We start from the raw sequence: 71,823 nt of genomic DNA, 5'->3' as shown, positions 1-71,823 counted from the left end.
ATTTTTTTGAAATCCTCAAAAAGGATGAAAAACGGTGCGCTATAGTATGCCGTACGATATGGGCTATAGCCCATGGTCCAAAATGATGAGAAACGAGGCTAACTTTTTTTTCAAAATTTCAAAAAACATGGGCTATAACCCATCGTTTTTGTCATTTCGTCATTTTTTTCAAATCTTCAAAAATGATGAAAAACTGCGCGCTATAGTATGCCGTACGATATGGGCTATAGCCCACGGTCCAAAATGATGAGAAACGAGGCTAACTGTTTTTTTCAAAATTTCAAAAAACATGGGCTATAACCCATCGTTTTTGTCATTTCGTCATTTTTTTCAAATCCTCAAAAAGGATGAAAAACGGTGCGCTATAGTATGCCGTACGATATGGGCTATAGCCCATGGTCCAAAATGATGAGAAACGAGGATAACTTTTTTTTTCAAAATTTCAAAAAACATGGGCTATAACCCATCGTTTTTGTCATTTCGTCATTTTTTTCGAATCTTCAAAAATGATGAAAAACTGCGCGCTATAGTTTGCCGTACGATATGGGCTATAGCCCACGGTCCAAAATGATGAAAAAAGAGGCTAACTTTTTTTTTCAAAATTTCAAAAAACATGGGCTATAACCCATCGTTTTTGTCATTTCGTCATTTTTTTCAAATCCTCAAAAATGATGAAAAACGGCGTGCTATAGTATGCCGTACGATATGGGCTATAGCCCATGGTCCAAAATGATGAGAAACGAGGATAACTATTTTTTTCTAAATTTCAAAAAACATGGGCTATAACCCATCGTTTTTTTCATATTTTCATTATTTTCTCCTCAAAAATGATGAAAAACGGCGTGCTATAGTATGCCGTACGATATGGGCTATAGCCCATGGTCCAAAATGATGAGAAACGAGGATAACTCTAATTGTAGTAGTGGTTAAGATGTTGGCTTTCCACGTGGGAGACCAGGGTTCGATTCCCGGCTGTTACACTATCATACAAAAGAAGACCTCAACAGCGCTAAGAAAGATCTGATTAATATGATGCTGTGTTATTTAAACTTTACTAACTGAAGGCTAACGAACAAAAGATCACTTCAAAATTACCAGGAGACTTTGCCTGAGAGTGTCTGACTGATGGTGCAGTGGTCTAATCATCAGGGTTTCAGTACAGACATTCCATGTTCAAGGCCTGTTCCTCCTACAGCTCAATGCTGCAGTAATTTGAACTTTTCAAGGCTAGAATAAAAAATAGAAACTCAAAAGCACCCGGAGACATCTGCTGAATGCCCAAAGGTGCCGTGGCGTAATGGTGTGGAGCGCTTGGCCCGTTGCCTCTGCTACAGTCAGTTGGCCGGTTCAAGTCCCATGTCATGACATCAAGGTGCTGGAGGACCATCGGGAGTTCCTCCTACAGCCTAATGCTGCAGTAATTTGAACTTTTCAAGGCTAGAATAAAAAATAAAAACTCAAAAGCACCCGGAGACATCTGCTGAATGTCCAAAGGTGCCGTGGTGTAATGGTGTGGAGCGCTTGGCCCGTTGCCTCTGCTACAGTCAGTTGGCCGGTTCAAGTCCCATGTCATGACATCAAGGTGCTGGAGGACCATCGGGAGACGGTGCTCTCTCCCCCTGTTTCCTGAAAAGTAGCATTTGGGGGTTATGTTTGAAAGAACCCTGTCCACCTAAAGTTTTACAGATAAGAATTAGGTCAAACTTTTAAAAAGAAATAGCAATGCATTTTGGCCCATCATCTGACAGAATAGTCTGTGACTATATGAATTTGACAATGAAAAACTGCAAATTGCGGAAATTGAAAATTGCGGAAATTGCGGAAATTGAAAATTGCGGAAATTGAAAATTGCGGAAATTGCAAATTTGAGAAATTGCAAATTGCGGAAATTGAGGAAATTGCAAATTGCGGAAATTGGAAATTGCAAAATGCGGAAATTGCAAATTTGGGAAATTGAGGTGGCCCAAAACTTGGTTGGAAAGTCCCTCTTTTATGTCTGGCTTCCAGGCCAGTTGGAAAATGGCACACTGAGAGGTGGTAAGAGTATGTTAAATTGGACATTTTCATGGTAAAAGATTAGCTGGACAGGGTTCTTTCAGACATAAGCCCCAACCGTTACATCTCAGGAAACAGGGGGAGAGAGCACCGTCTCCCGATGGTCCTCCAGCACCTTGATGTCATGACATGGGACTTGAACCGGCCAACTGACTGTAGCAGAGGTAACGGGCCAAGCGCTCCACACCATTACACCACGGCACCTTTGGGCATTCAGCAGATGTCTCCGGGTGCTTTTGAGTTTTTATTTTTTATTCTAGCCTTGAAAAGTTCAAATTACTGCAGCATTGAGCTGTAGGAGGAACTCCCGATGGTCCTCCAGCACCTTGATGTCATGACATGGGACTTGAACCGGCCAACTGACTGTAGCCGAGGCATCGGGCCAAGCGCTCCACACCATTACGCCACGGCACCTTTGGGCATTCAGCAGATGTCTCCGGGTGCTTTTGAGTTTTTATTTTTTATTCTAGCCTTGAAAGGTTCAAATTACTGCAGCATTGAGCTGTAGGAGGAACAGGCCTTGAACATGGAATGTCTGTACTGAAACCCTGATGATTAGACCACTGCACCATCAGTCAGACACTCTCAGGCAAAGTCTCCTGGTAATTTTGAAGTGATCTTTTGTTCGTTAGCCTTCAGTTAGTAAAGTTTAAATAACACAGCATCATATTAATCAGATCTTTCTTAGCGCTGTTGAGGTCTTCTTTTGTATGATAGTGTAACAGCCGGGAATCGAACCCTGGTCTCCCACGTGGAAAGCCAACATCTTAACCACTACGACAATTTCAGTTATCCTCATTTCTCATCATTTTGGACCATGGGCTATAGCCCATATCGTACGGCATACTATAGCACGCCGCTTTTCATCGTTTTTGAGGATTTGAAAATAATGAAAATATGAAAAAAACGATGGGTTATAGCCCATGTCTCATTTAACCAGCCTTTTAGAATTTAGATGGACAGTGAAAATGTTCTTCAGGAGAACCCTGACTAGAACGATATGGGCTATAGCCCATGGTCCAAAATGATGAGAAACGAGGATACGTATTTTTTTTTCAAAATTTCAAAAAACATGGGCTATAACCCATCGTTTTTTTCATTTTTTCATTTTTTTCAAATCCTCAAAAATGATGAAAAACTGCGCGCTATAGTATGCCGTACGATATGGGCTATAGCCCACGGTCCAAAATGATGAGAAACGAGGCTAACTTTTTTTTTCAAAATTTCAAAAAACATGGGCTATAACCCATCGTTTTTGTCATTTCGTCATTTTTTTGAAATCCTCAAAAAGGATGAAAAACGGTGCGCTATAGTATGCCGTACGATATGGGCTATAGCCCATGGTCCAAAATGATGAGAAACGAGGCTAACTTTTTTTTCAAAATTTCAAAAAACATGGGCTATAACCCATCGTTTTTGTCATTTCGTCATTTTTTTCAAATCTTCAAAAATGATGAAAAACTGCGCGCTATAGTATGCCGTACGATATGGGCTATAGCCCACGGTCCAAAATGATGAGAAACGAGGCTAACTGTTTTTTTCAAAATTTCAAAAAACATGGGCTATAACCCATCGTTTTTGTCATTTCGTCATTTTTTTCAAATCCTCAAAAAGGATGAAAAACGGTGCGCTATAGTATGCCGTACGATATGGGCTATAGCCCATGGTCCAAAATGATGAGAAACGAGGATAACTTTTTTTTTCAAAATTTCAAAAAACATGGGCTATAACCCATCGTTTTTGTCATTTCGTCATTTTTTTCGAATCTTCAAAAATGATGAAAAACTGCGCGCTATAGTTTGCCGTACGATATGGGCTATAGCCCACGGTCCAAAATGATGAAAAAAGAGGCTAACTTTTTTTTTCAAAATTTCAAAAAACATGGGCTATAACCCATCGTTTTTGTCATTTCGTCATTTTTTTCAAATCCTCAAAAATGATGAAAAACGGCGTGCTATAGTATGCCGTACGATATGGGCTATAGCCCATGGTCCAAAATGATGAGAAACGAGGATAACTATTTTTTTCTAAATTTCAAAAAACATGGGCTATAACCCATCGTTTTTTTCATATTTTCATTATTTTCTCCTCAAAAATGATGAAAAACGGCGTGCTATAGTATGCCGTACGATATGGGCTATAGCCCATGGTCCAAAATGATGAGAAACGAGGATAACTCTAATTGTAGTAGTGGTTAAGATGTTGGCTTTCCACGTGGGAGACCAGGGTTCGATTCCCGGCTGTTACACTATCATACAAAAGAAGACCTCAACAGCGCTAAGAAAGATCTGATTAATATGATGCTGTGTTATTTAAACTTTACTAACTGAAGGCTAACGAACAAAAGATCACTTCAAAATTACCAGGAGACTTTGCCTGAGAGTGTCTGACTGATGGTGCAGTGGTCTAATCATCAGGGTTTCAGTACAGACATTCCATGTTCAAGGCCTGTTCCTCCTACAGCTCAATGCTGCAGTAATTTGAACTTTTCAAGGCTAGAATAAAAAATAGAAACTCAAAAGCACCCGGAGACATCTGCTGAATGCCCAAAGGTGCCGTGGCGTAATGGTGTGGAGCGCTTGGCCCGTTGCCTCTGCTACAGTCAGTTGGCCGGTTCAAGTCCCATGTCATGACATCAAGGTGCTGGAGGACCATCGGGAGTTCCTCCTACAGCCTAATGCTGCAGTAATTTGAACTTTTCAAGGCTAGAATAAAAAATAAAAACTCAAAAGCACCCGGAGACATCTGCTGAATGTCCAAAGGTGCCGTGGTGTAATGGTGTGGAGCGCTTGGCCCGTTGCCTCTGCTACAGTCAGTTGGCCGGTTCAAGTCCCATGTCATGACATCAAGGTGCTGGAGGACCATCGGGAGACGGTGCTCTCTCCCCCTGTTTCCTGAAAAGTAGCATTTGGGGGTTATGTTTGAAAGAACCCTGTCCACCTAAAGTTTTACAGATAAGAATTAGGTCAAACTTTTAAAAAGAAATAGCAATGCATTTTGGCCCATCATCTGACAGAATAGTCTGTGACTATATGAATTTGACAATGAAAAACTGCAAATTGCGGAAATTGAAAATTGCGGAAATTGCGGAAATTGAAAATTGCGGAAATTGCAAATTGCGGAAATTGCAAATTTGAGAAATTGCAAATTGCGGAAATTGAGGCAATTGCAAATTGCGGAAATTGGAAATTGCAAAATGCGGAAATTGCAAATTTGGGAAATTGAGGTGGCCCAAAACTTGGTTGGAAAGTCCCTCTTTTATGTCTGGCTTCCAGGCCAGTTGGAAAATGGCACACTGAGAGGTGGTAAGAGTATGTTAAATTGGACATTTTCATGGTAAAAGATTAGCTGGACAGGGTTCTTTCAGACATAAGCCCCAACCGTTACATCTCAGGAAACAGGGGGAGAGAGCACCGTCTCCCGATGGTCCTCCAGCACCTTGATGTCATGACATGGGACTTGAACCGGCCAACTGACTGTAGCAGAGGTAACGGGCCAAGCGCTCCACACCATTACACCACGGCACCTTTGGGCATTCAGCAGATGTCTCCGGGTGCTTTTGAGTTTTTATTTTTTATTCTAGCCTTGAAAAGTTCAAATTACTGCAGCATTGAGCTGTAGGAGGAACTCCCGATGGTCCTCCAGCACCTTGATGTCATGACATGGGACTTGAACCGGCCAACTGACTGTAGCCGAGGCATCGGGCCAAGCGCTCCACACCATTACGCCACGGCACCTTTGGGCATTCAGCAGATGTCTCCGGGTGCTTTTGAGTTTTTATTTTTTATTCTAGCCTTGAAAGGTTCAAATTACTGCAGCATTGAGCTGTAGGAGGAACAGGCCTTGAACATGGAATGTCTGTACTGAAACCCTGATGACTAGACCACTGCACCATCAGTCAGACACTCTCAGGCAAAGTCTCCTGGTAATTTTGAAGTGATCTTTTGTTCGTTAGCCTTCAGTTAGTAAAGTTTAAATAACACAGCATCATATTAATCAGATCTTTCTTAGCGCTGTTGAGGTCTTCTTTTGTATGATAGTGTAACAGCCGGGAATCGAACCCTGGTCTCCCACGTGGAAAGCCAACATCTTAACCACTACGACAATTTCAGTTATCCTCATTTCTCATCATTTTGGACCATGGGCTATAGCCCATATCGTACGGCATACTATAGCACGCCGCTTTTCATCGTTTTTGAGGATTTGAAAATAATGAAAATATGAAAAAAACGATGGGTTATAGCCCATGTCTCATTTAACCAGCCTTTTAGAATTTAGATGGACAGTGAAAATGTTCTTCAGGAGAACCCTGACTAGAACGATATGGGCTATAGCCCATGGTCCAAAATGATGAGAAACGAGGATACGTATTTTTTTTTCAAAATTTCAAAAAACATGGGCTATAACCCATCGTTTTTTTCATTTTTTCATTTTTTTCAAATCCTCAAAAATGATGAAAAACTGCGCGCTATAGTATGCCGTACGATATGGGCTATAGCCCACGGTCCAAAATGATGAGAAACGAGGCTAACTTTTTTTTTCAAAATTTCAAAAAACATGGGCTATAACCCATCGTTTTTGTCATTTCGTCATTTTTTTGAAATCCTCAAAAAGGATGAAAAACGGTGCGCTATAGTATGCCGTACGATATGGGCTATAGCCCTGGTCCAAAATGATGAGAAACGAGGCTAACTTTTTTTTCAAAATTTCAAAAAACATGGGCTATAACCCATCGTTTTTGTCATTTCGTCATTTTTTTCAAATCTTCAAAAATGATGAAAAACTGCGCGCTATAGTATGCCGTACGATATGGGCTATAGCCCACGGTCCAAAATGATGAGAAACGAGGCTAACTGTTTTTTTCAAAATTTCAAAAAACATGGGCTATAACCCATCGTTTTTGTCATTTCGTCATTTTTTTCAAATCCTCAAAAAGGATGAAAAACGGTGCGCTATAGTATGCCGTACGATATGGGCTATAGCCCATGGTCCAAAATGATGAGAAACGAGGATAACTTTTTTTTTCAAAATTTCAAAAAACATGGGCTATAACCCATCGTTTTTGTCATTTCGTCATTTTTTTCGAATCTTCAAAAATGATGAAAAACTGCGCGCTATAGTTTGCCGTACGATATGGGCTATAGCCCACGGTCCAAAATGATGAAAAAAGAGGCTAACTTTTTTTTTCAAAATTTCAAAAAACATGGGCTATAACCCATCGTTTTTGTCATTTCGTCATTTTTTTCAAATCCTCAAAAATGATGAAAAACGGCGTGCTATAGTATGCCGTACGATATGGGCTATAGCCCATGGTCCAAAATGATGAGAAACGAGGATAACTATTTTTTTCTAAATTTCAAAAAACATGGGCTATAACCCATCGTTTTTTTCATATTTTCATTATTTTCTCCTCAAAAATGATGAAAAACGGCGTGCTATAGTATGCCGTACGATATGGGCTATAGCCCATGGTCCAAAATGATGAGAAACGAGGATAACTCTAATTGTAGTAGTGGTTAAGATGTTGGCTTTCCACGTGGGAGACCAGGGTTCGATTCCCGGCTGTTACACTATCATACAAAAGAAGACCTCAACAGCGCTAAGAAAGATCTGATTAATATGATGCTGTGTTATTTAAACTTTACTAACTGAAGGCTAACGAACAAAAGATCACTTCAAAATTACCAGGAGACTTTGCCTGAGAGTGTCTGACTGATGGTGCAGTGGTCTAATCATCAGGGTTTCAGTACAGACATTCCATGTTCAAGGCCTGTTCCTCCTACAGCTCAATGCTGCAGTAATTTGAACTTTTCAAGGCTAGAATAAAAAATAGAAACTCAAAAGCACCCGGAGACATCTGCTGAATGCCCAAAGGTGCCGTGGCGTAATGGTGTGGAGCGCTTGGCCCGTTGCCTCTGCTACAGTCAGTTGGCCGGTTCAAGTCCCATGTCATGACATCAAGGTGCTGGAGGACCATCGGGAGTTCCTCCTACAGCCTAATGCTGCAGTAATTTGAACTTTTCAAGGCTAGAATAAAAAATAAAAACTCAAAAGCACCCGGAGACATCTGCTGAATGTCCAAAGGTGCCGTGGTGTAATGGTGTGGAGCGCTTGGCCCGTTGCCTCTGCTACAGTCAGTTGGCCGGTTCAAGTCCCATGTCATGACATCAAGGTGCTGGAGGACCATCGGGAGACGGTGCTCTCTCCCCCTGTTTCCTGAAAAGTAGCATTTGGGGGTTATGTTTGAAAGAACCCTGTCCACCTAAAGTTTTACAGATAAGAATTAGGTCAAACTTTTAAAAAGAAATAGCAATGCATTTTGGCCCATCATCTGACAGAATAGTCTGTGACTATATGAATTTGACAATGAAAAACTGCAAATTGCGGAAATTGAAAATTGCGGAAATTGCGGAAATTGAAAATTGCGGAAATTGCAAATTGCGGAAATTGCAAATTTGAGAAATTGCAAATTGCGGAAATTGAGGCAATTGCAAATTGCGGAAATTGGAAATTGCAAAATGCGGAAATTGCAAATTTGGGAAATTGAGGTGGCCCAAAACTTGGTTGGAAAGTCCCTCTTTTATGTCTGGCTTCCAGGCCAGTTGGAAAATGGCACACTGAGAGGTGGTAAGAGTATGTTAAATTGGACATTTTCATGGTAAAAGATTAGCTGGACAGGGTTCTTTCAGACATAAGCCCCAACCGTTACATCTCAGGAAACAGGGGGAGAGAGCACCGTCTCCCGATGGTCCTCCAGCACCTTGATGTCATGACATGGGACTTGAACCGGCCAACTGACTGTAGCAGAGGTAACGGGCCAAGCGCTCCACACCATTACACCACGGCACCTTTGGGCATTCAGCAGATGTCTCCGGGTGCTTTTGAGTTTTTATTTTTTATTCTAGCCTTGAAAAGTTCAAATTACTGCAGCATTGAGCTGTAGGAGGAACTCCCGATGGTCCTCCAGCACCTTGATGTCATGACATGGGACTTGAACCGGCCAACTGACTGTAGCCGAGGCATCGGGCCAAGCGCTCCACACCATTACGCCACGGCACCTTTGGGCATTCAGCAGATGTCTCCGGGTGCTTTTGAGTTTTTATTTTTTATTCTAGCCTTGAAAGGTTCAAATTACTGCAGCATTGAGCTGTAGGAGGAACAGGCCTTGAACATGGAATGTCTGTACTGAAACCCTGATGATTAGACCACTGCACCATCAGTCAGACACTCTCAGGCAAAGTCTCCTGGTAATTTTGAAGTGATCTTTTGTTCGTTAGCCTTCAGTTAGTAAAGTTTAAATAACACAGCATCATATTAATCAGATCTTTCTTAGCGCTGTTGAGGTCTTCTTTTGTATGATAGTGTAACAGCCGGGAATCGAACCCTGGTCTCCCACGTGGAAAGCCAACATCTTAACCACTACGACAATTTCAGTTATCCTCATTTCTCATCATTTTGGACCATGGGCTATAGCCCATATCGTACGGCATACTATAGCACGCCGCTTTTCATCGTTTTTGAGGATTTGAAAATAATGAAAATATGAAAAAAACGATGGGTTATAGCCCATGTCTCATTTAACCAGCCTTTTAGAATTTAGATGGACAGTGAAAATGTTCTTCAGGAGAACCCTGACTAGAACGATATGGGCTATAGCCCATGGTCCAAAATGATGAGAAACGAGGATACGTATTTTTTTTTCAAAATTTCAAAAAACATGGGCTATAACCCATCGTTTTTTTCATTTTTTCATTTTTTTCAAATCCTCAAAAATGATGAAAAACTGCGCGCTATAGTATGCCGTACGATATGGGCTATAGCCCACGGTCCAAAATGATGAGAAACGAGGCTAACTTTTTTTTTCAAAATTTCAAAAAACATGGGCTATAACCCATCGTTTTTGTCATTTCGTCATTTTTTTGAAATCCTCAAAAAGGATGAAAAACGGTGCGCTATAGTATGCCGTACGATATGGGCTATAGCCCATGGTCCAAAATGATGAGAAACGAGGCTAACTTTTTTTTCAAAATTTCAAAAAACATGGGCTATAACCCATCGTTTTTGTCATTTCGTCATTTTTTTCAAATCTTCAAAAATGATGAAAAACTGCGCGCTATAGTATGCCGTACGATATGGGCTATAGCCCACGGTCCAAAATGATGAGAAACGAGGCTAACTGTTTTTTTCAAAATTTCAAAAAACATGGGCTATAACCCATCGTTTTTGTCATTTCGTCATTTTTTTCAAATCCTCAAAAAGGATGAAAAACGGTGCGCTATAGTATGCCGTACGATATGGGCTATAGCCCATGGTCCAAAATGATGAGAAACGAGGATAACTTTTTTTTTCAAAATTTCAAAAAACATGGGCTATAACCCATCGTTTTTGTCATTTCGTCATTTTTTTCGAATCTTCAAAAATGATGAAAAACTGCGCGCTATAGTTTGCCGTACGATATGGGCTATAGCCCACGGTCCAAAATGATGAAAAAAGAGGCTAACTTTTTTTTTTCAAAATTTCAAAAAACATGGGCTATAACCCATCGTTTTTGTCATTTCGTCATTTTTTTCAAATCCTCAAAAATGATGAAAAACGGCGTGCTATAGTATGCCGTACGATATGGGCTATAGCCCATGGTCCAAAATGATGAGAAACGAGGATAACTATTTTTTTCTAAATTTCAAAAAACATGGGCTATAACCCATCGTTTTTTTCATATTTTCATTATTTTCTCCTCAAAAATGATGAAAAACGGCGTGCTATAGTATGCCGTACGATATGGGCTATAGCCCATGGTCCAAAATGATGAGAAACGAGGATAACTCTAATTGTAGTAGTGGTTAAGATGTTGGCTTTCCACGTGGGAGACCAGGGTTCGATTCCCGGCTGTTACACTATCATACAAAAGAAGACCTCAACAGCGCTAAGAAAGATCTGATTAATATGATGCTGTGTTATTTAAACTTTACTAACTGAAGGCTAACGAACAAAAGATCACTTCAAAATTACCAGGAGACTTTGCCTGAGAGTGTCTGACTGATGGTGCAGTGGTCTAATCATCAGGGTTTCAGTACAGACATTCCATGTTCAAGGCCTGTTCCTCCTACAGCTCAATGCTGCAGTAATTTGAACTTTTCAAGGCTAGAATAAAAAATAGAAACTCAAAAGCACCCGGAGACATCTGCTGAATGCCCAAAGGTGCCGTGGCGTAATGGTGTGGAGCGCTTGGCCCGTTGCCTCTGCTACAGTCAGTTGGCCGGTTCAAGTCCCATGTCATGACATCAAGGTGCTGGAGGACCATCGGGAGTTCCTCCTACAGCCTAATGCTGCAGTAATTTGAACTTTTCAAGGCTAGAATAAAAAATAAAAACTCAAAAGCACCCGGAGACATCTGCTGAATGTCCAAAGGTGCCGTGGTGTAATGGTGTGGAGCGCTTGGCCCGTTGCCTCTGCTACAGTCAGTTGGCCGGTTCAAGTCCCATGTCATGACATCAAGGTGCTGGAGGACCATCGGGAGACGGTGCTCTCTCCCCCTGTTTCCTGAAAAGTAGCATTTGGGGGTTATGTTTGAAAGAACCCTGTCCACCTAAAGTTTTACAGATAAGAATTAGGTCAAACTTTTAAAAAGAAATAGCAATGCATTTTGGCCCATCATCTGACAGAATAGTCTGTGACTATATGAATTTGACAATGAAAAACTGCAAATTGCGGAAATTGCAAATTGCGGAAATTGCGGAAATTGAAAATTGCGGAAATTGCAAATTGCGGAAATTGCAAATTTGAGAAATTGCAAATTGCGGAAATTGCAAATTGCGGAAATTGGAAATTGCAAAATGCGGAAATTGCAAATTTGGGAAATTGAGGTGGCCCAAAACTTGGTTGGAAAGTCCCTCTTTTATGTCTGGCTTCCAGGCCAGTTGGAAAATGGCACACTGAGAGGTGGTAAGAGTATGTTAAATTGGACATTTTCATGGTAAAAGATTAGCTGGACAGGGTTCTTTCAGACATAAGCCCCAACCGTTACATCTCAGGAAACAGGGGGAGAGAGCACCGTCTCCCGATGGTCCTCCAGCACCTTGATGTCATGACATGGGACTTGAACCGGCCAACTGACTGTAGCAGAGGTAACGGGCCAAGCGCTCCACACCATTACACCACGGCACCTTTGGGCATTCAGCAGATGTCTCCGGGTGCTTTTGAGTTTTTATTTTTTATTCTAGCCTTGAAAAGTTCAAATTACTGCAGCATTGAGCTGTAGGAGGAACTCCCGATGGTCCTCCAGCACCTTGATGTCATGACATGGGACTTGAACCGGCCAACTGACTGTAGCCGAGGCATCGGGCCAAGCGCTCCACACCATTACGCCACGGCACCTTTGGGCATTCAGCAGATGTCTCCGGGTGCTTTTGAGTTTTTATTTTTTATTCTAGCCTTGAAAGGTTCAAATTACTGCAGCATTGAGCTGTAGGAGGAACAGGCCTTGAACATGGAATGTCTGTACTGAAACCCTGATGATTAGACCACTGCACCATCAGTCAGACACTCTCAGGCAAAGTCTCCTGGTAATTTTGAAGTGATCTTTTGTTCGTTAGCCTTCAGTTAGTAAAGTTTAAATAACACAGCATCATATTAATCAGATCTTTCTTAGCGCTGTTGAGGTCTTCTTTTGTATGATAGTGTAACAGCCGGGAATCGAACCCTGGTCTCCCACGTGGAAAGCCAACATCTTAACCACTACGACAATTTCAGTTATCCTCATTTCTCATCATTTTGGACCATGGGCTATAGCCCATATCGTACGGCATACTATAGCACGCCGCTTTTCATCGTTTTTGAGGATTTGAAAATAATGAAAATATGAAAAAAACGATGGGTTATAGCCCATGTCTCATTTAACCAGCCTTTTAGAATTTAGATGGACAGTGAAAATGTTCTTCAGGAGAACCCTGACTAGAACGATATGGGCTATAGCCCATGGTCCAAAATGATGAGAAACGAGGATAAGTTTTTTTTTTTCAAAATTTCAAAAAACATGGGCTATAACCCATCGTTTTTTTCATTTTTTCATTTTTTTCAAATCCTCAAAAATGATGAAAAACTGCGCGCTATAGTATGCCGTACGATATGGGCTATAGCCCACGGTCCAAAATGATGAGAAACGAGGCTAACTTTTTTTTTCAAAATTTCAAAAAACATGGGCTATAACCCATCGTTTTTGTCATTTCGTCATTTTTTTGAAATCTTCAAAAAGGATGAAAAATGGTGCGCTATAGTATGCCGTACGATATGGGCTATAGCCCATGGTCCAAAATGATGAGAAACGAGGCTAACTTTTTTTTCAAATTTTCAAAAAACATGGGCTATAACCCATCGTTTTTGTCATTTCGTCATTTTTTTCAAATCTTCAAAAATGATGAAAAACTGCGCGCTATAGTATGCCGTACGATATGGGCTATAGCCCACTGTCCATAATGATGAGAAACGAGGCTAACTTTTTTTTTCAAAATTTCAAAAAACATGGGCTATAACCCATCGTTTTTGTCATTTCGTCATTTTTTTCAAATCCTCAAAAAGGATGAAAAACGGTGCGCTATAGTATGCCGTACGATATGGGCTATAGCCCATGGTCCAAAATAATGAGAAACGAGGATAACTTTTTTTTTCAAAATTTCAAAAAACATGGGCTATAACCCATCGTTTTTGTCATTTCGTCATTTTTTTCAAATCTTCAAAAATGATGAAAAACTGCGCGCTATAGTATGCCGTACGATATGGGCTATAGCCCACGGTCCAAAATGATGAGAAACGAGGCTAACTTTTTTTTTCAAAATTTCAAAAAACATGGGCTATAACCCATCGTTTTTGTCATTTCGTCATTTTTTTCAAATCCTCAAAAAGGATGAAAAACGGTGCGCTATAGTATGCCGTACGATATGGGCTATAGCCCATGGTCCAAAATGATGAGAAACGAGGATAACTTTTTTTTTCAAAATTTCAAAAAACATGGGCTATAACCCATCGTTTTTGTCATTTCGTCATTTTTTTCGAATCTTCAAAAATGATGAAAAACTGCGCGCTATAGTTTGCCGTACGATATGGGCTATAGCCCACGGTCCAAAATGATGAAAAAAGAGGCTAACTTTTTTTTTCAAAATTTCAAAAAACATGGGCTATAACCCATCGTTTTTTTCATATTTTCATTATTTTCTCCTCAAAAATGATGAAAAACGGCGTGCTATAGTATGCCGTACGATATGGGCTATAGCCCATGGTCCAAAATGATGAGAAACGAGGATAACTCTAATTGTAGTAGTGGTTAAGATGTTGGCTTTCCACGTGGGAGACCAGGGTTCGATTCCCGGCTGTTACACTATCATACAAAAGAAGACCTCAACAGCGCTAAGAAAGATCTGATTAATATGATGCTGTGTTATTTAAACTTTACTAACTGAAGGCTAACGAACAAAAGATCACTTCAAAATTACCAGGAGACTTTGCCTGAGAGTGTCTGACTGATGGTGCAGTGGTCTAATCATCAGGGTTTCAGTACAGACATTCCATGTTCAAGGCCTGTTCCTCCTACAGCTCAATGCTGCAGTAATTTGAACTTTTCAAGGCTAGAATAAAAAATAGAAACTCAAAAGCACCCGGAGACATCTGCTGAATGCCCAAAGGTGCTGTGGCGTAATGGTGTGGAGCGCTTGGCCCGATGCCTCTGCTACAGTCAGTTGGCCGGTTCAAGTCCCATGTCATGACATCAAGGTGCTGGAGGACCATCGGGAGTTCCTCCTACAGCTCAATGCTGCAGTAATTTGAACTTTTCAAGGCTAGAATAAAAAATAAAAACTCAAAAGCACCCGGAGACGTCTGCTAAATGCCCAAAGGTGCCGTGGCGTAATGGTGTGGAGCGCTTGGCCCGTTGCCTCTGCTACAGTCAGTTGGCCGGTTCAAGTCCCATGTCATGACATCAAGGTGCTGGAGGACCATCGGGAGTTCCTCCTACAGCCTAATGCTGCAGTAATTTGAACTTTTCAAGGCTAGAATAAAAAATAAAAACTCAAAAGCACCCGGAGACATCTGCTGAATGCCCAAAGGTGCCGTGGTGTAATGGTGTGGAGCGCTTGGCCCGTTGCCTCTGCTACAGTCAGTTGGCCGGTTCAAGTCCCATGTCATGACATCAAGGTGCTGGAGGACCATCGGGAGACGGTGCTCTCTCCCCCTGTTTCCTGAAAAGTAGCATTTGGGGGTTATGTTTGAAAGAACCCTGTCCACCTAAAGTTTTACAGATAAGAATTAGGTCAAACTTTTAAAAAGAAATAGCAATGCATTTTGGCCCATCATCTGACAGAATAGTCTGTGACTATATGAATTTGACAATGAAAAACTGCAAATTGCGGAAATTGAAAATTGCGGAAATTGCGGAAATTGCAAATTGCGGAAATTGCAAATTGCGGAAATTGCAAATTGCGGAAATTGAGGAAATTGCAAATTGCGGAAATTGGAAATTGCAAAATGCGGAAATTGCAAATTTGGGAAATTGAGGTGGCCCAAAACTTGGTTGGAAAGTCCCTCTTTTATGTCTGGCTTCCAGGCCAGTTGGAAAATGGCACACTGAGAGGTGGTAAGAGTATGTTAAATTGGACATTTTCATGGTAAAAGATTAGCTGGACAGGGTTCTTTCAGACATAAGCCCCAACCGTTACATCTCAGGAAACAGGGGGAGAGAGCACCGTCTCCCGATGGTCCTCCAGCACCTTGATGTCATGACATGGGACTTGAACCGGCCAACTGACTGTAGCAGAGGCAACGGGCCAAGCGCTCCACACCATTACACCACGGCACCTTTGGGCATTCAGCAGATGTCTCCGGGTGCTTTTGAGTTTTTATTTTTTATTCTAGCCTTGAAAAGTTCAAATTACTGCAGCATTGAGCTGTAGGAGGAACTCCCGATGGTCCTCCAGCACCTTGATGTCATGACATGGGACTTGAACCGGCCAACTGACTGTAGCCGAGGCATCGGGCCAAGCGCTCCACACCATTACGCCACGGCACCTTTGGGCATTCAGCAGATGTCTCCGGGTGCTTTTGAGTTTTTATTTTTTATTCTAGCCTTGAAAGGTTCAAATTACTGCAGCATTGAGCTGTAGGAGGAACAGGCCTTGAACATGGAATGTCTGTACTGAAACCCTGATGATTAGACCACTGCACCATCAGTCAGACACTCTCAGGCAAAGTCTCCTGGTAATTTTGAAGTGATCTTTTGTTCGTTAGCCTTCAGTTAGTAAAGTTTAAATAACACAGCATCATATTAATCAGATCTTTCTTAGCGCTGTTGAGGTCTTCTTTTGTATGATAGTGTAACAGCCGGGAATCGAACCCTGGTCTCCCACGTGGAAAGCCAACATCTTAACCACTACGACAATTTCAGTTATCCTCATTTCTCATCATTTTGGACCATGGGCTATAGCCCATATCGTACGGCATACGCCGCTTTTCATCGTTTTTGAGGATTTGAAAATAATGAAAATATGAAAAAAACGATGGGTTATAGCCCATGTCTCATTTAACCAGCCTTTTAGAATTTAGATGGACAGTGAAAATGTTCTTCAGGAGAACCCTGACTAGAACGATATGGGCTATAGCCCATGGTCCAAAATGATGAGAAACGAGGATAAGTTTTTTTTTTTCAAAATTTCAAAAAACATGGGCTATAACCCATCGTTTTTGTCATTTCGTCATTTTTTTGAAATCCTCAAAAAGGATGAAAAACGGTGCGCTATAGTATGCCGTACGATATGGGCTATAGCCCATGGTCCAAAATGATGAGAAACGAGGATAACTTTTTTTTTCAAAATTTCAAAAAACATGGGCTATAACCCATCGTTTTTGTCATTTCGTCATTTTTTTCAAATCTTCAAAAATTATGAAAAACTGCGCGCTATAGTATGCCGTACGATATGGGCTATAGCCCACGGTCCAAAATGATGAGAAACGAGGCTAACTTTTTTTTTCAAAATTTCAAAAAACATGGGCTATAACCCATCGTTTTTGTCATTTCGTCATTTTTTTGAAATCCTCAAAAAGGATGAAAAACGGTGCGCTATAGTATGCCGTACGATATGGGCTATAGCCCATGGTCCAAAATGATGAGAAACGAGGATAACTTTTTTTTTCAAAATTTCAAAAAACATGGGCTATAACCCATCGTTTTTGTCATTTCGTCATTTTTTTCAAATCTTCAAAAATGATGAAAAACTGCACGCTATAGTATGCCGTACGATATGGGCTATAGCCCACGGTCCAAAATGATGAGAAACGAGGCTAACTTTTTTTTTCAAAATTTCAAAAAACATGGGCTATAACCCATCGTTTTTGTCAAATTGCGGAATTGCTGAAATTGCGGAAATTGTGGAAATGGTAATTGTGGAAATTGTGGAAATGGAAATTGCGGATATTGCGGAAATTGCGGATATTCTTTTTCATTTTTTCATTTTTTTCAAATCCTCAAAAATGATGAAAAACGGCGCGCTATAGTATGCCGTACGATATGGGCTATAGCCCATGGTCCAAAATGATGAGAAACGAGGATAACTTTTTTTTTCAAAATTTCAAAAAACATGGGCTATAAGCCATCGTTTTTGTCATTTCGTCATTTTTTCCAAATCCTCAAAAATGATGAAAAACGGCGCGCTATAGTATGCCGTGAATAAAAAGAACGTTTTTGCTACACATCAAAACAAAGGCGAGTTGTGTAATTAGAAAGCCTACTTTGGTAATTGGTTTATTGGAGTATTGCGGAGGAATTGCGGAGTGTTGCGGAAAAAACGATAGGTTATAGCCGATGTTTTTTGATTTTTTTTTTATTGCGTAGTATTGCGGAGGAATTACGGAGTGTTGCGGAAAGATTGCAGAAATTTCGGACCGTGGGCTATAGCCCATATCGTACGGCATACTATGGCACGCCGTTTTTCATCATTTTTGTAGCACTTAGTACTTACTGGTATATGCATGTAGTTTTCATGGAATAGAGATCCATGAAAAACATGTAGTTTTTCGTGGTTTGATAATAAAATAAGGATGAAAACCAAGAAGGGCTTACTATAGTATGTAGTTTATGGTTTGACAATTAAAAATAATCACGTGGTTTTTCATGGTTTCTTTTTTTACATCATAACTATAGTATGAAGTTTTTCATGGTTTGACGATAAATCATAAAATTATGAAAACAGATTGCAATGCATTACTTGATCTCAAAGAAAATTGGAAAAATAAATCCTTATTTAAAAATTAAAATTAATATGTACATCATTCCGTTCTAATATGTGCATTTGGAAGCAAATTAACTGATCAGATGAGCTTTTACAAAACATGAGCCCATTTTATTAGGAATTATTTTTTAATGTGAACTACAAAAACAGAAAATGACAGTATGGTTATAAGACTAGAGTCATCGTCACACTGCACAGGCGTGGTCTACCATGTGGATGAATTTCATTGGGCGATGATGAGAGATAGGACACACAGGCGCAATATCTTTTATCTTTTTTTACAATATAAAACAGCAATCCATTTCATACTCAACATGGCAACCAAAACTCTCCCCTCGTCTTCACATGAAAGAAACATTCAGACAGGTCCCGTCGGCCTGCCCAGCCAGTCAATCTTTATACAACACAGCGCAGAGAAGTAGAACGGAAGGGAGGGACATAGGCTGGTCTTGGAGGACAGTTGAGGGTTAGGGTTGTGATTAGTCAGTGTTTGTTCTTCTTTGATTTTTTGTGAGACCGGTGTGGCGACCTGGATTTGGAACGGGACTTCTTAGTTGATTTCTTGGGTGTCCTGGACCGCGACCTCCTGGACCGTTTGGGTGTGCGAGGTGATGAGGGAGACCTGAGCAGGACAAACATGATAAATCAAAATTACTACTACAGCCCAACCTACGCCAGAGTCCACCGATTTCTAATGTTTTGACTTATATTGTCAAAACGTGCAAGAGTTTCTATCCGTTTGAAACGTGTTGTGAGCTTGTATAGATCTGACATTTTTAGATTATTCTGAAAGGTTCTGAAATTTCTTTAATTGGGACTCCAGGTAAAACTCGTCTGCATAATTGCCAATACAGATAACGTCAAAAAAGTAAAATAATGGCTCTGGTCTGGTTCTTAATTGCTACTTGGTGAGTTCAGCTGCTGCAAATAAAGCATAACTTGACTTCAGATTCCATGATTAACGAGCATCTTACCTCTTGGAGGACTTTTTGTTGCTGGAGCGAGGGGAGTCTTTGTGGGTGGAACGAGAAGACACCACGTCTTTAGAGTAGGAGCGTTCAGACCTCTCGTTGGAGCGCTCCGACCTCTCTGAGCGGGGTGAAGGCGAACGGCCTCGTCTGGTACCGCTCCGTGTTGGGCTGGGAGACCCACTGTGACGTCGTTTCCTAGCAACCAGAGGGCGACACGTGTGTCAAAATATACCAGAACAGAATAGAAATACCACATTGTCGGAAAAATTAAACAAATCCTACACATTCATGCTGTCATGATTGCCATAATTCCATGTAATAAAAAAATATATATGACATGGAAGAAATAAATCAAAGATTTGTCATGTTGTCAGAAACGTACATAGCTATGTTTCATACTCATACACAGTCATGGTGTCATACTATAATTACATCATCAGTCATGCTATGTCAGAAACATGCTAAATTGTTGGTAGTATATTAAAAAGATGTCATGGGATGACAGCGACTTGCAAGAATACACTGTTGAATTGATTTATTTATTGAAAGAAGAGAAGCATAATGCATTTCAACATGTCAAGTTTGTCTTCATTCAATAAAATCGTGCACAAAGTCATTTTAACCGTTGCTGCTTTGTCTAATAAGTCATACTATATATCAACAAAAGAAAAACATACGTCATGAGAACATCATTCTTTTGGCCCATTTTCTTCCCTTACAGTTAGTTGTTCATTGCCAATTCCCCATGTGCACTTTGATGGTCCCACTTATAGTACGACAGGTTCTATTAAACATTTTTGTCTAACCTTTCTTTTCTGGTCGGCGTGTCCTCCTTCTCTTTCTCTTTCTTCAGCTCTTTCAGGCGGGTCTCCGTCTTCTTCTTCTCTTTTTCATCCCTCTCTTTCTCCCGTTCAAGTTTCTCCTTCTCTTTTTCCTGGAGGGACACAGTGGAAGCCAGGGACAGTGAAATGACAGTGAGAGGAGGCCAGGGACAGTGAAATGACAGTGAGAGGAGGCCAGGGACAGTGAAATGACAGTGAGAGGTGGCCAGGCACAGTGAAATGACAGTGAGAGGAGGCCAGGGACACAGTGAAATGACAGTGAGAGGAGGCCAGGGACACAGTGAAATGACAGTGAGAGGTGGCCAGGCACAGTGAAATGACAGTGAGAGGAGGCCAGGGACAGTGAAATGACAGTGAGAGGAGGCCAGGGACACAGTGAAAGGACAGTGAGAGGAGGCCAGGGACACAGTGAAAGGACAGTGAGAGGAGGCCAGGGACACAGTGAAAGGACAGTGAGAGGAGGCCAGGGACACAGTGAAAGGACAGTGAGAGGAGGCCAGGGACACAGTGAAAGGACAGTGAGAGGAGGCCAGGGACACAGTGAAAGGACAGTGAGAGGAGGCCAGGGACACAGTGAAAGGACAGTGAGAGGAGGCCAGGGACACAGTGAAAGGACAGTGAGAGGAGGCCAGGGACACAGTGAAAGGACAGTGAGAGGAGGCCAGGGACACAGTGAAAGGACAGTGAGAGGAGGCCAGGGACACAGTGAAAGGACAGTGAGAGGAGGCCAGGGACACAGTGAAAGGACAGTGAGAGGAGGCCAGGGACACAGTGAAATGACAGTGAGAGGAGGCCAGGGACACAGTGAAAGGACAGTGAGAGGAGACCAGGGACACAGTGAAAGGACAGTGAGAGGAGGCCAGGGACACAGTGAAAGGACAGTGAGAGGAGGCCAGGGACACAGTGAAAGGACAGTGAGAGGAGGCCAGGGACACAGTGAAAGGACAGTGAGAGGAGGCCAGGGACACAGTGAAAGGACAGTGAGAGGAGGCCAGGGACACAGTGAAAGGACAGTGAGAGGAGGCCAGGGACACAGTGAAAGGACAGTGAGAGGTGGCTTGCGGATTGGTTCCCATCTACAGCAGCGGTTCTCAACCGTTTCTGGATCAGGGCCTACTCGAGAGACCATTTGCAGGCCCACCCATCTGAACACTTGAGCGGTCAGATGGGTGCATGCATTTTCAGAGCATGTTTATTTTAATGATCAATTATTGTGTTAAAGCTTGGCTAAATGGAACGAAGACTCTAAGCTCCGATTTATCTGTATCACAATGGAAACTATTTCTAGGTTTTAAAGACAAAAAACACCATGCTATCGTTTCTACATAAAACATTTTCTGTTCTGCCAATTATTTGGGGACCCACTTGCAACATTCTCAGACCCCCCCCCCCCCCCCCCCCATATACAATCATAGCATCAGGCTGAGTGGATAGTACCTTCTGTAATAGTTTGTCCCTGTAGTGTTCCACTTGTTCCTGAATGCTTTGGCCTGCCTTCTTCGGCCTCTTCCCCGACTCCAGCTCATCCTGGAACTTCATGACTTTAACCTTGGGTGAAAAAAATAAATAAACGACTTTTAAGCGTTGGAAGAAGTGTATGGAAGGTGCTTTAGGCTAGGGTTGGGATCCAGAGAAACCGGGTCCAACATCGAGAAACTGGAATTGTTTCAATCACATTTGGAGCGGTTTTATCACACATTCACAACCTCCGTTTGTGCACAGTTTGCTGTCAGAACTCGTAGCGTAAGTGGACTTAAAGTCTGCTACACAATAGTATGTCTATGTGTTCAATACTGTATGTATGATTGTGTACGGGCCTTAAATAGATCCAAGAATGGCCCACCCCATGTGTGTGCAATACGGGAGACTTGGAAGTTGGAACAGTGTGGGACATTACCTCTATCTCTCTCAGCTTGGTGCGTTTCTCTTCGTTCATTTCAGAGTACTTGGTTTTTGTGTCCGAGTCATCTCTGATGGGGTTGAAGTAACTCTGAGGATCCTCGGAGCGCGGACTCCTGTCGTCATCATCACTCTCATCCTCATCCCTGCAGAGGATGAAATCAAGTTTATGTAAAACGATAAAACAGATTAACAGACTCACCGGGGAAACCATTCCGCCAAAGAAATATGCAATTAAACTCACTTTTTTGTTTCTTCTGGTGGCTCAAATATCTCCCATTTTGAAGTGGTCACAGCTGAATCGGCAAAGATGAAAATGAGCACCACAAGAAACATGCAATAGATGGCAACAATGTATACATATTGGAATTCTAATTGTTATGGCATACAGGCCCATCTTCATATCGAAAGGATATTTGCTATGGTCTCACCTTGAGCTTCCAACTCAGCCTCATCCACTGCCTCCCACTTAGAGGGTGCTACTTTGAAGGCTGCCTCTTTGGAGTGGTCCACTGTAAGAAAGATGTACATAATTAAAGTCCATTCACTACAGTCAGCCATATATGACCACATTTCATGGGTTTAAGCAACTACTAAGGCCATGTGGACTTTGAGCCCTTTTCAGGTCCTTTCCTACAAATGTTGCTGTAATGCCAGAACAGACAGATCTCTTTCATTGATGCATGCGCACGGATTTCTGCACAGTTGGTAATCTTGGCAGTTGTCCTTGCTGAAATCTGTTGTACAAACAGCTGTGAACTACCAAAACAAGAATAATGTAGCAAAGGAGACCAAGACACGAATACTGTAGCAAAGGAGATGGTGAACATTAAAATACATTTCTCCACAATATTGGATATTTAGCTCGAGTTTGGGTAGCATCAGTATTTTTGAAAAGGCCGTTTTCCCCGTGCGAACCACAGCACGAGTGAGATCAGCGTTTTAAAATGTATCCATTTTCAAGTGTGTTTGGGAAAATATGTGTTTTCGTTGGTCAAAGACAACATCTTAGAGATAGATCAAATGTGGCGTTTCAAATGTATTTGCATGAGTCAGGAGTCAATACAGCTTGGTCTCAGCACCACTTACAAGGTACTCCATCTATGTCCTCCTCCATGGGCTTGATAGGGACTCCATCTAGATCATCCAGTGGGGCTCCATCGAAGGGGGCACCATCCATGATCACCGCATCTATGGGTATCCCATCTACATCCTCCAGTGGAGCCCCGTCTACAAACTCCCCAATGGGGGCTCCATCAATGTCCTCTGTTGGCTCAGTCTAAAAAAACAACAACATAGCACACAAATTATGATGTACTGCAAGTGACTGCAGTCTTTGAAAGTGTACAAAGGTGAGGTAGGTTAAGGTTACTGACCTCCACTAGTACAATGGGAAGGGGCAGGGGCTCTTTTTCTGCTGCCAGGTTGACCAGACCCAGGAAGATGTTCTGCAGTTTGATTAGGAAGGGATCTGGGTAAACAGCCCAGTCTTCCCACGCCCGGAAACACGCCATTACCCGTTGCTGCAATGCAGAGGAAGACAACACCACAGCAATGTTCAGAAACAAGGAATGACATGTCAATTGTGTATATATTTGTTCTTATGATCAGTATTTGAAGAATATCTGGTAGGAGTGCAACAGTCGACTTAAAAAAAGATTATAAAAAATAGCCAAAATATCTACAAGCTTGCAACGCAAGATTGCTATTTTAGCAACTGTTGTGAGACACTGTTGTACTTGTACCTTAACATAAAATAGGGTCAAGTTGTTAAACAGTTGATAATTCATAGTTGCAGCACTAGTATCTGGTACCTTGAAATTCTCAGACTGGAGGTGACCCTGTATCGATTTGTACGTTGAATTGAGGTCTGCAAAGATCTGACAGAGCTTGGCCTCGAAACTGTAGAGGGTATAGGTAAAAGTTTACATTTGAGGTAATTAGATAAAAGTACAATAAGTGTGTCTTTGTCTTGCACACAACATTTCCTACATTTTTCATAACTTACAATTTTCTGTAGTAAGATGCATTGGCTACTTTGGCTGAAGAGTTATACAACACATCTGAAACCAGATATAACCGTGCAATCTGAAAAAGAGGAAGAGGGGGGGAAATGTTATTCAGCTCGGGTTAAATGCTGTAAATATATATACAAATAATTAATATAATACATTTTTATCAAACCATGGCAGATAACACACTAAAGGTTGAATGTCTTGCCTTTTTTGGGAGGGGGGTTTTAAGAATGGAAAGGGACTCCGTAATGCACTCCACTATCTCCTCTGCGGCTTCGGCATGAGTGAGACAAAACAGCATGGCCTCTGCGATGTCCCCCTTCCTGGGGGTCAGAGCCCGCAGCATCTCCTCTAGTTTATCACGCTCGCTGCACGGATGAGAGAGGGAGGTCAAGCAACAGCAGCACCAAATGACAGTGAAGAGGAAAAAACTAAACAAGGATAGTTTAGATCAGTGGTTCCCAAACTTTTCAGGTCGAGACCCAAAAGAGAGATTAGACGTTTACCCGAGACCCAAACTAGAAACAATAGCAGATCTACAAGCGCACAAGTCTATTCGCGTTGCATTTAAGATTTGTTTGCGGATTGCACCCACTGTTTGGGAAACCGTGATCTAGACATATTGTAAGCTACACTAGCTGCTACACAAGTATTTGACAATAATAATAATAATAAAGGACTGTACTCTTCTTTTAAGGAGCCTTTCTTGGTAGAATCCTCCTCATCTTCTTCTACTCCTCCTTCCTCTCCATCGTCGTAAGGACCATGGAGGTATGGGTTCAGAGGGGGAGGGCGCCAGAAAGACCCATTCTTAAACATCCGGAAGTCCTCTGTGCGCCATTTGGTTGGAGCTTCTCCCTGTACACGTTGACACATGAGGGATAATTAGTCTACGAGACCAAATCGATGCATGCTGGGCTTCAACAATACAAGTATCCGTTTCTAACTTGGTAACTTGGTACCCTAGCCCGAATGTACACGGGAACATTTTTAACAGATATCACACCTGTAATATGGAGTACAGCTTCCACCGATAGTACACATGTGCTGGACTCTGGTTTTCAAATAGAAACCTGGAATATAAAGACTCATCAATACCTTGCAAAACAAAAAATGACAACCTGTATTAGTGCTGCGTTCACAGTTCACACTAGCAGATACAAACACTTGTTGACAGCTCGTTGTCATCAAGCGTACGTATGTGTGTTGGAGCGACGAGCAAGAAAAATAGAAAACAAGGAACTAAACGTTGTTTTTCACTCATTACAACTTGCAAGCCAGAATTTGGAGGAAGGAGACAAGGTGAATGGAAAGGGGTAAGGAAAAATATGATTGATGCTTCACTCCATCTTTCGATCACTGAAAAAAGGTGAAGCCAGCTCAACTTTATTTTGAAGCTTTTGAAGTGTCTGTCAGTTAATATGCTCATGTCGGTGGCTTCCATTGACACTGGCTTGTAGCCTGTCACTTTGTAGCTGCCAGTGAGAAAACAGCATAATAAAGAAACATGAGCTGCAGTGTTACACTCACCTGTACATGGGGTTGTTGATTTCTCTGTTCATAATCATAGCTTCAAACATTGGGCCCTCACGCACCACAAACTCGATCATTCGGTGGATGAGAGAGAGCAAATTCCTATAAGAAAAACACAGTTAAGCAAACGGATTCAGAGTAGCCGGACTCGACTCATACCCAAAACCTTTGTTAACCTTGACTATGCCTCTGGGCCTATTAAAGCTTCACACAGAGAACATAAAAAGGTACAGAGAATACAAATAAAATCTTTTCATTATGAGATATTATTTTGCAATGCTAGAACTTAAAAACTGGATTCTTAAGAATTAAAAAGATATATTAATGATAAAATGTAGTCCAACTAATTTATTGTCAATTCCTCTGCCCTGCCTGGACCCCTTTCCTAGGCATCTACCTCCTAAGATGCATTTACACAGAATGGGGACAATGAAGCTGAACAAGATGGGGGAGAATATGAGGGACATTGCTGAGAGATTGTATTTACAGACCACGTCCACAAATACAGTACCTTTTCAATGCCCACTCTCCATTCCTGACTAATGTGAAGTGAAGAACCCAAGCAGTATAGGATTGTTGGCCTAAATAGGCTAAACAGGACATCTACTGGTTCATTTGCACTGAAGACGGTGCAAATGGTATGACTACAGCTCCGCAGAGACTTTGACAGGTCTGGGAAGAACTAACGGTATGGTGCGAGTTGGACAGAACTAGCTAAAGTGGCCAACAAAACAAGGATGTCTTTCATTTGACAACACAGATCACATTTACTTATATTGGAGCCGACCGTACCAATGCAATGGCGGTGTAAAATTCTGTATACTTTCCCAATCCATCCCATGTTGCTTTTCAGGTCCCTCGCTGCTGCAGACAGTTCAACGTGTGCTGCTCACCAAGGCCAATGTCAAAGGTCATATAGACTAAATAATGGGCGGTTTTGGGATTTGCGGCCAGGGGCCAGGTTTACTGAGCCCCCGATGGAGTGACAGAGGCCAAGGGGGCGGACAGTCTGAATGAGCAATAGTCAGAGAGCAGCATCTCATATATATGGATTCAGAACAACTAGGCTATGAATGTGTGATATCACCATGTAGCTGTTCAAACTATGACAGAAGTATGAGTTTTGGACATATGGAGGGGTAATTGTGATATAGAAATCTTATCTTGATCTTGGTTTAAAAAACAAAACTACATTGACAACTACATTCAACTACGCTCATATTTAACAATGTATAATTATGAGCTGAATTAGTAGGGCTGTCAAAATTGGCCAAAAATGACATCTGGATATTTCTTTTAAGCGTTCAAAACTTCTCAAATATGTATATTTGTGCATTTTATTTAATTTAAAAAAATTATTTAATGGATCTGACAAAGCTAGATATTGGTAACTAAACAAATAAAAATACTGATGTCAAAAAACTAATTTAAAGAGAATGTGTTCTCTCGGCGATCAATTGAATTATTCACAATGTAATAACAATTTAATTCGATAATGTAATATCGAATATAATATTCATACAGGTTTAAATAAAAGCGGAAATTAATTAAAGTAGGCCTATATACACAAGAAAATGTATGTCTTTTTTTGACTGCTCAGTGTTAAAATTCCACTCGCTGAGGCCGACTTGGGTTGTGCCATCATTATCACACCGATTGCTCGTTTCAGGTTGACCTACATTTTCATTTTTAATCAATGAAAGTGATGTAATTCCCGTCTATGCATATAGTGGACCGGCCTTAACCCGTCACAGCCGTACAGCACTGTGATCTCTGCTGTGCAAGGTTACAGTAACCCAGGGCCACACAACAACGTCACAAAGCAGAGAGACAGTGGTGCTTTCTTTAGATAGCAAAGGAAATAGAGCATGCACCTCCACTCTAGCCCAGGTGCAGGACAAACGGCAGTACAAGAGGAAAAATTGTCTATTTGTCCGCTTTCTTTAGATAGACCCTGGATCAGGAGATACGAGTCATTCTTTCCGCCGCGCTAACATGGGAGTCAATGACAAGCTAATAGTTTCACAGAGCGTTAGCATACGGCAAGCGAAAAGCGAAATGCCAAAAAAAAAAAAAGGAATTATTCTGAATATTATTATCTCGCCCCGCGTCGTTTGGACGTCGCTAGGACGTCCACAGACGTCTAAGGCACCTCTCGGTTCCAATCCTTATGACGTTTCAGGACGTGTTATGTACTAAATGTGTTAACATACATTTTAGAATCTGTTTATTTAAAAAGTATATACATACGTTTGATTTTTTTCTATTTGTTGACAGCCCTAATATATAGACAAAATTAGACATAGTACAGGATGTTGTGTTAAAGCGGCACTATGTACATTTTTAACAACTATATAGCATTTCAAGTCTAATCAATAACGTCCTTCCATAAATATATACTCAGGGGCTTGACTAAAATACTATGTAATAGGGGAGAGCAGTGTTAATATTTTCACAATATTTTGATTTAGTCTTAGTCTTTTGAATAACACACCATTAGTCGTAGTCCTATTTAGTCTTCTGTCTTTAGTCTTAGTCGGACATGCAGAGACTCTTGTGTGATGAAGTCAAAGACGTCCAATTTCTGTCCAAAGTGGCCACTGATACCCCAAACTACATAGTGCTGCTTTAACTGTGGGTGTATTCCTAACCAGACATGTGTACACTTGCTCAACTATTGCTCACCCATACAGAACAGCCCCCTGTAGCATGCAGTGATCAAATTGATCAAACTTTTTGCTTTGTTATGGGTTTTTGTTTTTCTAAAATTTTACACCAATTAAAACAAAAGAAAAACATGTACCTTTCTGTTGGGATAACCACTTTGACTATGGCTTGCGACAGAGTCTGTATATGAAGTCACATCAGATAATAAACATAGAATATGTGAGTATTGTTAAAAGGCAACAGGTGAAAAATATAAAAATGCATTGAAAACTGCAAAGAGACAACAACTTTCCTTTACTGCTGTCAGTTTTATAAAATGGTCAATAAATCCTTCACTCAAAACTCTAAACATTTGTAATACCCTAACCCTAGAATGGCTAATATATAACATACATTGCATGTATTCCATACACAGCCATAGAAAACGGCATTTTCTTGAGGATTCACCCCATTCTAATTTGTCACGGTCTGTGTAACCCAATAGTTACAGTAATTGCTGCTACTCGTGGTCAGATAATTTCCAAGCTCAACACTTTTCCCCATAAGCTTCATGTGGCCCACAGTCACTTCCTTCTTATAATCACCAATTGCCAGGTGAATTGAGCTTAGTGCGGGCCAATTGCACCTGGCAATTTAATGTGCTCACTGAAATAATGTCTATATTGCAGTACAGAGAATGTGGCCTGTGTGAAACTTGTGGAAAAGTGGAGGCTTTTTTTTCGTCTTTTCTTTTACAAAATGGATTTTATACTGTATTGCAAGAGCTGACCACCAGTCACAGGAATTCATTTGAATGAATAAAGCAGTTGGAAGTATCCTATGAATAAAGCAGTTCTATGGCTGTGTATGGAATACCTGCAGTGTATGGAATATCAGCCATTCCAAGGCCACAACAGCCTATATTACACACACTTACCATCGATGAACTAAGCATACACACCTCTCTGTTGCACTAAGCAAATCCCCATACATTTACAGTAATCCACTCAGCCCACCCTTTTGAGTAAAAGTGCACATCTACTATAGTTCAGTCAACGGCATACAAAGCCAATACTCACAGAATCTAAGAGCTAGAGAAACCTTGCCTTATAAAGACCTAACAGCTTACCATCAACATGAACACTGACTCAACCCATAACAAATAACCCTAGGCTGTCGTGCCAAGTTACCTTGTCAAACTCCTCCTTGTTTTTGGGCGGCGGGAGAAGGGCCGCGTTGGGGTTCTTCAGCCTCTCGCGCGGCTGTGCGTTGAAGGGCAGGCCAGAGGGCGGCGGAGGGAGCGTGTGCTCCATCATGGCAGGAGGGATGTAGATTGGGTGCGGCGGGATGGGCACGCCTTTTCCCCATCCGAGCTTCATTTCAAAGTTCATAATCATCTTTCCTGTAGTTAGTAGTAGGGAAGGGAGGAACACGTTAATTAAATTTAATTGGGAGAGATTAAACAACAAATGGGAGTCAGTAAAAACTTGTTTTTATTAACCCATTTTGGGCAGGAGCCCCTTTTTGGTGTTAGCATTAGGTTATAATATAGCTATTGAAAAATAGCAGATCTACAAGCTCATAGCGCGCCACCGAGTGGTGCGCTAGGAGCTTGTAGGTCTGCTATTTTTGAAAAATCGTGAAAATATTTATTTCAGAAAACTGGAGGATTTAGATTTTTTTCTTTTTTTAATTTCGAGGTCAGGCCTAAATGGGTTAATAGAGAAGAGAGATAGGGAAGAGAGCAGCTTGGTACCATTTAGATTCTTGAGCGCTCGCTCAGCATCCCTCCTGTTCATGAAGGCCACGAAGCCACAGTTCCTCTCCCGGGCCCTCTCCTCGTCCGTCCTGGGCCACATGATCTTCACGCTGGCCAGGGGGCCGTAGCGGCCGAACTCCTGACACAACATCTCCTCGTTCATCTACCAGACAACACAGACACAGAGATGTGTTGCAACATGGGAGGATTTTAGGAGGGAAGCGTTGTTTGGTTGTTCATAAAAATCCATGCATTGTTTTTGATCCAGTGGTTTTATGGTTCGGTAGAATGCGCATTGAAGACATCCAATTAGGATCTTTCCTGATGAATGCATCGTTACCTGTGGACCTCTATTATTTATTATTATCATACTATCATACTATAATTCCCTCAATGTCTGAATGTCTGTCTGTCTGTAAGAAACACTGTCGTATCTCCTCACTGGCTGCACCAAACACTTTTCACACAGGCATTGACCATAATATTACGGAGGTCTTAATGAAGCCTTTTTTTCACTTTAACAAATTAATTATTAATAATTAAGTTATTAGTGCATTAAATTACCCATCCACTTACATGGGAAAATGCAAAAACTCACAACTCACAAGTATTTTTCCCTCAGAAACCGTCAGCGCTACAGTTAGAACACTTTGAGGGGAGGTTCATAATAATTATTAAAGTAAATGTAATAAATAATTACATCAGTTGGCCTCATGGTGGCGCTATAACAGCCCACTTTACATTTCACCTTATAACTCTTATAAAATGTCACTTTCCCTGGACTCCTTGGGTGATGTATCTCCCCATATAGGCCACGCCCCATTTGCATCAGGATAGACAATTCCTTCCCAATCAGTAATGTGATCTATTACATCGCATGAATTACACACACTGTACATCCTTTGGTGTTCTGGGTAAGGTAAGGTCTAGTTATTATTATTTCAAGGACAGTAAATAAACTTCCACTCTACAATTAGCCCTTCGCTAAGTCCCTCCCCAACCCGTCCTTGTCCAATAGGCACGTTAGCAGCGAGGAGACACGGCAAGCTGTCCTTCTCACCCATTGAGATGCATGACATGGACAAATGTGCATGACATAATTTAAACAAACTACAAATACGAGGAAATGACAGAGGGCCAAACAGTATCAATCAGTTTTCGTTTGGGGTGGGGTGTAGCGAAGGGTATCAAAACTAGTGCTTTCTGGTTTCCTTTATTGTGCATTATGAAACCCAAATTCACCTGTGGGTTGATGTTTCCTAGATACAGGTTAGTGGTTGACGGGTCGCCGACATCATGGGAACCTGGTGCGGAGTCATCCAGAACTGCAGAGACAGAAAAGAGAGCGTGCTTTTCTTAAAGCTGTCTGATGGAACAATACACATTGTTGGCAAGATGAAGATATTCAAAGCCACCATATTAATTCAAAATTACCACTGGACGGACGGTTTCTTCTTGAAGAACCATCCGCTAAAAGAAGCAGAAAAGCAGTATAAATTTTGTTTCCGGGGGCAATCGAAAGCGCGGTGGGAAGGGGGCAAAGCACTAAGCAGCATAGCAGGTGGAGGACAGTAATTCTGCATTCACAATATGGAATCAGGCAGACGGCAAACGGCATTGATGCCGTCTGTCGTGATTGTCGGCGGTTCTGGCTGCCGTGCCGTTTACCGTCCTGCTCCCGTCCACTAAAATGATTTCCGGTTTGCCGTCTGCCGCTTGCCAGATCCCGTGTGAATGCAGCTTCAGTCCCGACTAGAATGGTCGGGACTGATGGTAGATGGTTTGTTCATGCAGCGTGAAAACTTACACGAGCGTCGCCCATCCACAGACAGAGGTTCAAAGCGACTGACGCGGCCTTTCAGCTTGTGTCTTTCATCCCTTTCTTCCTGTATTCTGTAAGACAGCAAACATGCATATAAACGGGTAAAATATAAATAAACAATAATGCATGACAGGGAGTGCTATGTGAAAGATTGACACTGGTGTGCTGTGGTCATAGATCAGCACACCCGTGCTAACATTAGATTGTATAGCATGACCATGAGCGTATGATTTCCTTTATACCACAGTTTTATTATTAATATTCATGATTATAAGGGAGAGAGGAAGAAGAAAATACTTTTTAGGAACGGCTGGCAGTGGTAATTGCCAAATTACAGTTAAGATAAATAAGGTGAGTGGGTGCCTTTGGAGTGCTAAACTGGTTGATATTTACACTCAGCAAAATGCCAACCAATTACACAATAACTATATAATGGTATAATTTGCATTTATATACAACCTAGTGTAGAAAACACTCAAAACAGCAAACCAAAAGATGGACGTGACAATGCTTACTGTTTAAGTTCTTCTTTGAAAAGCTCCAGGTTGCTCTTCTTTTTCTCCTTTTCTGTGGCTTTTTTCGGTGTCTGAAAGATGGACATAGGAGCCAGCATGAGCAATGAGAAATTCACTAGTCTTGTTCACTGATTTAGAATTCAAGGTGCTTTATATAGATTGTGCATTACATTCACCCATTCACACACACATTCATACACTGATAGCGGCAGAAACCATGCAAGGCACCAACCAGCAAATCAGGAGCAATTGGGGGTTCAGTGTCTTGCTCAAGGACACTTCGAAACTAACTCTGGGGGAGCCCGGGTTCGAACTAGCAACCTTGCGGTTGCCATCCAGCCACTCTACCCCTGAGTCACAGCCACCGCTAAGAAATTAGTACTGACAGCAAGTTCTGATTTTACATACATGTCTTTTATCCAATTGTAAAAACTGGGGTGGGGTTTCCAGTGGCAAAAAACTTTGTTGCTGTTGTTGTTGTTGTTGCTGTTGCTGCTGCTGCTGTTTGTTTGGGGTTTCAAATCGTGACTTGGGCTTGTAAAGCTTTCCTTTCTTCTCATCAGCTGCAGCTTCCTCTGTAAGCAAACACAGATTAACTTCAAGGTCAAATCTTTGTACAAAATGGAAATTTGTTTTTTTTACCAAAATACATCCATTGTTGCAAGAGACAAAACATGCAGAAAATACATAAAATTGCTACACAAATTGTCATGCAAAAGTATCAGCTCAGCTCTATAAGCTTACAACTCATCACATGTGAGCGATATGTCTTCCATTTTCCTTGTACTTCTAAAATGATTACGGCTCTATGTGCTTTATAAAGATTTAACCAATTAACAGTTTGTGACTACATAATAACTATATTGGCTCAATTGGACCACAGGTTGTTTTTTCAATTACGTTAAAAGTCTGCCCGAAAGCGACAATGTTTACAGTATAGAAAATATATACAATTATATAATCAATACCATCATCATTTCTTAACTATAACACAAAGCTAACATTTTGCGTTGCTAAGATTGTGCTTCATGATGTATGGTACACATGATTATTCCCCACATGGAAACTATGTGTCGTCGCCTAAATATCAGAAGCCCTTTTACCTTTTGATGCATTTGCAATACCACCGCGGACAAAGGCCTTGACTTTGCCATCCGTTCCTCCCTCAAAGGCAGCAAGAAACTCTTCATAAATCTCTGCCGCTGCACGCTCATCCTCCTGCACACAGATCAAATACCAATATCAAAACCTCTGACAGGCAAGTGATGTGTTTCAACAATGGGATGCATTTTGAACCACTTAAAACCTCTGGACTTTGTGAACTGGAGTGGGTTGGGTCTGTACTTTAACTTCTAAAGCCAATATTATGCTGTGATACTATGTGAGCTTATAGATCTGCAATTTCTGGCTTATGTTCCCGCCAGAATATGGATACTGGGGTTCAAGTGGATAACCACTTGAAACCCAGCATCCGTATGGTAGATGGACAAAAGTGGTCCAAGTACTAGGTGGGATTTTACTGAAAAATTTAAGATTTAAAGGTAGGGTACATGTGATACTTTGTTAAGGTTAAAGCACTATATTCTGACAGTAATCATTACTATATAAAGTGATCAATAACAGAATAATATTAAAGAAAATACATTTGCAGGTGGGTCATCAAATTTCAGCTAATCAGGAGAGATTACTCATTCAAATTCAAATGTGGTGTTCCAGCTGTATTTGTGTCAATGTGTGTCTGCTTGAATATAGTCCTAATCTATATTTTATAGATTGTGTTTACATTTCCTTTCTGTACTCTAACATGATTTACCTTTTTCTTAATCTCGTCCTGTTCCTTTTTACTCAGGGTTCTCTTCGCAACTGCCATTTTTCCAATGCTGAAGGACTTGAGCTTGCTCTCCAGCAGCGCCTGAATTCATGTAAACACACCATGGTTTGTTTGATTGATTGAAATATTTATTAACAGTTTGCAGAATTACAGTACAATTCAAGCACAACTCAATACAAAGACTGTTAACTGTGAGTGGACGACCCAATAAAGCATTACACTTGTTTACAAGAGGGTCCACCTTGTTCAATTAATAAAAAAAAATGTAACATTGCTGACTGTTAATACAGATAGCCCGGCAGACAGATATGCATGTAAATATAAACACAGCATGACTGCAGTTAATGCAGACATTGACAGCGGCCTAGCCATTAGCCAACTGCTGCTGTGCTGCTTGGCGGTCAATGGCATTGTGGACACGGCGGCGCTGCAGTTAACATTCACAAAAACAACCAATTGTCACGTTTAAAATCCCAAACAAAAATGCTCACTAATGTCACAATACATCTACTATCTACAACGCTACACGCTCCCAGTAGGCTATGTGGGAACTGTTGACTTTTTCTACTTGGGTTAATAACCATGCAGTGGAATTGGACATGGCCTGACTGCTACAGCGAGCGTTAGCTTAGCTTAACATAGCTAGTGTGGCTAAATGTTAGCGGCTAACAGCGGTGGTTTTCTACTGTTAACTCTAGTCTGAGAGCTACAAAGGCGGAGATTGTCGCGATGAACAGAGCTCAACACCGCTAATGTTCACTCTATAACGTTAGATAAGTAGAAGGCAGTATACATGTTGAAGATTAATTCACCTTAGCGCTAGCTTTCTGAGAGCCAGCAGACGTTCGGTCCGCCATCTTTTGTTTTACTGAAATAAAAATCGATCACCGATAAGAAGAGAAGAACTGGACGCCCACTAGTCAAGCAAATCAAACGCGGAAACATCGATCTTTACATTAGGGCAAATTGGGTTTCTTTGGTTAAAATAATCTGCTATTCGGATAGTCATTACGACGTGTTTGTTCAGTAAAAGCTAGGTTTGTCACTATATACTCTATATATTACCAGTAAGACGCGCAAACGCGGGAAGCGAACGCAGCTCGTACATATTTGGTTTTTTTTAAGATTTATTTTTAAGTTATTATTTTTTTAAGTTAAGTTATTTTTAAGTTAAGTTTTTAACTTAGCCATAACCATATAAGTAGTCCCCAAAGCAGCTATACGTCCAAATATGGAGTGTGTTGCATCAATCACAAACAAATCACTCAGCTCCATATATGGGCACAAAGGGGGGACACACGGACACACACACACAGACAGACAGACAGACATGATCTGCTAGGTCTCATAGTAAGTGCTCACTGAATTCGCAATTAAACAAAATGTATTTTCAGGTCGCTTCAGGATACTCATTTTTTCCAATCTTCAGACTATTAAACTATTAAATGTAGATTAAAGAAGTAAGTGGAAATGGAATCAGGGCTATAGTTTGACATGTATTAGACTGCGGACCCCCATTTAGTGGCATTTCTATCTCTGGGACCCCCAGCCAGTAGCCTAACGGGGGTCCCCGGACCCCAGCAACTGACAGGAACTCCCCCTGGTGGTGTACCCATGATCATCACTGACTGGCAGATCATCAATAATTAAGTGTTTTTTTTACTGCATAAAATATCATACTCAAAATAAATGCTTAGGCTCAATTAAATTAAGCATGCTACTGTGACTGTACAAGTACAACCTATTATTAGGTAAATAGATAATTAATCTCTGAGATCCAGCAGGTGGTGCCACCTCTCTCTCTCTCTCTCTCTCTCTCTCTCTCTCTCTCTCTCTCTCTCTCTCTCTCTCTCTGCTTTTGTCTGTATCAACAGGCCTCTAGAATTATTTGGCATAAGCCAATTACTTGGCATGGGCTCATAAATGGGCCAGTGCCAGTGTATTTGATGACATATTTTATTTGTATTGAAAGAGTTTAATTAAACATCCTCAGTCATATTACGGATTTCTGGTCCAACATTTAAATTGGCCTACTCTTGATTTCCCCTTAGGCTATATCTGCCACGAACCTGGTCATATTCCAACCATATCAGCTAGCCCATGTTGATGTGTCAATACAACTTAAGTAGGCATAATCTATTAATAAAATCAAGTTTCTTCATGCCACCCCGGCCCTTGCAGGTTTGCACAGTGCATGCCAGGTGCAGTAGTCTACAGTAGAGAGACCCCCCACACCCCTCCAGTGCGTCTTTTATCGCAGGTTTTTGGGAAAAGGCAGCTGCCTGCCTGTGCTCCCTCCCTCCTTCCTCACAGAACAAACGCTATATTCATCTGCTCCAGTTTGCAGTCACTGAAACTCCCTCCACTCCAGGAACTTTTGGCCCGGGTACTTTTCCCCACCGTTTTGAGCTATACTGAACACAATGTCATCTATGCCACGGGACTCCGTTAGCCCTACAATGTGGAGGATATGCAGTCTTTTTTGCGCATGGATTCTACTGTTTTTGACAGAGGTCTGTGCACAGACTCAAAGGAGGTATACTTTTATTCATATTTTAATATACTTTAAAGCCTTTATGAATGAGCAATTAGGTGTCAATGATCCTTTATCATCCGTATGATCGTATTTTGTAAGGTAGGCTACGGAGCGAGGAACAGCGTCAGTTGTCAGTCCAATCTGGAGTTATTTAGAGAGTAATCTGCAGTTGGCACCACTGCTTCTACTCAAGACGCATGGCGCATGGCGAGGATAATTATTATGTTTTCTAAGGCTGCCTGTAAAATGTGTATAGCTGTTTTGTGTCTACTCTACTGGTTACATTTTAGAGATGTTGAAAAGAAAATAGAAACATTCTTTCCCCCCCTAGACAAACATTCACGTGCGGCGGAAATATCACAGGGGATGATTCGGGCGTCATCGGGAGCCAGGGGTACCCAGGGGTGTACCCCCCAAATACCAAATGTGTCTGGAGGATTACTGTGAGTCCAACTTGAAATGTTTTGATGTGATCAAATTCCTAGTCCACTCGACAAAGATGTCAAAGGCACTATATGTGGGAATAAATCAACAGCCCAACTTTATCCTTGCCACACAGTTAGCCTACCAGTACCACTAAAGGCAGTAGTTAGTTTGCATTTAAAGTGTCAAGCTGATAACATGGCTGCACTGATTAGTGGAAAAGTATAGCTCCACAGGAGCAGATCTTGTTATTAAATAGTCTATACCTATTGTTAAAAAGTCAAGCATGGTAAACATGGTCTGTCTATTCAATCAGCAATAATAGGTTACCTTCATGTTTCTAGGTAGACTAATAATTCTAGATACAACTGGCATGTTATTATGATCCTTGTAATCCACTTGAAAGGACCTTGATATTCTTTGTGAATCCATTGTCTAGGTCCCTGAGGGCAAAGTAGTGGTGCTATCATTCCGCTACATTGACCTGGAGAGTGACAACATGTGTCGCTATGATTATGTGGATGTCTACAGTGGCCATGTGAGTGGTCAGAGACTCGGGCGCTTCTGTGGGACATTCAGACCCGGCGCACTGGTTTCCACGGGCAACAAGATGCTCATTCAGATGGTATCCGATGCCAACACTGCTGGGAGTGGCTTCTACGCAGTCTACTCTGCAGCTAACCCGCACGAGAGAGGTAAGCACTATAGGTGGATCATGGATATGGTTGTAGAGAAGAGAAAATGAATGTGACATTTACTTAACTTAAATGTTACTGTTGGAATAGTGTGGGTGCAAGGTTCACATACACACTGAGCCACGTACGTATGCCCCTGCTGGCACAGGATCAATCACCAATGTGACCCCCGTTTCCCCTGCTTAAAAACAGAAGGACAGTGTCCACCCTCCTTTCAATAACTGTTAGGGATATTGAATCCAAAGCATGCATTCCACACTGAACTGCAGTTACTATATGTACAGTATATTATGCCTCTAACAAAGCATGTTGTACACTGTACAGAACCACAGATACAACGTGCCGCCAGTAAAACAATCTGATACAGTCTGACCCTCTGACCGTGTCAGAGGGTCAGCAAATTTACAAGGCTGTTAAACATGAGCTGGCCCAGAGAGGTCATAGCTGAGCATGTTAAGATTGCTAATCATGGCCATACATTTACACCTTTCTAAAAAGTTCAATTTTTTTCATAATATATCACTTAATAGCACCGTAAAGGGGAAGTATAGGTTTATTTCCCCCCCCCTGGCTTCCCTTTTACACCAGATGAGTTGATTTAAGGCTGCAGAATCTGGATGAAAAGGCAAGGAAGATCTCAACAATTCTCACAGTATGACGTGGAATTTCTCATGGGAATTCTTTTTTTGCTTTTTTTTGTAGAGCTGGAAGGGACAGGTCAGTATCAGTCAGAGTTGAACCATTTCTGTTCCATTCTCTGGTGTCGAGAAGTCTTGCCCACTGTTTTGTATGGAATTTTAATGGCATACCTGTGGAATTACCTTCCTATCTGTAACCATTACTGACCAAGGAGTTGACAGCTGTAATGGACCATGTCTCTCACACAACAGATGGTAGTTCATAGAACGTTGTCACACTGTCCCAGTGAGTTGTCAAAACTGCAGAACACAACAAGTCCTCCATTTGTTACGTATCTATTTCTGTCACTGTGGTTAGGTTGTAGCCTACTTGCCGGAGAGCCAAAAACATCGATTTAAAGTGCAAGTTTCAAAGTAAATGCTGCCACGTTTTTTTTTGCTGCCACTGACAGATCTCAGTGCTCGCCAGTAGAAAGTAGAAACAACATATGTGGTTTTGAAATGATGTCTCTCAGATGCTTGATGGGATCAGAGGCACGCAGAAGGCTTTTTTTTACGAGCTCAGTACACAGGGGACCAAAGAGAGTAAGCAACTCATTAAGCTGCTCGTTATAAAAAAGGAGAGCACTGATTGTGGTAGGCAAGTGTTAAATTACAGGATTATGTCATCTACAAACGTACACATCACTCATGCCTTCAGGGACTTTTTGGAATCAAGTGTCATATCCTTTGGAATTGTTTGTCTTCTTTATTAATTAAAATCCAATCCAATCAGACAATCAATCAATGAATTAATCAATTAGCCAGATTTTCACCATGATATGTTTCTCTCCCAGGGGACCAGTACTGTGGCGGTCGCCTGGACAAGCCCTCAGGGTCCTTTAAGACTCCCAACTGGCCAGAGAAGGATTATCCCGCTGGGGTTACATGCTCCTGGCACATAGTAGCACCAAAGAACCAGGTCAGAGATTGTTATGTGAATTTAACTCATTTCAACAATATCATAACAATATCAGGGTTTGATTCTTTATCGGAAAAGATATATCATTCAGCAGTTGCTACATAGAGAATCCAGTTAATCAAAGAAGTGGCATTTTGACAACAAAGAAGTTAGTTACGATGTTTTAAATGTATGTAATAGGCCTACAGTATTTGCTTATTATGTAGCCTTCTATTAATAATTTTCTAAGATTGCATTGACATTTCCTTTTTCAGAGAGCCATGTGTGTAATGGTTTTGGAACAACTCTCCACCCAGGAAAATTATAGGGCACTCCTTTTAATCAAATAGTCTAGACTAATATAACTGTTTGTGACACAGGATATCCTTTTTGTGGCTTGTCCTCTGTTTGCAGATTATAGAGGTGAAGTTTGAGAAGTTTGACGTGGAAAGAGATAACTACTGCCGCTATGATCACGTCTCCATTTTCAATGGTCCAGAAATCAATGACGCCAAGAGGATTGGGAAATATTGTGGAGACAGTCCCCCAGCGTAGGTGATACTATGCTGTTCACATACACATTACACACCATCGTAGAATGTTGGCTCCAGAATAGGAATGCTGAGGTTCATGTAATCTCTCAAGAACAGATTCTAAAAGAGGGCGCTGTTTTTCTTTTTCTCCTTTTTTTGCAGGTGAGTTCCCAGATTGGAGTTCATCTCACCAACTCACCATGAATGTTTTTCTTTCTCTGCAGCCCAGTGTTTTCAGAGGGGAACCACCTTCTGGTCCAGTTCCTGTCTGACCTCAGCCTGACGGCAGATGGCTTCATTGGACACTACAAGTTCAGACCCAAGAAGTTTCCCATCACAACAGTGGCCCCCACAACCACCACACAGCCAGTGACCACCAGGCCTATACGTAGGTAGCGCCGCTTATCCCCTCACCAGTGGTCGAATAAGTACTGCATTCTTTAAAAAGTAAAAGCATCAATACTGCAGTGTAGAAATACTCAGTAAGTCAAAGTCTGGTGTAAGAGTACAAAAGACATCAAAATATACTTAAAAAGTACCACATTTTCTGTTGTCGGCAGGGCAAAATGTAATGTCTTTGGCCTAGCAACCACTGTCGATGTGCGCACAATTAGGTATCCTCATGTAATATAAGCGCAGATGTTCCTGCCCACCCACACTTACACACAGTGTTGTTGGTTGTTGTGGGGGGGTTATGCACACATCAAACAGATGAATCACAGCTTCTTGTCTTTATACCAAATCCTTCGTCAAGCCTGGTTATTTATTTTAGTGCCTCCCACCCACAATGATGTCATATACTGTGATTGATCTTTTTCGTTGGCTTATCATCTTTGTCTCCTTTGCCTCCACTAAGAATAACGGTCGTTATATTTTTGGTTCTCCCCTATAGGAGTTCCAAGATCCTCTGCTCTAAAAACAGATGTTATCCGCATGCTCGCTCCACTTTAAGCATCGGCTACATGTGGTACAGTCAGTGTCTATGAAAATGGAGAGCCTAACATTGAGAGGGCCTCTCCTAAGTAATAGCTAACCAGGTTTTAAATCGGGAACACGCGTACCTTTCAGTACATCCTCGAACGTAGTACGCCAAAAGACCACAGTGGGTCCAACATTACCAGATCTGATTGCATCACTGGCAGTTACTTGATGTTCTTTTTCTGTGTCTCTACAGCCCTTAAGTATTCCGTAGCCCTGTGCCAGCAGAAATGCAAGAGACGAGGAACTCTGGAGAGCAATTACTGCTCCAGCAACTTTGGTAAGACTAAGAAAGCCACGGCACTGGCAGTTACAACTGGCAGTAGTGCCTGAACTTGCTATCAACTTTGTAGTTTACTCACTCTTCTAGACATTGTAGATAACATAACTTCTTAGACAGGCAGTATAGTGAGGAGCATGAATCCGAAATGGAGAACAGATAGTCCAAGATTCACATCAGTGTTGGCCATCATTGTATTTGCAGCTTACAGTCCAAAATATTGTTTTCTTTTGACAGTCCAACATGCATTGCTGGCTTTGATCTGCCTTTTTAGTTTTTACATCTCAAAAGCGTCCTTGATAGTCTGTCACGAGGTGTACGAGTGTGCAGGACATAGTTACCCCCAGAGTAAACACACACACAGCATGCACGCACGCAAACAGACACGAACACCCTCTGACTGTAGGTAAGCGGCTGGCAAATGAACGTGTCGATTCAGTGCTTGGTTCACTGCTCTCGTCTGTAAGGTTTTTTCCTGCAGGGGATGTTTACCACATGTTGTGAGATTGGCATTTCAAAGAGAGATCACACAGATTTGACTAGGAAATGAGGGCAGGCTGGCAATGGTGGTGGTGGCAGATGTGGACAAGCTAGCTAGTGTGATGCAGTTTGCAGACGCAATAAAGTACGGTACGGTAAAGTACGGTACCAAAATGTGTGATGCAACATAAGGTACTTTAAGTACCATATGTTGCATCACACATTTTACTGTAGGTAAAGGACTGCAATGGCAAGAGGGTAGGCATGTAACGATATATCGTAAATCGATTAAAATCGTTTCAAACTGGTAACAATTTAAATCGTGATTAAATTAGAATCGCACAGTGGCAGCGGGTGCGTAAAAAGAGATGAAAAGGATCTTTGTAAAATAATTGTATTGTATTGTATTGTATTGAAAAGAGCATAAAGAAGACAATTGAAAGAGAAAGAAAATACTGGATTTGTGTAAGAAAAGAAATGTCTGGGAAATAATTTTGTGTTTAAAAATATTGTGAAAATCGTGATTCGAATCGTATCATGAGTTGAGTGAATCGTTACATGCCTACAAGAGGGTGTCAAATATATCTATATAAGAACTATTTATGGACCTACATCCTACAAGCTCACAACACCTCACGTCGCAGTAGCTGAAATACGTTCATCAGACTACTAGTGTGCACTTTAAATAAATCATCTGAAAGGTTGTTTGTGAGAGCAGACTACCGTATATGGCAATTTAAAAATCTACTCAACAATCTGTTGAAGGCATTCAGCCGTTACACAATACATTTGTTGGTGGATACATGCCTGTGCAATAATCACAACCCTTCACATGACCAGTTTCTGATATCTTTGGCAATGTGTTTAGCTGTCTTTGAAACTACATTCAACCTGCTATGACTTTAGCAGCTATTATACACACCTGGGGGGGACTATTAATTCATCTTGACTGCTTCTCAGTTAGCTGGATGATTCTCTCTTTCATGCCAACAAGTCTGATAGTATGAAAACAATCACAAATCTCCATCCTCTCTCTGTGTGTGCGTGTATGCGTGTGTGACAGTAATAACTGGGACAGTCATCACAGCAGTGATGCGAGGAGGCAGTATGTTCGTCACTATCTCCATCATCAACGTCTACAAAGAGGGCACCTTGGCCATCCAGCAGGCTGGCAAGACCATGAGCACCAAACTTGTCATCTTGTGCAAGAAGTGTCCGTTCGTCAGACGAGGTGAGTTTTACCGGTTAACTGTTTACCATTTGAAGTAGATACCAGTAACGGAAAAGCTGCTGATACTCCTTAAAATGCTAGTATCAGCCAGTATGCCAGTCTGATACCACGTAATGTATCACATGTTGATTTACAGTAATCAATTATTTTGTATTTTGGCTGTTTTATTAATTTGTATTTATTCTGAGATCAGTGGTTCTATTTGTACATACTGGTATCGGATCGGTACACCGATATGCAAGTTATATCGGAAACGGTATCAGGAAGGAATATATGGCATTGGTTACATCTCTAATGTTAATAAGGCTGTGTGTTAATCAGACTGTTCTGAATAGCGTAAGGACTCTGAGTTTGCCTTCGTCGCAGCGATGGCGTCGAGCTCTTTCCACGGAAAGCTTACGCCAGGGGCGTGAAGGTGAGCGGCACAACTCACTGTCCAGATTGACCTGAGTCACTCGTTCCATATGTTTATGACATGCGACGTGTCGAGATACGTGCATGCTAAACATATGGAATGCAGACGTGCTGCTCGGTGGAGGAGATGCTGACGTGTGGCCTTGCCTGAATGTCTCTGCCGCTCCGCCACTGCATTCAGGCTATGTGTGTGTGACCCCACCAGGCTTGAACTACGTCTTCATGGGCCACGTGGACGAGGACGGGCGGGGGAAGATCGCCCCGCACCACTTCGTCATGGCCTTCAAGACCAAGAACCAGAAAGCCCTCAATGTGCTGAAGAACAAGCGCTGCTGAGCCTCCTGCTCGACCCCAAGCTCTCTCTCCACTGGGATGTGCCGTCGGCGGCCAGGAACGGGAAGGATTGAACAAAACAGTTGGTTGATCACTTGGTGATATACTGCCTGGTCCTAAAGGGAGATATTAGCTCGTTAAGGAAAGTTATCAGAGCACTAATACACAAAATGTCCATAGCTCTTCGGTATGAATAGATATGGGTAGCTTTATATTTATTAAAGATACTGGGGAGAATTAAGTCATCTTCTTTCACTGTTGCTGTACCTTTGGCTTACAGTACTATCAACTATTGTGTTTTGTTGATGTCTTTCCATTTTGAGACTAGACTCTAGTCTAAACTGATTGGCAGTGAATTCAATTGAAATCTCCATCTCTAGCCTGGGCCCACTCACTCTTCCCCATTTCATGCCCATTATGGCCATAGAGAAAGAAATGATAAGATGTACTTTATCCTCCATGTAGAATGAGTATGACAATACACAGGAACACGTTTGACATGCATAATATGTATCAGCTTGTCACACTGGCCTCTGCTAATGCCTTGTGACAAGGCATTACTGTAGGCTACTGTGTATGTTACTCATTCATTCATTCTTCCAGGCTCCACTAGTTCTGTTTTCCATATGGGTTTGTCTCCTTTCAGCTGCTGATTCTGTTTTATGCAAAATGTGAAGAATTAGTGTAATCTCATATAATGTTTAATGCATTTTTATGCAGCAAAAGATGAGCGATATTACTTGGAAAGCACAAATTGAAATGTTTGTTCAAGACGCTTTGAGGAATCGCATCAGGAATCATATGACGGTGATTTCTGTAGGAACATTGACAGTGTGAATAAGCTGCCTTAATATCCTGTGTTCAATTTGACAAGACATGGGACATATAATTATGTGGTGGAAATACGTGCAATAGATAATATATACTATAGGACTTTGATGGATTTATTTTGACATGGTGGTTTTATGAGAAAATATAGAGGCCCTTCGTTCAGCCTCAGCTTGTCGTTACAAGAATACTTCACCCCCAAAACGATTGATCCATTACTCACCCGGTGTGATGCCTTGAGTTCTTGCGAGTGCGCGTGTGTGTGTGGGCGTGTGCAAGCGCGCACGTGTGTGTGTGTGTGTGTGTCATTTTTCTACACGGTGAATGAAGAAATGAAGACTCCAAAAACAAGAAACAAAAGAAAATGCTAGAATAGGGGTGCAGGGATTAACAACAGAAAACTAAAACAACACAGTTCTCAAGAGTATAATCCAAGTGCCTTAATTGTTGTATCCAGTCTGTGTCCTCATTACATCCAAACACACTTTTGTGCTGATTTAAAACACTTGTCTTACGGGATAAACAGCCTTGCACTACCAAGGAATGCACTACCAAGGACTACCTGGTGTTCAACACAGCTGAGTTCACACATGTGTGAACGATGTGTGCGTGTCGTTTGTGCATGAGACTGTATACAACTATACACCTTAAGCTTGTAACTCACCTGGCGTGCAAGTGTGTGTGTGTGTGTGTGTGTGTGTGTGTGTGTGTTTTGTACATGGATTGAATACAAGAAGCATTATACTGTCAGAGCTGTGTAGGAGTTTATAAACCTGATTTTATTTTTTTGCTGTTAATCCTTGATGAATTGAAGAAATTAAAGGTCTATTTTCTTCATTCACTGTGGAGGAAGGTGACAAACACACAGGGTGAGTATAATCAAAGTATTCATTTAATGGACGCAAAAAGCACGCCCGTCAGCGCAGTCATTCTTTCAGTGTACTTGTTTTTAAAACTAGATATATTAAATGTTTAAAAAAAAGTATTTTCATATGAAAAAGTCTGTGAATGTTATTTATATTTAAATTCCTTTTATCATCTACCCAAATAAAAGCCTTCAAAATAAATGTTTTTTTGTTTGTTTGTTTGTTTGCTTGTTTGGGCTCGAGTTAAAATTGTCATTTGCCTGATGTTAGTCTGATGTTACGAACTTGGCCTAGCTCATAAAAATCCTGTGTCCTGTCATCTATTAAAGAAGGTTAGCACAGTTTTGCTCTACTATAAGCATGATGCCACTGGGATACTCACGTGGATTGGACCGCTGGGGTGGAAGTTGGAACAGATGGCTGCATTCTGTTTTGGAACACCCATCTAGCAAAAATCAATCAATCCATTTTCATTAGAGCAATCTACAAACCTGCAACGCAACATTCAGCACTTTCTCGTTTCAAGGCAACAGCCATCTCAGTTTTAGAAATCTTTATTTGAGTCTTTTTTCCCTCTTTCTTTTCTTACAAAACAAGTTGAATTGGCTGAATATTAATATTATGTCCCTTCATGAGTGCTTTGTGCGGAATATATCAATATTTTTTCCAGTTAATATCCAGGTTTTAAAAGTCGCCCTCCATCTTTGAGGACTTGAGTTTTTCAACATGCTTGGGTCAAAAAGACGTCCCAGGATGAACGAGAAGCAAGAGATTGTTTTGCCAGCACTAGGGTGGGACGGCGAGTACATGAGGGAAGATCTTTAGAAGGACCGTTTAGCTCCTGGACTAAAACACGGCGCACTTGGAGAGTATTGCGTGGAAGAAGAGTCTTTTAGCTCCTGGGATAGAACATGGCATACTTTGAGGTCCGGAAGCCCAACAAGTCCCTCATCTCATTGCGGAACTTGGAGAGGTCCTGGCGCAGGTCGTTGAGGTTCTCCACCGTGGCCTGGTCCATGCTTTGCATCTTCTGCCGTGTGGAGGTCAGGTAGCGGTGCACCAGGCAGCACATGATCTTCTGGTAGTTCTGGTCACGCTTCTGCTTCAGGTTCTTCCACTCCTGGAAGGACAAGAGCATTCGGCTGAGATAAACATTTTGAGGTACTTTACTTGTCTTCAAGTATATTTTGATGCCAATACTTTTGTACTATTTTGAACACCAGACTTTTACTTGTAACAGTAGTATTTCTACATTGTGTTATTGATACTTTCACTTAAACACGGAGCCCGCCAGAAGTGTAGACAACGTAGATAAACTTTAGTCTGGCAGCCGGCCGACAGCAGGCGCTGTGAATTGTGATACTCGCAGTCGGGTTTTTTCTGCACCGAGCGAGAGAACAACAACCGGTCAAGACACCACACACAGCATTACGTCATCGTAACATCCGCTTAGGGTTATTTGGCTCTTCAAAATAAGGGTTGAAAGGGGAAAAAATCTTGGCAATGCGCGATAAATAAATACATTAATCCTGGCGGGGATCGGTAAGGAAAATATGTCAGTACTTCTTCCACCACTGACCTTGAGGCTGTTCTGGCGCTTCATCTTGCCCGTGGAGGTGTGAGAGCAGACCCACTTGCTCATGCTGGTCAGCAGATAGCAGACGGTCTTCGGGGAGGGCAGGATGTTGAACGGCGGTGGCATGGTACACTTATCATCAAAGTAGCTCAGCCACAGCTTGGCCCGGGCAAATTTCCACTCCTGGTCTTCGTGATTCTACAGAGTTCCAGGAAACAGGGGGAAGCAAGAAAATAATGGCTCTTTTAAACGGCGCCGCATGGCAGTGTTGCAAAAAACAACAACAAAACACGGCTCTTCCATCTAAAATCGTGACATGAAAAAGTCTGTTAATTTGGGCTTAACCCATTAAGATCTGACACTGATTCTACAAATTGAACACTTTGCCGAACATTCAGCGAAAATAGCCTATCTACAAGCTCACAATACGTGCTCACAGTACGTCAGAAGATAAACTATTTTCGTCAAAGACATTGGTATAGAGGGTAAATAGTAGGCTATATACAGTAAGGACCGAGTACAGAGCCCAGGGGGGTTCCGGTCAACTAAGTATAGGTTTAAAGCTTTTCCTCTCCTATACAGTGTAAACCTTCTCTCCTCAAGTTTAAGTGGGAAACTGATCAATAAAGTATAGTCGTTTACAGCTTTCAATACCGCCATTAGCCTATAATTACCTACACTGTACACACTGTGCCTAATGAACCGTGAGTAAACCACTAAAGCCGTTATCTGGGCTCTGCTGTATCCTTATCATGAAAGTGTCACGTCTCGTGTCAGCACTTCTTCAGGTGGAAAGTGTTTTTGTCGAGCAGCATGTTGTAAGGCACTTTCTTCTATTATTATAGCCAAAGCATAAATTGTCGTTAAATACATACCGCGATTTGTCTGAAGCTCTTGTGGAGCATGGCCACCAGCAGCTTGGTGAGGACAATGACCACCACAATGTTGTAGGTGCCCACGATCATCGCTCCCACGAAGGAGCGCAGCTCTTCGGTGTAGTCGATGCGGGTGACGAACAGCGCCACGTGTGCCAGGGAGAAGATGTACCAGAACAGAGCATAGCAGGTGCCCAGGAACCTGTGACAGGGAGCAGGTGTGATTGATTAATGATGACTGTCTTGGCTTTTAATGTCTCTTAAAGCAAACTATAAATAGAGCAAACTATTCATTCACCAATGGCATATACTGTACTGTACATCTAATATAGACAGTGTCTGTCAAAGCCAGGCTAACAGCTGTGTTTAGACAGCGCTATGATAATAATATACATCTTTATGACATCTCTAGACATGTGTTTTGAACATTCATCATCATTATCGCTGTGCTAAACTGATAGATTGAGGTTGGCCCATACGAGTGGAATGCGTCGTTGCTTTGTTGTTGACAGAAGATGCCTTCACAGTCCATGGCCGGATCCTTGTCTTCCTTCTCTTTCTGGTCCTTGCCGTAAAGCTGCGTGAGTCCGATAGTGAAGGAGAACAGCACCAACATGAAGAGGCCCAGGAACTTCCCAAACTCCTGCAGCATCTGACCCATAGAGATCTGTGGGGGGAGACAATCATTGACCCATTAGGCCGGGAAAGAATCTGTGTCACTTTAGATTTGAGCTAGATGTCATCTCTGTCAGGTGGAAACCTCCACTCATGTCCAAAACTGTTACTTTTCAGGATTCAAATGAAAAGAATGATGAAGATAGGTCGAAACATGTCGGTTTAATAAAGTTTTCCTCCTTTTTAACTATTAAGTGTGCCCGGATCTCTGCTTTTTTCTATAGAAAAAGCAGCACATGTACAAGCTCAAAGCGCAGCGTTTCAAGCTGGATCTCCTGCTTTTGATGGTGTTGTGCATCACTGTGTATATAATCAAGTAGGGCGTTAATTTACGGAAATGCACAAAAAGTCAGAAAATGGAGATAAGAGGTTTCTGCTCTGCAGCAACGATATATGGCAACATACGTTTTTCAAAACACTGCATGGATTTAGAAGGCATTGTAGAATCGTAGAATGGGTTGAGGCCAGGGTCTATGATTATTGCCTTGTAAGCTGCTATAAAACCTGATTTATACTTCTGTTGACAGTGTTGACATGCCAAATACACAATTGTTTTTGCCAAAGCATAAATCAGGCTTGTAGGCCTCTCAGAAAAACAGGCAGCTCAATTCTGATTCTGATTACAGGTGTACCGCAAATGTGACAGTCTGCCATCTTCAAAAGAGCCAGTGAGTTGGGGATGGGACTAATGGAAATAATGGAGAGGAAATCTACTCAGGAAATCGTCAGACTTGTTTATCTCTGCCTGGTGAGCACATCCCCCAGGCATCAATTCTTGGGGGCTATTCACGTTTGTCTGTTAGTCATCAGTCTGGATGTCTGTGCGATATATATTCTCAGAAAAGCAAATAAAGGTGAGCAGATAAATGCTGCAGATAGCACTCGCCACCATGCTCCTGAGTGGAAAAAAACAGCCCATTCTGTCAGTCCTCTGACCTCAGATTGGCTGCGGGAAGACAGATAAACACAGAGGAATCCGGGAGAGGACGAAATAACAGAGGAACTGTTCTGAGGTCCAGGGGTCTATTTATAGACCTGAGTGGCTTATCTGTTCACCGAGACCTGGGGATGCTCAAACCTAGGACCCAACACAGTTTTCTGTACTTTTACTTCTACTCCACTATACATCTCAGAGGCAGAGGCCAATAATATTATACTTTTTACTCCACCACACACACACACACACACACACACACACACACACACACACACCCGCAACACCCCCCAATGTGTTACTCTGCCTGATTTAGGAGCTGGGTTGTTCCCTATAGCTCATCTAGACCTGACGGCTAATAGGTGCTTTTACTGAGCAAACACACAGCAGGAATTCAGCTCGTCACACAGGTCTTGACCCTGCCTTGGGGATGGGGGGGGTTTGGGGGGGATACCAATGCCATTGGGTGGGTCATGGTATCGTATACTGTGCACACACACATTATGACCACGCTTGGAGCCAAACGTGCTACGGTACACTAACCCGTGTGTCAGCGAGGTTAGGTCTGGGCCATGAGTGAGCTCATTCTGCACACATTGGTCATGTGGTTATAGCTACGCCCCCCCCCCCCCCCCCCCCAGCCTCCCACCCACGCCCGCACGCACGCACGCCCGCACGCACGCCCGCACGCACGCACGCACGCCCGCACGCACGCACGCACGCACGCACACACACACAGCCGTTCAGTCACTCTTTCCAACCTTGGTAGGGGGTACTGCCCTGCAGCCCAGTGAGTTGGCTTCACTGGGAAAGACAGAATCATCAGAGAGGCATTCATTACTGCAGCCCACACAGTGCAGGCAGTCTGAACCACTGACTCAGTAACTCTGTGTGTGTGTGTGTGTGTGTGTGTGTGTGTGTGTGTGTGTGTGTGTGTGTGTGTGTGTGTGTGTGTGTGTGTGTGTGTGTGTGTGTGTGTGTGCGCGCGAGTGTGCGTGCGTGTGTGCGTGTGAGAGAGAGAGAGAGCCAGGGCTTACGTGCCCATGCGGCCAAAAAGCACACATAAGATCACATAAGATTGCTTAAGGTAATGTTTGTGTGTCTGTGTAGCGAATATTATGTGTGCATGAGTTCAGGAGGTGTGTCTGCCATGTGCATGCGCGAGTGTGGTGTGACACGGGAATACACAGCCACATCTCTTTCCAAGGCTAATAACTTTTCCATCCGCCCAGCCCAGACAGTGATGTCACAGAATAAATGAGAGAGTCAAAGAAAGAGAGACAGAGGGGGAGGTTGAGAAATATAGAAGGAGAGAGAGAGAGAGAGAGAGAGAGAGAGAGAGAGAGAGAGAGAGAGAGAGAGAGAGAGAGAGGAGGCAGAATGCAGAGTGGGGTGTAGGTAACTAAAAAGCACTGTGTAACAATCCACAGGAGTATCTTAGTGTTTAATGAGCCAACCACAAACGGTTATTTAGCGTAATAACAGGAAGGCGTCCCTGGGAGTGGAGTGACCTCACTACATACCTGCACACGGCCTTATGTCATTAAAATATTCACAGATGAGTGAGGCAAGCTTGTAGAGAGCTGCCAACGAAAAAAAAGCATCCAGCGAATTATTGCCGGGGAGGAGGATGATCTGTCCCCCAGCTGGCTGCACTGCTGCAGCCAGTGAAGCAGCTTGTGTTCCTGATGCAATAAAAGGGGACACCTATTGGCCCGCCAGGGAGTGTCCAAGGAATGTGAGTGGAATATTTAAACCAGATATTTGGAAAACAATGGCAGAATGAGAGAGACAATCACACACGCACGCACGCACGCACGCACGCACGCACGCACGCACGCACGCACGCACGCACGCACGCACGCACGCACGTGTGAGGAGGGACGGCCTTGCAGCCCATATACCTCAAGTGGAGTGGTGACTAGGCCAGGGTTGTTTGCAACTGAAACCCAGCCAGCATGTTATGGTGAGCATCCGGTCCGGTGTGATTCAATCTCTTGCCATGTCTACAACCCGATACCCCACACCCCAGACCCTGCAACGCCCCCCAGTGTGTTACTCTGCCTGATTTAGGAGCTGGGTTGTTCCCTATAGCTCATCCAGACCTGACAGCTAATAGGTGCTTTTACTGAGCAAACACACTGCAGGAATTCAGCACGTCACACAGGTCTGACCCTGGCTTGGGGATGGGGGGGGGGGGGGTCGGGTTGTAGACATGGGGATACCAATGTTCAGATTGTTCTTTTTAACTCAGAGTGTCTGAGACCCTTTCAGGGCTATTTTGTACTCACAGAATTCAACTGACTCTGGATTTAGCTGTGTACAAATCTACAACCTTTATGCTGTTCATAGTCTGAGGCTTCTGTTTATGCTTGTGATGATGATGACCATTGGTTATAGCACATGTGGTGTGATGCGTAATGCGTATGCGCGCGCGCACTTGTGTGTGTGTGTGTGTGTGTGTGTGTGTGCATGCATGCGTGCACGTGTGTGTGTGCGTGTGAGAGAATATTCACAGAGAGAGAGAGATGATGATGGTGTAATCATGGTATCCATGACAATTTGCAAATGTGGGCATGTATGCGTGTTTGGAGGAAGAGAGCTAGTGAAGCAGGAAATCAAGAGATGGAGAGAGAGAGAGAGAGAGAGAGAGAGAGAGAGAGAGAGAGAGAGAGAGAGAATAATGTGTCCCAGCGTTGTGAGCTGGTAGACCAGTTTTGGTCTAATTTGTCTGACCCATTTGTGGGTCACGAACCAATTTTTGTGGTTCACGACTTCCATTTTCTTCTCCTACATTAAGATATATATATATTTTTTTAAATCTTTTAAACTATACAGGCTCGCAACGTGGCACGTTGTGCGCTTGCAGATCTGATATTTTCACTAGTTTGGGTCTTGAGCGGCAAACTGCTAATCTCCCTTTTGGTTCTCAAGCTGAAAAGTTTGCGAGGCCAGCCACCCTCCTACCTGCAGTGGTCCTAGTATGGAGCTACTGTCCTACCTGCAGTGGTCCCAGTATGGAGCTACCATCCTACCTGCAGTGGTCCCAGTATGGAGCTACTGTCCTACCTGCAGTGGTCCCAGTATGGAGCTACTGTCCTATCTGCAGTGGTCCCAGTATGGAGCTACCATCCTACCTGCAGTGGTCCCAGTATGGAGCTACCATCCTACCTGCAGTGGTCCCAGTATGGAGCTACCATCCCTGCAGTGGTCTCAGTATGGAGCTACCATCCTACCTGCAGTGGTCCCAGTATGGAGCTACCATCCCTGCAGTGGTCCCAGTATGGAGCTACCATCCTACCTGCAGTGGTCCCAGTATGGAGCTGGTGGTGTACATGAAGAAGAGCCTCAGGTAACTGAGGACGTTGGCGAAAGCGAACAGCCCCTCCGCCACCAGGATGGGATGGAAGGCGTCCCAGTGCTTCCTCTCCGTCTCATCCACATTCTTGAACTATGCCCAAAAGACAAGAAGACAAAACACATTCCTGATATGCAGACATGCGCTCGAATGCACAAGGCAGATTATATAAGTACAATTTGGTATGGTGAACAAGGGGCTCAGGAGGGATTGTTGAAAGTGTTACGAGTTGAGTGGAGGATGATGTGTTCAACTCAGCGTGAAAAAGTACTTGGCACTGAATACATAATTACCAACTTTTATGTCATGTTATGTTGTGGGACAAGTAGAGGGCAAATGAAGAATTTCCTTCCATAATGAGATATCAATTAGAAGAAAAACAAAACAAAAACAATAGTGGCCAGAGATTTTAGGTGATAACATGATAAATGATTACAGACTAGACTAGACTTTATATTTCAGCTGTAATGATAGCAGGGGGAAAAATGTCATCCCAAAGTAGAATATTCTAATCTTCTACTCGAGCAGTATAGAGTATACTACAGACGAAAAACTGTTTAAGTCCAAATTTTATTCTGACCCCTCCACGAAAAGGCCTCGTTGTCCTGACCCCTTATCCATCATTTATACATTATGGATAATTAGTGTGGACTTAAACAGTTTTTCGTCTGTAGTACTCCCGGTAAGTCATATTAATTTTAACAAATATCAGTTACCCATGAGTGTTGTAATTATCTCTCTCATAAAGTGTACTGTATATAGTGTGTGTGTGTGTGTGTGTGTGTGTGTGTGTGTGTGTGTGTGTGTGTGTGTGTGTGCGTGCGTGCATACCTTGCTGTGTGACACTATTTTGAGGGCGAATGTGGCGAGATAAAGTGAGTTCATGACAAAACTCAGCTGGTTTCTAGACTCCTCCAGAAAGTCTTCTAGGCCCTCATACCAAAGCCGCTTCACATCCGACCACACCATGCCTATAGGACAAGAGAAATTACCATCACATACACGACAGTATACTAATTTATCGCTGATGGAAAAGACTTTTCTCCATTTTCTCGTCTCTGACATTCTAACAATCTATTTTCCAGATTCAACAGTCATCCCACAAAAACGCCCCAAGGGGAAATTACTGTTGTGAGACATAGGCCAAGACAAAAGAGAACTGGATGTGATTTGGATTTGTGTGAGTTTTCAAAATTACTGTTTGCCTAGTCATGCATCTATAATATCAATTCCACAATGATCTGAACAGATGTGTGTAGAAATATTTCATGACTAAACAGAAACGAACAAAGAATGTGTCCAAAAGGGTCAAATAGTCATCTACGACTGTCACAATTATTACGTATTTGCTAAATCACAATTATTTTAGTTAATCGCAATTATTCTGTATAATCGTCATAATCGTTTCCATCTACTATGAAAACCTGCATCTCCCGTCCGTCCGTCCGTCAGTTAGTCACCCACCCCACGCCTCCATCATCAGGCGTGATGTCACGCCTCCATATGCACGTGCATGCGACCTCGCCCTTTAGGGCAACCCCGGCGAGGTCGCTTCTCTCCTTCAGGGCGTCTTACTGGTAATAATATATAATAATTTATTTTTATGATCAGTCATTTATTTTAAATTATTTGTCATATCTGCCCCATGCAATTTTTGTTTACAAAGAATAAAAGCCCAACAGAAATGTCATTTGCCAATGTTCCAATGGAAAAACACAATTAAAAATGTAATCACAATTATTTGTATGCCAATTCATCATCAAGTAAAATGTCATGATCGGGACAGCTTAAACACATCTAAATATAGTGTGACTGAGGTTTGCCTCCATCTGTTGACAATGCCACAATGTCAGGACCTCCAATGGTATCAGTGTAAAAATACCCACACAGCAGTCTCCGCCTTGAAAGAGATCTGCTCAATGTGTTTGTTATAACAAATCTTACATGGGGTTGAACCTGACGAGTGACAGGCGTTTAGGACAGAAAGGTCAACAACAGCCTTTCAATGTGGCCAGTGTTCTGAAAGCCTAGTTTCATATGGCCCCATCTCTCCTGGGCATTGTGTCTGGCTCTGAATGACTTCCATTGATTTGGACTCTGGTGTTCCAGGGATCAGGTTTGTTTTACTACGGAAATATTGGATAGGAGGAGCCATTCAGGAATATCATATACTCTACAATGCATGTGGATGCAGAGAGGCACACCCAGGCACGCACCCAGGCACGCACCCACGCACGCACCCAGGCGCACGCACGCACGCACGCACGCACGCACGCACGCACGCACGCACACACACACACACACACACACACACACACACACACACACACACACACACACACACACACACACACACACACACACACACACACACACACACACACACACACACACACACACACACACACACACACACACACACACACACACACACACACACACACACACACAGCAGCAGCAGCAGCAGGAGACAGCAGGAGGAAGACAATGGACAACAGTGGGAACAATGGGGAAGATAGCGAATGAAGTGACGCTCTCAGACACACAGAAGCTTACAGCTGCTCACAGCTGCTCACAGCTCCCCTTCACATCCTGACAAAGTGATCTGAGATCTCACAGAGTGCGGCAGCCTGATCATTATTAGGAATATTCCACTTGTTATTGAACTCATCCTGGGTACTTGTGGTGATGCGGCGGCACGGACCTCTGCATTACCACTTGCAACAATAAAGCTGCTTTGAAACGATGGAACAGATTAGAAAAACAACAACAAAAAAAGCTTGGATGGGCTCTCTCACTGATGTGTCGTGTTACTAAAGGAATCTTTCCCCCCTCTAGTGGGCTGTCTCTGTGACCCCTTTTCAACCGGTTGGGAACTGGTTCAGTTCTTTTTGGTTCTTAGTCCATGAGCCAGAGCTCCAAAATTGGAACGTTAATTATGAATGGAGTGGGCAAAACCATACCTATATTAAAGTGTTTATAGGATCAATATAAGTAAATTAATATATGATAACCCTTCTACAGGAGTAGCTTTTTCATATTTAAAATAATTTGCATATTTTCCTAAATAACGCTTAATTTGCATATTTAAAAATGTAAGATTAGTAATACAATAAATCATTGTCTTTGTGTAAGTAATCAACTGGGGAAGTTTCATGGTGATAACAATTTAATATAGGCTAGGTATGGTTTTGTCCACTCAATTCATAATTAACGTTACAATTTTGGAGCTCTGGCTCATGGACTAAGAACCAAAAATAACTGAACCAGTTCCCAACCTGTGGAAAAGGGGCCACAGGGGCAAGACAACGTTATTGTTGCTAGTTGCTACCCAACATGCTCCACTGCTGAACCCGGCTGCACGGGACGGAATACATTGTAATATAGGCCTCACACAACCACTCCCTACATAACAGTGAATAACAGAAGCAAATAGTGCCGGTGTCATTTCATTACCTGCCAGGTACAGTTATTTGCCTGATTTATCAAATACTGCAGGGACGACAGACTGTGTCCATGATGCTTTGTGTTGCGTACAGTGGGGGAGGGAGTGTGATGCCCGACCAAGCAGAGACAAGTATCTGTGCTGAGAAGGCAGCGCCATTAGAGTGATTGAATGATCATGCTAATGGTTTCTTGGCAGAGAAATGCAGGAGGACTCTCCCCCAGAGATCCGAGCCAGTCCATTCCTCACTGTCTGCATAGAGGGCCTCATTTGAATAGATGTGCTTGGCCAGCGCATCATTCCTGCAGCAGCAGACGACATGTTTTAGCCATAAACTAGTGTGTGCGTGCGTGCGTGTTAAATGTATGCGTGTGTACAGTATATATGGAGCCCATGGGTTTAGCTGATTGGCTAGTTGGGAGTGTGGCCGTGGAGGAGCTGTTTTTGTAAGCTGCTCATTTAGTAGCAGCATTGACAGATGCAATCAAGCAGGGCTTTCAGTGCACTGGTCTAGAAACAGCCCCATTTGTTACCTTTTGCCTGATAGAATTACGGCTGCAGAAGGCTGGTCCACTGACTGGAATCACTGCTGATCTGCACTGTGATTCTGCTTCTGTGCAATCATGTTCGGATGCTTTTTTATTTTAGCACCGGGCTCCATGCGATGAGACTGATATGCAAGCCTATTAGAATCGCTTAGAGCAGGGGTAGGCAACCTGCGGCTCTAGAGCCTCTTATAGGTCCTCTCCCGTGTCTCCCAGTTGCTACGACAAAGAAGTATGGAAAGGAATAAGAGGTTTTCTTTTTATTTTCTTATCTTTTGAGTGGTGCAAGACTGCAAGCCACTCCCTTACGGACTTATGTGTGTGGGTGCCTGCCTGCCTGGCTGCCTGCCTGGCTGGCTGGCTGGCTGGGTGGGTGCCTGCCTGCCTGGCTGGCTGGCTGGGTATGAGAATGAAAACAGCATGGTTGTGCGCAACCTAACACACACACAAACACACACGCACATATTAACTGTATATATGATGATTTCGGGTGTGCCAGTACAGTACAGTAGAGGGACCGGCACACAGTAACTCTGTCATTTCTCTACCGTTTTGGCCGCGGGGCCCGGGAACCCCCACACGGAGTTGCACCACTCACTTCACACGTTTTTTTTTTTTTTTACATTTAATCATAATTTATAATTGAATTTGTAGCAGGCATAAAGTTATTCTTTCATTTTGATATTGCAAATCAATGTTGCCTATACACCAGATAAAAATAAGAATCAGATTTAATGAAGGAAAATAGAAGAATGTATTCATGATAAGACATCTTAGTTTGTTTTCACCACCAATGCTATGCTGGCTTACTGGTACAGTATACTTGATATGCTTTGAGAAATTAGCAAACAATAAAGTGTAATATTGAAAGACAAAGAAAAGTCCCAAATAATTAAAGTTTTCTTTATTAAAGCAAACGTATTTTGCGGCTCCAGATAGAATTGTAATACGTTTTTGGGCCAAAAATGTCTCTTCTGATAATAACGGTTGCCTACCCCTGGCTTAGAGGAATCAGAAGATTGGCTATTATGTCATTATGTAAATATAATGAGTCCATGACATCGACCCACACAACCATACAAAAACCCAAGCAGGCACACATGTCTCAACGATAACTAACTGCACGTGAGAATGGAGCTGAGACAGACGAGGCGGGGGGAGAAGCTCACCTACGATCCAGAGGATGAGCAGAAGGTCGATCATCTCCAGCGCGGGGCCCATGGTGTTCTTCTTGTCCTCGTTGTAGACCAGCGAGTACAGGTTCAGCAGCAGCAGGAAGGTGAAGTAGGACGCGCTGTGGATGATGAACTTGACGAACGGCGTGTGTATGATCTGGCCCACGCGGGAGCGCGGCACCAGCAGGTAGCACACGGACAGCAGCGGCCAGAGCACGGCCACGCTCAGCACCGTGCCCATCTTCAGGCAGGTGTGCTTGCGGCGGTAGCTGGCCGTCTCGCCGAACCACACCGTGTTGAGGAACTGCTGGCAGTTGGACTGGGCCACGAACTGTGGGGGAAGGAGAGAGTGTGAGTGAGGAAGGCCAGTCAACTGGCCTGCTACCAAATACATCGTGGAAGCCATTTGGGTGATAAGTTGATAACACAAGCAACCTCTCAGTTTAAAATAAATGATTGCTAAATGCACTTCTAGTGTGTCATATTTCACAGAGTGGCTCTATAAATAGCTGGCCAAAGAGCTCCTCCAAAATCAAATCCCAGAATGTAACATGTCTTTGTGGATGGGAAATAAATAGAACTAAGGAAAATGATTAGCCTTCTCATACAAAGCCTTCACTATATACAGTAGCTTCCTTATTAGAAGAATATGAATACTCTTTATTGCCAGGTATGCTTGTACCTACTGTATGCCGAAATTGTCTTGTTATTAGCCTTATTCTTCCACGTGAGTTGCAAATGGTATGCTAAGACTAAATATTTGATATATGACCCAAACACTTCACACAGAGCTGTCCCAGTTGTAAATTATCTCACAGCTTAAAGGACTAGCATTGCTCACTGTCTGTCTCTGGCTGTTGTTGCCGGGAGGAAGCACTTTATCCTCCCAAACTCATATTTCCTGAAGACCTGGGAGTGCAGGAACAGATGTGGTGATAGACACACTGTCTGAATTACGATAAATAAAGAATGAATAATTACGGACTGGATTTGTATTTTCTCTGTCTATGAATATTTAAACTAACCTCCTGTGCTGTTTAGTGTCTACCACTCAAGACGTCCAATAACAACAAAATGTATGTTTACTGGCTAATCAGAGGAGGCAATTGCTGGAGCGAGCCACCCATTGCGCCCGTAATGACCAAAGCATCTGCTTTACTTTGCTCATTCCAAGCTTGGCTGCTCCCATCGATCCCGTTCAGCTCTCTCTCACCTCCTTTTGGTTGTACTTGATGGCAAGTTTGAGTCGACTGAGATTCATGCGTTCCTCCAGCAGGCCTCTCTTGTCGACAGGGTCCTCGCTGGAGGTGTGGTTGAGGATGACCTCCAGCTCTCTGGAGTTTCTTGCCTGAGCCAGGAGATCCTTGGCAAACATCTTACACTGCTTGGCCAGTGCATCATAGTCATTCCTGCAGCAGCAGACGACATGTTTTAGCCATAAAAGAACATGATGGTCATCTGCTCCATCCATACAGAGAGGATTTTGATTCATACGAGTGTGTGAGTGTACCTGTGCGTGTGCAGCATGTTCAACAGATCAGACAGACATGCTATAACAGAATAGATAATAGAGATATGTACAGATTGCCTCTGCTCACCTGAACTCCACCTCCACCAGGCTGAGCTCCTTGAGGTCTGTGCTCAGCTCAAACGCCCTGAGTATAGGATCCTCTTCAGTTAGCATGATCAGAGAGGGACTGGATAAGCACCGGTAGATGTCTAGACGAAACCTAGGTAAGAGAGAGACAGGGATACGCGTATGGTGAGGGTGAGTTAAAGTGGGAGGGCAGCAGGAGCAGGAGCAAATATAAAATGGTAGACGGTCATCTATAAGGGAAGGCTAAAACTTTGCTAAAACTTTTAGCAGTAATGTATATTACTATATATATATATATAAAAATGGTCCTGAATAACTCATTCTGGCCGGTGCTGAGCATGGCTCTAACGTTGCAGGGTTAAAGGAATGATTGACCTCGTGGTATACTGCCGTGCCCGTGCTAAAAGCCTATCCATTTGTGGTACGATAAGCTTTGAATAAAACCTTCACTGCATATATAGGCATGTGCATGATACTAAATCACCTCTATTCAGATGTTTAGGTAGGGGACAGACCGACATTCAGGATGTGCAGTAAACCTGGTCAGTGTCTGAGAACCTTGCCATAAGAAGACGTTTTGTTTGACAAGCTGATTCATGGCTGTTGTTAATTTAAAACAATGCATACCAGAGCAAAGACCAAAACAATGTTCATATGAAGCAACACAGACACACGTTCAAATACGTTGCCCATGAAGGCATTTGTTTTGATGGGTGCCACTACAGTGGCTCAGGAAGTAGCACGGTTGCCAGGGAATTGATCCCAGCTCCTCCCCGACATGAATGTGTTTATGTGTTCAATAGCTGCTGAACACTGATCATAGTGCTTGGGATGGGTTAAATGCATGGGACAAATTCCAGGCAAAATAATATTTGGAAAACGTTCTCTTCCCCATAATCACCATTTTTTTCAGAAAAACGTGTTGAGAGCGTGAAATATTGTCTATTTTCACTATTGGTGCTGCGAGGCACTGTTATTTTCCTGCATAGTGCAGGACAGTTGTAGAGGTTTAATTCTGTATACCGTTGATCTGTATCGTTGATGATTGTTTTACTTTTTGCCTTGTATTGCTGTACACGACGGTACTTTTTCTTTTCCGTACTCCTTACCTGTAACCTTAACTGCTGTGCCAACTCTTATCTATCTATCCATCCTACAAAAAAGTATAGCCTACTGTATAGTGGTTAAGATTATGTTACACCAGTATAGAGCAACGGGAAAATACCGGCAATATTCGTAACTATCAGCCCATTCCAAAGCTGACCTGGAGTGACGTAAGCTATCTTTCTTGTTCTTGGCATTGCAGAGCGTGCACTCGCAGCCCACGGCATGTGGCCGGGGCAGCGAGATGTCCTGTTTGAGCAGCATGGTCAGGATCTCATAGTTGTTCCTGTGGGCTGCCAGGATGACTGGAGCCACGTCCATGGTGGTGGAGTACTCTGGGTTCTGAATCCGTTGCATCAGTTTCTGGACAGACAGGGAGACGTACCGATCAGCATCTGCGTTGAGGCTGAATCTGGCATCATTCAAACATGCAGATAAATCTCATATTATCTTATCTCAGATAAGTGCTCAAGATGTGTATCTCTGTTCAAACTCAAATGCTGGTGACTAAAGCCTATAAATCATACTTAAAACTACTCCGGTGCTCGCAAAAAACAAAGAGATATTTGTTATATGATCATTCTATATCTAGGCCATATCATTTAGGATTTTGTATTAAGATGGGACTAACAGCCATTGTGGGCTTGCAAGATCTCCTCGGCCGGTGGTTGAGTAGGATGTCCACAGCGCCCACCACCTCCGAGTCTATGGCCACTAACAAGGCATCCGTCGCCTGCACAAAAAACAGCACGCGCGCACACACACACACACACACACACACACACACACACACACACACACACACACACACACACACACACACACACACACACACACACACACACACACACACACACACACACACACACACACACACACACACACACACACACACACACACACACACACACACAGTAATTAAATATATGGCATTAGAATCCATAACATGAAAAAACACAGAGGCCAACCGGGTGATCAAAGGAGATATTAATATGGGTATTAACGAATTTGACGGTGCATCTACATAGGATCAGCGGGAATATATATAGACTTAAATATAATATATAATTAAATATTATATATATACATTCCCGGCACTCAAACAATGTAGGGGAGAGGATGTAAGGTTAAAACAAAAACATTGCCAACATGTTTAGACCAGTTAAGGCCTTCATCAGTTCTAGGCCTGATGATGTTTTAAACTGGTCGAAACATGTTGTTTAAACTGTACATCATCCCTTCTACATATGTCGAGTGCTCGGATCCCGTCCTCCTTTTTTGGAATCCATTATCCATAAATACATATTGAAGTGCAGTAGTGTGTGCAGTACCTGGCAGCCATGCTCCAACAGAAGCTGTAGTATGTCCAGGTTCTCATTCTCGATGGAGATGGTGACAGCGTCTCGGCCCAGCACGTCAATGCAGTTGATGTTGATCTCACCGTGTCGCTTTTCGTCCAGCAACTTCTTCACCATGTAGTAGTCACCTGAGAGAGGCACAGGAGCTCAAAACTCATAGGACTTACAGAAATTGTGAAATATTTATTAGAGGGTAACCATGCAGAAGGCTCGCCCCAATTTATTTTGCGGACTGCTCGTCCCCAGAATTTATCTGTTTTACTGAGGTTAATATTTAGGTTTAGACAGTTTTACTGAGATTATGTTTAGGAATAAGGTTAGGTTTGGCATATAGTTTTACTGAGGTTACGTTTAGAATACCTGGTGGCAAAACTTGACCCGGGGCGAGCGTGTTTTGGGGGGAGCATCCGACTTGACTAATTTACTATTTCTATAGCTATTTGACAAATCTATGGATATCCACCATTACATATCATGTCCATTCACGTTGCTTGTTCTATAGTGTCCTTGTTCAGTGACGCGTCAGTGAATCTGTCAGGAATACTTTCCAAAAAGCCCAGGCTAAACTGAATATAACAGCCCTGCGGGAAAACTTACAGAGTACATGTAGGCAGCTGCCCAATTTAAGTCTTTACTGCAGTTGGAGAAGTTAGAACTGCAGTGAATGTTCAACTTGATAGCTGGCCATGCAGAAAATCTATCACTCTGGAAGGCAAAGCAGAAATGATAGCTTACAAGCCTTAGGGAAGTATTATAAAATGTGGATAGCAGTGTTCAGGCTTTATCTATTTGGATTAAAAGACATCTATTATCAAGTAAAATAAATTGCAAGGATGCACCTGGGACGTATCCTCAGTGATGCATCCTGAGGTCAACAGGGTTTCGGGTCTACCAACATCATACCACTCACTCAGGCGACCCAGCCGGGGTGATCAAGTCCCGACTTACGTCCCAGTAGCCTCAGTCCCACTAGAGCAAAACCAGGGCCACACAATCCGTTGGAACTACTCCAGAACTACAACTGCCAGGGCTGGGAGGTATGCTTCTGACGCTTCTGATTTCATACTTTTATTTAGCAGACCTTGTATTGTGTCTTGAAAACTGTTAAAGTATTCAATAAATACTGTATAGCCTAGGCCTACTGTTGATTTGTTTACTGCTGAGTAAACAATACGATCACACATAAGCTAATCATCTGGGGATCTCCCCACAGAAATAATTTGGGGACCCCAAGTTTGTGAACCACTGATCTGATGATCGATCCTAAACCCAGTATGGCCAGGCTAACCCACCATTGTGTCACTGTGGAGGTGGTTGTTCTATACTTTCTGTTCACCAATAATACAGCCTGCATGCATTATGTGAATCTGTAAAGCCATGGCTACTGAGTAGGCCTACTGACAGACTGACAGAGCACTGAGAGCAGTCAACTAACCTTTCTCACAGGCCAGCAAGTAGAGCTTCTCGTCCAGGTTGGTCTCCTCCTTCACCTCCCTCACGTCTTTCAGGGCCAAAAATGTATCCGGAGAGGAGGACGCGTCCGTGCCCTGGTACAGAGCTGCCATTACGACGGAGAGCGAGTACGGCGAGAACACACTGATGTGCATCCCACTAGAAACGACGCGCGGCTATACACAAGAAACACCGTCACATGGGATGCTGATGGTCATAAACACAGAGGAGAAACGACAAGGCCTTGGTTCTTCTTGTTGTTGTCTCCCCGTCCAACACAAGCCCGATGTCATCAGATCCCGTTATTCATTCATGCGCTCGCATCTCTCCGCCAGGCGTGCGTCCGCGGGTTTTAAGCGCTATACCCAAACACTTTATTCTTCGGGGTCGGCGGTCGCGGTGAAACCACAAGAGACGCGACTCATAGTGTCCAGTGTGTTTACATGCACCATTCTTTTCAGTCCTCTCCCTCTTGCCTTCTGGTCCTGATGCTGCTGGACTGGCTGGCTGCTGACGAGTGCGCATGCTCGCTGCTCCATCTGTCCGCTCGTCCCTCGCCTTCGGTGCGTTATAGCTTAATTACATAACAGCGCTATTTGGATCTGGGGCTGTGTTTAATGTTTCTATGGCAGACTGCTGCACAGTACAACTGACAACACATTCTTTATAGGCTACTGCTAAGCCTAGATATAAACTATATGACGTATAGGCCAAGGGAAAGGCATGGGCCCATACGTTTGCAGTGGTTTCATTTGTATATCCAAATGTTAGAGATTCAGGACCCTGTCGACAAGAGAGGCCTGCTAGAGGAACGCATGAGTCTCTCAGTCGACTCAAACTTGCATCAAATGTTTTTACTGCATGTGTACTAGTACACAGTAAAAAGTGTAGGCCTATAGGCTATGTGAGTCTAAAGAAGAGGGGAAATGTGTTACTTAGCCTAACCCAGCGTCCTTGCAAATAAAGGCAAAATTAAGACACAGAATGAGACAATTAATGTAGGCTATTCACAATTAAACTGTGATGTAGGTCTATGTGTATAGCCTATGAGTGCGTATGGCGAAAGTGTGCGTTTCTTTTCCGTGTGTGTGGGCGCCATATAATTCTAACTATATGACATTTACAGTGTGTGATTTTATTAGGATCAATGATGTAGGGCAGGCTATAGGAAGCAATGAAGCATATACTATATTATGCTTCAAATCTGTCAGTTTGACAGACAGACAGACAGACAGACAGACAGACAGACAGACAGACAGACAGAGAGACAGACAGAGAGACAGACAGACTCAATCACTCACTCAGACATAAACCCTCATAAATACCTCCCAAGACCTGCAGTTGCAAAAGAAAAAGCTCCAGCAGATGGCGGTGTGTACAAAGCTATTACTTATAGAACATCTGCATAGGTGAATAAATAGTAAATAAACTACTACAGGTTACCAAAAGTAGGCATTATGTAAAACATTGTAGGCCTAGTAGCTAGAGATCACTTTGATTAGGCTATTGTCGGCCTATACAATGCGATTACGGAGACACGCATTATGTCCTGATCTCTCTAAGTTCTATAGTCCTATACTTTACCTATAGTCCTACTTGACCTATAGGCCTATAGCCTACGTAACGACGCCAGTTTCTGGCCCAGATATATCCCGGCCTCGTTCTCCCGGTGTGCGCGTGCGTCACGGTGCGTGTGGGCTGTAATCCAAAACTGGCAACCATCTGAAGGGAGATGATTGTCAGTCTGCTGCATGTTGAGCATGTGGTTCACCCGTTCAAACATATGGGTTTATCACTTCCCAGGCTCTGTCGATTCCAAGGGAACAGCTGTCATATGTCAGATTAGTGCCGATTCCAATTGAGCAGAGAGGATTGTCAGTTACACCGCGCTGCGCGCTGACCCGTGCGTGTTGACTGCCTGGGGAACTGCAACTGGAGTAGGCTAAAATATAAATCAGGTTATGCCTTTTTATTATAGATCTGTGCCACAGATCTATGGCATGCTAAAAGTTATAATTGAGGCAGATAAGACAAAACCAATGTAATATACAGGCTATTCTCGTTAGTGTAGTCTTAATAGCTGCTATAGCCTGAGGATCAGAGTATAAGACCACATGTAGGGTATTTCACCCTTTTTACATTGGTTTCCTGACTTTTACTTTTATGCAAATTCAAAATCGATAAACTATATCTATGATAGCCATACCCTTGATCCAAGGCTATATAACGGTTATAACCTATCCAGTTATCCACTAAAGAAGTCCTTAAGGGTATAAGGCTAAGGACCAGAGGCGAGCTAATATCCTCCAATCCCAATGTCCAAAGAGGACTGCCATCAACTTGGCTCGCTTTTGTTTAAAAAAAAAGGAAAAAAATAAAGAAAAGAAAGATCAACATATAAGTTGCTGTCCAGACGAATCTCGTTGCGTAATCTTTTAATAGTCTCCAAATAGCCACACGTGATGTAAAAATAGTGTAGGTAGACGTGTATTTTATATGGAAAATTAAGTTTAAAGGATGGAGATTGTAGCGTTAAGTCAGACCTCTTTGTACCATAACAACAGCATCATTTCCCACCGTCTACCATTGTAATGTCGGGAGGGGGGGGACAGGACAGAGTTGACAGACGCACGCCACAGCCAATGGCTCGACTGGCAGACGCGCGTGGACACGCTAGGAGCCAATCGCATCCCTCGGAGGGAGGGACTAGTCCCTGTATTCTGATTGAATCAGTCCAGTTTGTATTAGTAGTTGGACGCACGGGAGATCAGGAAGAAAAGGAATATACTTTATGAAATACCGCAGCCCTCTGGATATATAGCGGCCATTCATCTCTTTCCCCCGTGGCATATAAACGGCATATAACGTAAGTTGCAGCCGACGAGCGAAATGATCCCGGTTCTATTGTCCGCAACGCTTGAATCTGACTCCAGGCTGCATTTCACAGGGATGCATCTCATGATAACTGCGCAGAGATGCATCTGCTGAACATGGACAAACAGGGCGTCTTGTTATTTCGATGAAGGCTTGTTTTCTTTATTATTTTGACCACGGGCCAGTTGCAGAATTACTGTAACGTTCGGGAATGGACAACGTCAATATAACCCGACGTGTTTCTGTTTCGTATATGAAGAAGAGCATTGCGCAGTGCAGTGAATACGCGTTATCGTGTTTTTAGATTTTTTAGTGCGATATCTAATTGGTGGCGACTGTATTACCTAATAAGTGGAATTCCAACTGCTCGCCAGCTCCTATATAGAGCGTGTTTTTAGTGCACTGTAAATGTGAGCAGCTTTCACCAAGCCATAAGACCCACTCTCCCGAGGTTACAGATGAGAGGCAAACAATATCATCAACAACTGAAGTTGACAGCACCCTGGGAAAAGGATGCTGGCTATGGGAGGAAGCTCAAAACCTACAGGAACCATACTAAGATAATAGCACAGCCTGGGATCGTGATGAAAGTCCTACGCCGAAAGAGGATTGTGTTATTTATGGCCTATTTCCTACTGCTGGTGCTCACTATGCTGAACTTGGCCAACTACAAATGGACTAAAGAGCCCCAGCAGTGTAATCGTCAGATGAGAAGCACCACTTATCAGAGCAGATCTGATATCCGCTTCCTGTACAGGCCATCCCTGGCCAAAAAGAGACAGCTGGTCTATGTGCTGACCACCTGGAGATCGGGCTCCTCCTTTTTCGGGGAGCTTTTTAACCAAAATCCGGAAGTGTTCTTCCTGTACGAGCCAATGTGGCACATCTGGCAAAAACTGTACCCGGGCGATGCCGTTTCTTTGCAAGGGGCAGCCCGGGACATGCTGAGCTCCTTGTATCGCTGTGACCTTTCTGTTTTTCAGTTGTATAACAGCCCCGGAGGAAAGAACTTTACCTCCCTGGGACTCTTTGGGGCTACCCTCAACAAGGTGGTGTGCTCCTATCCGCTCTGTTCGGCCTACAGGAAGGAGGTGGTGGGCATGGTGGACGATAAGCTGTGTAAAAAGTGCCCCCCTCAGAGCCTCCGACTGTTAGAGGAGGAGTGCCTCAAATACAACACCATAGTCATTAAAGGGGTTCGCATTCTGGACGTGAACGTGTTGGCCCCGCTCATGGAGGACCCCTCCTTGGACTTGAAAGTGATTCACCTTGTCAGAGACCCCCGGGCCGTGGCCAATTCCAGGATCAAATCCAGACACGGCCTGATAAGGGAGAACTTACAGGTGGTCCGGAGTAGGGACCCTAAACTGCGCCGGATACCTTTCGTGGACCCCAGCCACAAAGCCAACAAGAAGGACGGCTCAGACTACCACTCGATCGGTGCGATGGAGGTGATCTGCGACCGCACCTCCAGGACGTTGAGGACTGCCTTAAACCCGCCCAGCTGGCTCAAGGGGAAGTACATGGCCGTGCGGTACGAGGACCTGGTGGAGAGCCCGGTGAAGACTCTGCGCAGCATCTACCGCTTTGCCAACCTGACTGCCAACCACGACATCGAGTCATTCGCCCTGAACATGACCAGCGGCTCCAGCTCGTCCTCCAAGCCGTTCATAGTCTCGTCCAGGAACGCCACACAGGCTGCCAGTGCATGGAGAACAGTGCTCAGCATTCAGCAGATCAAACAAGTGGAGGACTATTGCCACCATTCCATGTCCGTGCTGGGGTACGATCGAGTCAGAACGGCAGGAGAGGCGAAGGACTTGAGCAAGTCTTTACTGTCTCACTCCAAACTGTGATAACGCCACACCCCCTCCTCTCCTGCCACCAAAGACGTTTAAATTAATGTTAATTTTGCATCGAGTGCCGTTTCCTCTTATTGTGGAATTAAAGCTTTACTTTAAATCAGTGTTTTGGACAAGCTCTACTGGCCACATTTGGAATGTATCTTTGTTTCTCTCATTTGAATTGCAGTGGTATTTGAAGGGACCACGGCTATTTTGTAAACAGGAATACTGGATGTGTTTGACAATGCAAGCCTATGAACAAATGACTTGAACAGAGAAGCTGCAACCATGAAATACAAATGTAGAATTTGATGTATCTTGCTATGAAAACACTTCAAAGTGGATGTTTTTGGGCGTTATTTTTTGAATGTTCAAAACCTCGAGGAAAAAAATAAGAATTTGGTTTTTCCAGTCTACGGTACATATTGTCTGTAAAAGTGAAAATAGTGGATGGAAGAAACAAAACAAAAAAAGAATAATTGATGAAAAAAAATGCATTGTTAATATTTCTTTGTAACAGCTGGTTTGACTCAGAGACAATCATTACATTGGTCTGTTAATGTGCCATAGATGGAAGGTGTCAAGAGTAGATAACAGAACAGCAGTAAGTCTAGGAAAAAGGGATGTTTTTTACTTTTGTCACTGAATCATCACAGGATGATATCACACTGTAGACCAGGGGTCTTCAACAGGGGGTCTGGGACCCCTATAGGGGGTCTGCCAAATCTTTGTGTGAGAGGATTTGTATTATTTTATATGAACCACTTGAACCCTAGCATCTCTATTCTGAGGAACATTTTAGCCGATCTACAAGCTCACAACGCCTTGCGCTGTGAGGCGCTGTGAGCTTGTAGATCGGCTATTTCCGGCTAAGAGGTTTGGTGTAGGGGGGACAAGGAGCAAATCAAGTACTACGTATGGAAGGTTTAAGTGGTGAAATGTTTGAAATGAACAAAAAACGTGAATTTACACAACACTGATGATAGTCAATGAAGTTGCTGTAGATGATGCCATAGGGAGAGAGAGTCCTCTGAATGACTATCAATGTTGGTGTAAGCAGTGTGTTCTACCATTTCAATTGTTTACAAGTGCTTGCTCGAAATCACATGGCCTGGGAATATTGCATCAAGTAAAGTTCACAGTGAATGAGATCATGTATGCATCTGTTTGGAACAACACAACGCCATTTACCTACACTACCACATTTAAGTTTCTTCAAAGACAACATTTTTCAAAACACTCTGACCAGTGGTTCTCAGGGACGGATTAACCCCCACGAGGGTTTTTCCGTGTTTTTATCATCTTTTTGACCTAAATTTAACAAAATCAATGGCCAATGCAGGGCCCCAGGAGCCCTTTTCAGGGCGTCAAACCCAGTACCACGCGGTCCAATTTCCCTGAAGGGCCCCTGAGAGCCAAGGGCCCCTGGGCCACGGCCCCACTGGCCCAATGGCTAATTTGTCCCTGGTGGTTCTCAAACCCTTTTGGTGCTACTGATGCACACTTGAACAAATAAACGATTGAATAAGAAATGCCACACACTTTGAGCAGAGCTCAAGAATTGGCTATATATATTGAGGCTTTTTACAAGCAACAAATACCTACCGAAACATCATTATGTAACATTTGCATAGACTTAAGGAGGTAGGGAAGTTTGCGCTCTAAACTCAAGGCTTACTATAACAGGGGTGAGAGGCCAGCATGAAAGACCATAAACAAAAAGAAAGGGCTTGCACACTGAAGGATGAAAACTGAGGCTCTTTGGATGCAAAAAATAGACAGAAATGTCACTTTATTTTCACCATGTCACTTTTTGCACTTTGGTGAGTATAGACAATGTTTTGTATCCAAAGAGCTTCCGTTTCCATCCTTCAGTGTGCAAGGCTCTAATTTTTGTTTATGCAAAGTAATACAATATTTTGGACCAAACAAATAATTACAAAGAAGAAAAACAAGAAAAAAAAGTGTTTTAACCTGCTGTTTTCTTCTTCTTTCTAATTATTTGTTCGGCCCGAAAAATTGTGTTTGTTGTCATGATTTCTCACGCCTCGAGTTGGCTTTGTACGAGGCTTAAAAGGTCTTTAAATAAAGACTTTTGAAAAGTCTTTGAGGAAAATGAACAGGGAATCATTTCCTGGGCCCTGGTAGCGGACGGGACTGCGACACTCTTTAATGGCCAATCTCAAGATCCTCTTATTAGTTATGTAACAACACCTTTTGGGTGAAATGATTAAGACATATTCAAATATCATATAGGCTAGTTTGTTTTGGTTCAGTTATTTGTTTTCTGAAAAACAAAGGCAAAAAGACTGGCCATTATTTGTGCAAGGTAACGATATTCTATCGTCTGTGGTATAAGAGCCAGTTCAATTGCAGCTCATGATGATAACAGTATTTTCTGAAGTAAAACTCTTTAGATTAGAATATGGAAACCTTGGCTCAGTGGCAATGCTGTAGTAACACAAAAAATGCTCAAGAAGTTGAAAACATAAAAGACGATGTCAACAGCTGAGATAAAGGACAAAATAAACTCATAACACAGAGGGGGTACTGTTAAAATAATCCCATGACAAAAGGCTTTTTGCCGTCATTCAATAGTGAATGTCGGCAACAAGGGGGCAGATCTGTTAACAGTTGTATGTAAGTGTTTCAGTGCAAGGTGTTGCGTTGAGTGAGTTTCCCGCTTGTACATGTTCAGTACCAGCATAGCGGAACATTCCATAGATGCACCCATGCGTATGACGTAACCTCTGAAAAGCACTCACTTCAAGGACAATGGGCTTATTACAACGAGAAAAGAAATCCGTTTGCATATGCACAACCCATACTGTAACCTTCACTACTAGCTTCAATGAGTAGTACCCATCACTCTGCTTCACTTGAGCGGAATGGGGCTCTGTGATTTATGTGTTGAGAACTTGAGAAAGTAGCAAATTGCAATTCATATTTAAAGAAGCCAGCTCAAAGTTCAAGCACTAATTGTGTTTTTTTTTGTGCAAATGCTGCTAATATACGCCAGTGTTGTGATTGGGAAGGGGAAGCATTAGTAAAGTAAAATGTGGTAGACTAGAGGGATACTAAAGGGTTTGATTGCATGTGGTGGAGCACACAAAAAATAGCAGATCTCCACGCTCACACACTGTCATGCTGCAACGTGTTGTAAGCATGTAGATCTGCTATTTTCGGTGCGTTACACCGTCGTGCACAACTGAGCATGAATCCAGATTAATGCATTAAATGGAATACATTTGAATCAGTTAAAAGGAATTGAGGGGATAGTGAAATAAATGTTTAATAAGGAGTGAGAGAAGAGCAGAGCGAGTTGGTACAAAAATAGCATTTTGGTTTATTAAAGGGAAGACGGCTCAGATAAGAAATGCATATATTATGTCCCTGGTCTATCATCTGAGGCAGTCCATTGAGTACTTTTCCATGGACAATTCTCTTGAGCTAGAATCAGGACCCGTGACTCTAATCAACCAAACCCTGAAGCATTGTTCACTGACAACTTAAGCAATTGAAGGATGACTTTACGCACACACTGAATTCTTATCAGAACAAATGCTTTTAAAATACAGCAATGCCATGGGTTCTATGGCCTATATATATATATATATATATATATATATATATATATATATATATATATATATATATACGTATATATTATATATATATAC

The 71,823-nt window shown here is 42.6% G+C and overlaps 4 protein-coding genes across 6 annotated transcripts; 2 read left to right on the top strand and 2 right to left on the bottom strand.

Moving 5' to 3' along the window:
- Positions 1 to 18,134: 18,134 nt before the first annotated feature.
- u2surp (U2 snRNP-associated SURP domain containing) lies at positions 18,135 to 35,013 on the bottom strand (the record flags this gene model as incomplete). Of its 3 annotated transcripts, XM_080794123.1 has the most annotated exons (26): positions 18,135 to 18,945; positions 19,298 to 19,489; positions 20,101 to 20,228; positions 21,574 to 21,684; positions 22,034 to 22,181; positions 22,280 to 22,331; positions 22,467 to 22,547; positions 23,125 to 23,314; positions 23,412 to 23,558; positions 23,850 to 23,937; positions 24,044 to 24,123; positions 24,256 to 24,418; positions 24,736 to 24,908; positions 25,057 to 25,123; positions 25,581 to 25,685; positions 28,387 to 28,430; positions 29,420 to 29,631; positions 29,986 to 30,151; positions 31,231 to 31,313; positions 31,423 to 31,458; positions 31,796 to 31,881; positions 32,326 to 32,396; positions 32,734 to 32,900; positions 33,429 to 33,543; positions 34,139 to 34,237; positions 34,969 to 35,013. In XM_080794123.1, the coding sequence occupies 26 exons, from the start codon at positions 35,011 to 35,013 to the stop codon at positions 18,807 to 18,809; spliced, it is 2,988 nt and encodes a 995-aa protein (XP_080650249.1). In that variant the 3' UTR covers positions 18,135 to 18,806. The 3 variants fall into 3 exon arrangements, with proteins under 3 accessions (XP_080650249.1, XP_080650250.1, XP_080650251.1); XM_080794124.1 differs by lacking the exon at positions 31,423 to 31,458; XM_080794125.1 differs by lacking the exons at positions 28,387 to 28,430; positions 29,986 to 30,151; positions 31,231 to 31,313; ... (5 more) ...; positions 34,139 to 34,237; positions 34,969 to 35,013 and having other exon boundaries at positions 18,138 to 18,945; positions 29,420 to 29,548.
- A 1,455-nt stretch (positions 35,014 to 36,468) lies between these two features.
- Positions 36,469 to 45,532, top strand: pcolce2b (procollagen C-endopeptidase enhancer 2b). The gene is made up of 9 exons (XM_080793551.1): positions 36,469 to 36,692; positions 37,024 to 37,135; positions 37,555 to 37,810; positions 39,285 to 39,409; positions 39,803 to 39,939; positions 40,146 to 40,309; positions 41,096 to 41,179; positions 42,723 to 42,890; positions 43,510 to 45,532. The coding sequence occupies exons 1-9, from the start codon at positions 36,580 to 36,582 to the stop codon at positions 43,638 to 43,640; spliced, it is 1,290 nt and encodes a 429-aa protein (XP_080649677.1). The 5' UTR covers positions 36,469 to 36,579; the 3' UTR covers positions 43,641 to 45,532.
- Positions 45,533 to 46,217: 685 nt separating this feature from the next.
- trpc1 (transient receptor potential cation channel, subfamily C, member 1) lies at positions 46,218 to 63,854 on the bottom strand. Its single transcript, XM_080793552.1, has 13 exons — positions 63,409 to 63,854; positions 61,947 to 62,101; positions 61,247 to 61,348; positions 60,776 to 60,978; positions 59,513 to 59,644; positions 59,128 to 59,323; positions 57,909 to 58,245; positions 53,581 to 53,720; positions 52,693 to 52,842; positions 48,262 to 48,449; positions 47,783 to 47,984; positions 46,911 to 47,105; positions 46,218 to 46,451 (listed from the first exon to the last, which is right to left on the bottom strand). Exons 1-13 carry the CDS (start codon positions 63,578 to 63,580, stop codon positions 46,224 to 46,226), a joined length of 2,400 nt encoding a protein of 799 aa, XP_080649678.1. The 5' UTR covers positions 63,581 to 63,854; the 3' UTR covers positions 46,218 to 46,223.
- A 2,320-nt stretch (positions 63,855 to 66,174) lies between these two features.
- Positions 66,175 to 68,943, top strand: chst2b (carbohydrate (N-acetylglucosamine-6-O) sulfotransferase 2b). Its single transcript, XM_080794389.1, has one exon. The coding sequence runs from the start codon at positions 66,758 to 66,760 to the stop codon at positions 68,153 to 68,155; it is 1,398 nt and encodes a 465-aa protein (XP_080650515.1). The 5' UTR covers positions 66,175 to 66,757; the 3' UTR covers positions 68,156 to 68,943.
- Positions 68,944 to 71,823: the final 2,880 nt, after the last annotated feature.

Source organism: Protomyctophum bolini (assembly GCF_963924005.1).
Source record: "Protomyctophum bolini genome assembly, chromosome: 21".
NCBI lineage: Eukaryota > Metazoa > Chordata > Actinopteri > Myctophiformes > Myctophidae > Protomyctophum > Protomyctophum bolini.
The sequence above is the reverse complement of the archived record's forward strand: the minus strand, read 5'-3'. Positions and strand labels throughout refer to the sequence as shown.

Bases quoted from the DNA above. Each gene is read 5' to 3' on its own strand.
- chst2b (XM_080794389.1), top strand. From the start codon at position 66,758: ATGAGAGGCAAACAATATCATCAACAACTGAAGTTGACAGCACCCTGG.
- trpc1 (XM_080793552.1), bottom strand. From the start codon at position 63,580: ATGCACATCAGTGTGTTCTCGCCGTACTCGCTCTCCGTCGTAATGGCA. The intron at 61,349-61,946 runs GTACTGCACACA...TTTTTTGTGCAG, and splicing joins TGTTGGAGCATGGCTGCCAG to GCGACGGATGCCTTGTTAGT. The intron at 46,452-46,910 runs GTCAGTGGTGGA...TTGTCCTTCCAG, and splicing joins AGCGCCAGAACAGCCTCAAG to GAGTGGAAGAACCTGAAGCA.
- pcolce2b (XM_080793551.1), top strand. From the start codon at position 36,580: ATGTCATCTATGCCACGGGACTCCGTTAGCCCTACAATGTGGAGGATA. The intron at 36,693-37,023 runs GTATACTTTTAT...TTCCCCCCCTAG, and splicing joins TGTGCACAGACTCAAAGGAG to ACAAACATTCACGTGCGGCG. The intron at 37,136-37,554 runs GTGAGTCCAACT...TCCATTGTCTAG, and splicing joins AATGTGTCTGGAGGATTACT to GTCCCTGAGGGCAAAGTAGT.